Source organism: Vulpes lagopus, chromosome 21, assembly GCF_018345385.1.
Source record: "Vulpes lagopus strain Blue_001 chromosome 21, ASM1834538v1, whole genome shotgun sequence".
Lineage (NCBI taxonomy): Eukaryota > Metazoa > Chordata > Mammalia > Carnivora > Canidae > Vulpes > Vulpes lagopus.
This window is the reverse complement of record NC_054844.1, coordinates 34,951,272-35,023,360: the sequence shown is the minus strand read 5'-3', so window position 1 is coordinate 35,023,360 and position 72,089 is coordinate 34,951,272.

Sequence of the window (72,089 nt, the reverse complement as noted above, 5' to 3'; positions counted from 1 at the left end):
CTGGATGTGGAGCCTTAAGATTCTCTCTCTTCCTCTTCCTCTGCCCCTACCTGCCTCTATCATTTTCTCAAATAGATCTTTAAAAAAAATAAAATAAAATACACACACACACACACACACACACATATATTTATTTATTCATGAATGACACACACACAGAGAGAGGCAGAGACATGTAGAGGGAGAAGCAGGCTTCCTGCTGAGAACCTGCGGATCAAGTTCCTGCGGGACTTGATCCCAGGACCCTAGGATTATGACCTGAGCCAAAACATTCAACCACTGAGCCACCTAGGTGCCCCAATAAATAGATCTTTAGTAGATGAAACAATAAGACAAAAAAAAAAAAAACCACAAAAAACAATAAGACAGGTAGAATCAAGAACCAGATTCATATATCTTTGGAAACTTGATAAATGTCAGGTATAGCTATAGAGAAAGGACTTTCCAGTTTGTTTTATCAGAATAGTTTGTCATTCAGGGGTGCCTGGGTGACTCAGTGGGTTAATCATCTATTTCTTGATTTCAGCTCAGGTTTTGATCTCAGGGTTGTGAGTTTGGGCCCTGCATTGGGCCCCACACAGGATGTGGAGCCTACTTTTAAAAAGTTTTTTATTCAGGGGATCCCTAGGTGGCTCAGCGGTTTAGCGCCTGCCTTTGGCCCAGGGCACGATCCTGGAGACCCGGGATTGAGTCCCATGTCGGGCTCCTGGTGCATGGAGCCTGCTTCTCCCTCAGCCTGTGTCTCTGCCTCTCTCTCTCTCTCTCTCTGTGTGTGACTATCATAAATAAATTTAAAAAAAAAATTTTTTTAAGTTTTTTATTCAGCTTGGGGAAAAAATGAAATCATATTATTACCTTTCACCATACACAAGAATAAATTATAAAAGATTAGTAGTGAAACTGTAAAAAAGAAAAGCAAAACTTTAGTATTAGGAGTAGAAGAAAAATAGAATATATTCATGGCATTTATATAAAGAGGAATTTCTTGGGTCACAAAGATCACATACCATTAAAAAATAATTAAGGATGACTAAATAAAAATATAAATTTTAAGTACAATCTACGAAGGTTTTTATATCTAGAAAAAATATGTATATAACAAAGTGAAAAAATAAGGCAATAGAAAAATGGTCAAAAGATATAAACAGACAATTCAGAAAAAGCAAAATAAAACAAGGAGATCCTAGAGAGCTTTGGCTTATCTGATCATCTTGGAGACAAAATCAACTCGCACCTCTGATGGTTATTCTGACCAATGTAAGTGCGAAAAGATGTTCAACCTCATTAGTGTCCATGCTCTTCAGCCACAGGCCACCAGGAACATACCTAAGGTTGAACAGTTTGGGTTTCTTGTTGCATGAAGGACGATGCTCACTTTGGAGAACCAGGAAGCGCTCAGTAAGAGGGGCTAGAAAGAATTTATGGATTTAGCCTTGTGTTAGGGCTGAAGAAGTGTGGCTTTGCTCTGAATTGTACAAGAGTGGGATAAATGATCACGTATTTTATTAAATCTCATTTAGAAGGAAAGAAGTCTAGAATGAATCTAAAGCTGTGATTGGTAAAGAAGAAGCTGTCAGTCATATTAGCTAGAAAGGGATTTTGGTCATTTTTGTTGAACAGTGTCCATGTTTTTGTCTATATTCAGGCATGATAATACAATAAGCACTGCTAGTTTGTGTTCTGATCTATTGCACTCGCAGAAAGGCCATGTTTGATGTTGACATTCTGCGAAATTGTTTGTGTTCAGTTTGAAAGCATAATAGGAAAAAGTTGGAAACTACCTAAACGTCCATCAGCAGGAGAAAATGGGTACAAAGCAATATGGAACATTAAAAACATACCAACCAGAATTATATATATATGGCATATAATTTTAAGTATACAAAGATTTTATGTGCAGGATAGAATTTTTCAAAACATACAAAAGATACAACATATTGTTAATGAATGTATCATTTGTGATGAAAATATAAAATATTTATGGACATAACTAGCTACAAATTTAAGACAGTGGTTACATCTGGGAAGGAAAGACGTACACTGAGGAGAGGGTACACAGTAAGCTTCAACAATCTGAAATACTTTATTTTAAAAAAAAGATTTTAAAACATTAAGGCAAAAAATGCCAACATGTGATAAATGTCAGTTGTGGGTACTTGGTTATTTATTATTTCTATTTGATGCTTGATCTTTTTCATAATTATAGAAAATTCAATCATAGTTTCAGGAACTTGCACAACAAAATCTTTTGGAATTTTTCTTCCTCATCCTCCACATCCCTAGAGAAAGTCTACTCGCAGCTCCCTATAGCAATAGTTGGAGCCACCCATAAAATAATATCCTTGCACAAAGGGTCTGTCAACCCCCTGCCATCATTAAAAGTAGGCTTTAGGTAGAGTTTATATAGAATGAGTCTGCTCCTATGCTTGCTTGAAGTTCTTGAAGAAACATTAGAGGAGGAAGAGGAGGAGAGGAAGATCTTGAAGTTTAAAACTAACTGCCAGAGGCCCTAGCTGAGTTATGCAAGCCTTTTAGAATTACAACCGGACACATCCTGTTTATCTCATTAGTAGTTAGAAATGCCCCCCAGGTAGTAATTTTAATGTGGTTTAGGATCCTTGTACCAGTGACCTGAACAATCAGATTAAGGAGATTAAGGCAGGAAAGTGGAATGGTCTTCTCCATTCTCTGGGTTTGGTCCATCCGATGGTAACCTACCAATACATATTTTCAGAAAGTAAGTAAGGAAATGTGAAAAAACATTCTAGTGAAAGAAATTTTTTTTTGGTATAATTATAATAAGTCCCACTTTCTGGATTGAAATACAGTTTTCAAAACAACATCTTTATTATGTGAAAATTCCTTTAAAAGATTTTAAAACTACTTTATCAACAATGTCATGTTTAGGAAAAATGGTGTAACTTTACAAGTTGATCTGAGCCTTAATAGTTACTTGTCATTTATTTATTATTTCTTTTTCAAATTAAAGATGCTCAGCTCTTTTACTTGACTTTGAGCTTACTTACAGACCAATTTTTTTTGTTTGTTTTACACTATTGAGTATTACTTCCTTATCAAAGAAAACTGAAAATCATTATGGGTTTATTTGCAAGCTTTATTCTGGGACTTGACAGATTTCAGACCCTTATTTATAAAATATTCTAAGCAGCTTTACTGGATATAATTCTACTGAGTCCATATTTTTTTTTTTTAAATCAATTTCTTTTGGTTCTGTGACGATTTGGAAAGTTAATGATTTAAAATTCTGCAGAAGCAAATGGCAAATCTGTCACAATTAATAAAAACTTCACAAAAAGCAGTTGATTCCAAAAGATATTTTTGATGAAACAGAAGAAAGGCGTTAAAAGTGTTAAAGAAAAATTTTTCTTGCTAAAGATGGTAGGAAACATTTTTTTTTCAAGGGAGTTTTGCATTAGGGAAGAGAGATTGGGTTTAACTCTGAATAAGACAAGGATAAGTAGAGATTTATAACCAAAGTATGGGGAAAGGGGCAGTGGGTAGAAAATCACTAAGAGGGAATACCAAAGCTAAGGGGGTTCTGGGTAACCTGACAGGACCCTTGATGAAGGTAAGTCAGAGTGATAAGACATCATTAAACTGACCGAGTAGAATTTTTGCTAAGACTGGCCTAAGTAGGCCAAGGACAGAGCCTAAGGATGGGCCTAATCAAAAAGGGACTCTGAGGAGTCTGACTCAAGTTCGATCAAGGAAAGAGAGACTTTATCAAATGTTAGTATAAATGTGTGGCTAGATCGTAGGAAGAAACCATGTTAGGGTGTCAGCATTTGGAATAAAATGATATAAGCTATAAATCCCAAACTCTTTAGTGTGGCTTAGAAGACTTTATTATCTGGCCATGATTCTAGGCTTTAAATCTCTAGCCAATAGCTCCAATACTAAAAAGAAATAAAACATTACCCATGAAGACCTGAATTTCCCAGGAGTCTATAGCCCCTGTCTTTTAGGTAAATCTTTTTAAATCAGGATGACAGTCCACTGTGAAGCTCCAATGGTAAAATACTGGTTGACAGGGGAAATGGTATGTGACACTACACTCCAGCATTTGCAGTGGTATACAAACAACAAACAACAGCCATTGTTTCTGTCGCCTTAGTCAACAGAAGTGATAGTAAAAGATCCAACACCACGTAGTCATGGATAAGATGCTTCTATCATTCTGCTGCCTTATAATAGCCTGGAAGCAATGGTTCTGATACTACTCAGTGTGGAGCTACCACACAAGCTTGGCTGAACTCTGGACACTGGGGAGCAGAACCCTTAGCCCCACCCACACTGATGGAGGTTAAGAGTGTCTACCAGAGATGGATTTTTTTTTAATATATATTTTTATTTTTTTAAAGATTGATTTATTTGAGAGATATGGAAAGAGAGAGAGCACGTGCACATGGCGGGGGGAGGTGCAGAGGGAGAGAATCTTCAAGCAGACTCCCTACCAAGTGTGGGGCCCAATGGAGGGGTGGATCTCATGACACTGACATCATGACCTCAGCCGAAACCGAGAGTCAGATGTTTAACCCACTGAGCTACTTAGGCACACCCAGAGAGAGATTTTTAAATCTGTGGGCTAAGAACAAGCAGAAACAGTATTTAATAAATAAATAAATAACTTATATGCACATCTGTTTCATCTCTACCCTATAAATGTCTGTGTCCATGGAGTGGTTCAAAGTGAGGACCCTGGATTCAGACTAAAGTCGGAATTACAATCCAGCACCTTCACATAATAGCTGTGTAACTTTGGATGAGTTATTTAACTTGTGGCACAGTTTCCTCATTATACAAATGGTTTACTAGGATCATCATAATATAATTATCATAATGTTAGGAGGATCAAATGAAATAAATTTTTAGTGCTCAGCACGGGGCTTAGCATAGAAACAGGTAAAAATAGTAACCATTACTATTATTAATTATTATTGTTTGTTCTTGTATCTCCACAGCCTACCACACTATTTTGTGGATAATTTATACTTAACAGATATTTGTTGAATTAATTCCAAAATCAAAATCATCTTTGCCTTTTAAGTTTTAGCTAAGTCTGGATAGAGACCAATGAGTGAGATATCCCAGCTCCCTTACAATAACTTTTGGTGCTGCTGCTCATAAAATCATAGTTGAGACAGAAAGAAAGCTGACAATGGTGGTTATTTAATCTCCCCTAGTCCCCCCCCACCCTGCCCCCACACACACACACACGAAAAATCTCCCCTAGTAATGCATTGATTGGTTTAGAACAATGTAGGACAATGGGTCTGCATTAATCTCCAGTCCTAGTTCAACTAAGCTTAAATAGCCAAAAGATAGCTAAGTTGTGTGTTGCAAATGCCTGGTACAGCACTGTAACTATTTCAAAAGACTGAGAAGAACCTAAGGATGGGTTCAGTCATTTTGAGAAATTGTTATAAAATCTTCATTTGGAGTGTTGCTAAACATAAATACTCTTGGTCATGGCCCACGGGGGGAAATGTGTCTATAAGACACTCTAGCATATTGTTTATTTGTTTATGGAACTGTCAATATTCAGATTGATTCTAGGCCTCCGGACTGTTTTATCCCAGCTGCAGAACAGAGGAAAGCAGATCGTAAGTGTATTCTGAGAGATAAGTCACATTAGAAGTGTGAAGCAAAATCATTTTTTTCCCCCTGATATGATAGGAAGATGCAAGAGCCAAATTGAACAAATGTAATAGTGTGAAATATGAATAAGAACCAAGGCGAAGAACAACCAAAAAGTAGCACATCATCACAGAATGGGAATTTGGGAAGGACATACAGATGGCCCAACTGTAAGGCAGTTAACTTACTGAGATTTAGCTCCTTTTAGAGGGCGGAGGATATACCTTGAATGTCTAAGCAGCATCTTTGGGTTTCAGCTTAAGAATCTCTTAGTCTGGATGTTAGAAGGATTCAGCGATTACTAAAAATGGCTGTTATTCACTGAGAAGATGTACAGTGAGATGTTGACGTTGTGATCTTAGGAGCCAGGCAGCGTGGGTTTAAGTTCTGGCTCTGCAGGCTGCTCTCTGTGTGAGGACAGCTACTTAAATTCCCTGGGCCTCTGTTTGCTCAGCTGTCTACACCAGGATAACGTTAACATGCCTACACCATAGAGCTGTCAGAAGGATCAAATGAATCATCTTCAGTATCTCAGAATATCTTTTTTGATGTATAGTATTATAATATTACTATCATCCAAGAAAATCAAAAAGTTTCCCAATACCCTAGGTATATAGCCCTGCAATTTTTAAAAAAGTCAATGTTTACCTTGAAGGTCTTAAAAACAGTATGGGAAGCTGATGTTCTGAGCAACTTATATTTGTTTCTCAGCACAATTCCACATGTAACTGGCTTCTGTCTTGATTCATTGGACATTTATAAATGCATTTGTTTCTTTAAAACTGTAGCCAAATGTCCCTACAAAATATCTACAAACTACTCATATATAGTCTTGATGGACTAGAATAATTGTGTCAGATTATTTTGGATCCTGTTTTTTGGAGGAACTTTGGTGTTCTAAGACTTTTAGGTTTATAATAGTTAGAAACTTAACATTATTCTGGGTCTTATATTGGGTATAGTGGGCATGGAAGGGTGTCCAGCACAAAAAAAAAATCCTTTTTAGAACTTCAGACCTTTCACAAGTCTTCAATGTGAGCTCTGTTGATAAAAGATGACATTTATGGGGAATTAATATTGTTTTAACAGAAGGTTTCAGTTCTTGCCTTATTTCCTCTTTCCCTTCCCCCAGTTCCTGTTGGATCTACTAATGGGCTCTTTAGCAGGTTTTGGCCTGTTCCAGTTCTTGAGCCAAGTCTGACTGGGGCAGGAAGTAATGTTAGCCAAGCCTTCAGAGGGGGCTTCAAATTGAGTCATGCTGGAGACCAGCCTGGTTTACTGGGCCAAAGTTGGAGTCTATGTAGCTGCATCACCTCTGGGCCTTTCCCTCCTCCCTCCCACTCTCTCTTATGTTAGATCAGACTTATACCTCCTATTCCACTCTTCAGAACACTTTGTGAAAGCAGTAGAGAATTAGAAGTTTTGTGGTTCCTGTCACTATACTCATGTTAATTGAACGTATTGCTGTAATATGCTGTATTCGATGATACTGTTTCTGTGTGTGTGTGTGTGTGTGTGTGTGTGTCTGTGTGCGTTGGAGCAAGGGCATTGAAGGAAAAATAGAAAACATGAATGGCTAGAAAAAGTTTGAGTCTTTGGTTTGATTTAGAATAGGCTCATCAGGGTATATACTGAACTTCTCATGAGCGAGATGATACAATAGCCAAAACAGTCATGTGACAAAACTTGCTTTCATGTGAATTTACTATTTTCTCTGTGATAACTGACGGTGATGTAAGATTTCCTGAAATCTTTCTGAGCATTCATTGTTAATGCCATACCCAAAACATTTTTATTCACTCAACTTTTTTTTAAAAAAAGATTTATTTATTTATTTATTTATTTATTTATTTATTTATTTATTTATTTATGATAGACATAGAGAGAGAGAGGCAGAGACACAGGAGGAGGGAGAAGTAGGCTCATGTGGGACTGGATCCTGGGACTCCAGGATTGCGCCCTGGGCCAAAGGCAGGCCCTAAACTGCTGAGCCACCCAGGGATCCCCTTCACTCAACTTTATTTACATATTATTTACATATCTCTGTGCTAGGTATTAGGGGAATACAAGTGAGTGAAGCTAATAGCATCTATGTTATAGAGACCAGAATGATGGAGAAAGTGCCATTGAAGTACAGGATAGGAGTGTCTCACCTTTCCCAGGGCATGGAGTGCCTGGGGACATTTCCCACACTTAGGCCTGAGGGATAAATGAAAGATGTGGAACATCATCCATTCATTCAATGGATATTTACTCAATGGATAGAGTCATGAAGTACAACCTCTGAAACCCCTGACCTCGTAACACTTGTGTTCTGGTGATGGGAACAACAAAAATAATAGGGGTACTTGGGTGGCTCAGTTGGCCACTTGGGCTCAGTTGGCCCAAGTGTCTGCCTTGGGCTCAGGTCATGATCTCGGGATCCTGGGATCAAGCCCCACGTCGGGCTCCCTGCTCTTTTCCCTCTCCCTCTGCCCCTCCCCTGCTCGTTCTCTATCTCACATAAATAAAATCTTTAAAAAAATAATAAATAAATAGGTGTTTCAGGTGGTGATAAAGGCTGTGGAGAACAATGAGGCAGGGAAGAAGGAAAGGGAGTTTATGGAGTAGATAGAACAGAGTGAGGCTGGCCAGCCTTTGTAGGGAAAGACTTACTGAAGGGAATTTGAAGAGAAGGAGTGAACCTCATGTGTGTCTCAGGGAAGAACTATCCAGGCAAAGGGACACTAGAAGCTGTCTTGTCATTTTGGAGGAGCAGTGGTGGGGTTAGACTGGCTGAAGCAGAGCACAGATAAAGAGATGGGAGATGAGGGCAGAGAAGTAATGGGGAGAACAGGGTGGGGTGCCTTTTGGGTCATTTGCAGTAAGTTTAGCTTTTACTTGGTGTGAACTGGAAAGACACTAGGATTGACAAGATCTAATTTGTACCCTTACAAGATCACTTTCCTACTGTGTTGAGAAGAAACCAAAGGGGAATAAAGCTTGCAGAAGTGTACTGTTTTGATGCCTATTGCATGTCAGGGGCTAGGATGGGAACTATACTTTCTAGTCATGAGAAAGAAACTTGAACTGATTTTATAAATAGTATGAATGTCTAATGATAGGCATTGATTGTTGACTCATCTGGCAGTCACCTCTGATTTTGGTTTAGGGATCCAACTCTTTTTCCCCTCTCTGACTAGGTGGTTTGATGGACCCCATTGACCAGTTACGGGAGGTTTTGTAACCTAGGCCTAAACCAATCAACAAAGACCATCCTTCTAGCATAAATTTAGGAATGAGCATGTGACTCAAACCCATGAATGAAAACCCGATCCAAATGGATCTGGGACTTTGTACATTGGCATCACTCTTCTGGGATAAATATGAAAGATCTGGATATGCTATAGCCATCTTGTGTCTACATAGAGTCCGACAATGAAACCGCATCAGCTTGTAGTTTGCATGTTTTGTTTTCTTAAGTTTGGGGAGAGTATAGATAGTATTTATATTTTTATAAGTCAAATTTTTATTATTTTTCTATAGTGTTCAACAAAATAGCAAGCTTTAAAAAAATAGTTTCTCTTGCTCAGGTGGTGCTCATTGTGAAACAGTACTGTGTTGAACAGGAGTAAAGCCAAGAAAAGCCAAGAAAGACTTCAAGAAGTCCTCCTTTATTGGCACAAAATCATGAATGAATCATTTCAAGACTGACCGTAGCTCAAAGGGACCAAAATCAAGAAAAGGAATTCAAAAGGATCAAAAGGAACATCCAGAACATACAGATATGAAAATTACTTTTCAAATTATAAAGGATTCTGCTTCACTAACTCAGAACCCAAAAGGAGGAGTTTGTGACTTTTCTATAATGCTGAGTTTTTAAAGATACCTTTAAAAAAATCATTTGGATGACTGATCTTTAAAAACAGCTCCTAATCTAGGACTGCAGTTTAACTGCTTCTGAACAAACTTAAGCTAAAATAACCAAATTTGTTTAACTATTTTTCTCATTCAAATATACATCGACATTGCTTAGGTACAAGTTTACTTTTCCCTGCTGCGTTTTAGCCTTGCAAGAGCTCTTTTAAAAGTTGTAGAGTAAAATTTAAACATAAGACACTATATACATACACAGTGTATGTTGCAGAATTGAGACTTGCTTAGTACTCACAACTACCGTTTGTTAAGTACCTCCTAAATGTCAGAAATTTTGTATGTTTCCTAATTCTTATTACAAACCCTTAAAATTTGTATTCTATTTCCTATTTTTATTTTTTTAAATATTTTATTTATTTATTCATGAGAAACACAGAGAGAATGAGGCAGAGACACAGGCAGAGGGAGAAGCAGGCTCCATGCAAGGAGTCCAATGTGGGACTCAATCCTAGGACCCCAGGATCACGCCCTTGGTGGAAGGCAGGCGCTAAACCACTGAGCCACCCAGGGATCCTATTTCCTACTTTTACATAAGAATTGAAATTGAGGGGATCCCTGGGTGGTGCAGCCATTTGGTGTGCCTGCCTTTGGCCTAAGGGCATGATCCTAGAGACCCAGATCCAGTCCCACGTCGGGCTCCCTGCATGGAGCCTGCTTCTCCCTCTGCCTGTGTCTCTGCCTCTCTCTCTCTCTGTGTCTCTCATGAATAAGTAAATAAAATCTTTAAAGAAAAAAATAAAAAGAATTGAAATTGAGGCATAGAGAAGTATCTGGTTTGCCCAACATCAAACAGCTGGCAGATGGGAAGTTGGGGGAGGGTTGGAGATTTTTCAGCCAGGCACTGTCTTCAGCACGTACATGTGTTACTTCATTTAATTTTTACAGCAGCCCTTAAAGATGAGGCGATTTAAGAGGAGATTCAATAAAGATAGAGGCAAGGCTTATCCTAGGACAGTCTGACTCCAGAATTCATGATTATACCAGTATATAGTTTGCCTTTCTAAACGACTTCTGAATTTTCCACTTGAAAGCATTCTAAAGCTCAAAATAAGTTGTACTTGCTTTCTCGTTTGTTAACACTCAAACCCAAGATGGGTGCTTTTTACACAAGGGTTCAAAATTGAACCTAGAGCCATGAGCATTGTCTGGATCTCCCGTGAAGAACTTTTGCTTCAAAAACTGACATGGGTATTAGTTTGTTGAGGCTTGACAGTCTTCAGATCCTATCCTTTTCCACAGAACACTTTATGGATAGTCTGACATTTGGACACATGTGGAGTACTTAAAACTGCAGCGTTGGGTTGAGATGGCCTTGAGATGACTCTTAGCTTCAGAAATGACTAGTTATGTGACTTTGGTCAATTAGACAACCTCTCAGGTCTAAAAGGAATTCTTACCACCATAAAGGATAATATAGTTAAAAATCTATTTCCATTTCTCAGGTTTATGGTTTCCCAATGCAATAAATGTGAGCAAATTTAGTGGAAAATTCAATGCATGGAATGATTTCATAGATAATGTCAATAAATGAGAGAGAATAAATCTAACCAGGAAAGCTTTATCTCTTAAAAATCATTGAAGACATTCAGAAGTTTGTTTTGGGCTTATACTTTTTTGTATAAGTTCCCCAAAGCACCAATAGAGATTAAAGAACCATGGTGAACAATGTGTTTTTATGTTTAGGAAGACTAGGATTATTAGTATTTGTATCTAATAGATGGCTAACTTGGACAACGGTGTATAAACAAATTCTAAACTGCCAGCTGAAGGACAATCTAGGTGAAGTAATCAAAAATATATATTTTTTTATCGGGATCCCTGGGTGGCTCAGCAGTTTGGTGCCTGCCTTTGGCCCAGGGCGCGATCCTGGAGTCCCCGGATCCAGTCCCACGTCGGGATCCCGGCATGGAGCCTGCTTCTCCCTCCTCCTGTGTCTGCCTCTCTCTCTCTCTCTCTAGGTCTATAATAAATAAATAAATAAATAAATAAATAAATAAATAAATAAATCTTTAAAAAAATATTTTTTTTATCAAAGAAGATTTTCCTTTTGTAAAATGCACAGAAGACGTTAAAAATTATTTACAGTAATTTGATTCATTCTTGAGACAATCCAGACTAAAAGATGAATGGCAATAAAATTATTTTCAGATTTGTGTTTTATCATATCCATTTGATGAAAAATTGGAACCCAATTTTGGAATCTCATGTTTTAATATAGCTTCTTAAATAGGTCTCTGTTAGTCATATTTATTGTTGCTTATAATTTTCTCTCTCTTTCTCTATCAAAATCTGTCATCCTTATGGGACCAAAAAAAGAATTCATGAGTTCGAGTCAAAAAATCATAGCAGTCTACCATTAGGATTCATATTACTTAGGGATTGGAAGGCTTAAATCTAACAAGAGAAACAATAATTGTGCAATTTTAGGAACGATACGTTCTTTCTACAAATATTTATTGAAACCCTAGTAAATGCTAAGAATGAACATAGTGGCTAAGAGTGCAGACTTTGGAGCCAGGCTGTCTGCATGAAAATCCAGGCCCTACCACTCACTCTCTGTGGGTGACCTGGGGCAAGTTTCTTCATTTTCTTGCTCCTGTTTCCTCACCTGTACAATGAGGATGATAATAATAATAAAATCTCATGCATATTGAAGGTGAGTGAGATCGAATGAATCAAATGTAAGTGAAAGATGAAGAACAGCGCCTGTCAGGTCATGAAGCTTGCATATGTAGTAGTTAGAGAATGATTGTCATTATAATTATGGCAAAAACCCAGATCTGGCCATAGCTTGACAGTGTTGAGAGGTGTTGTTTTTATTTTTTATTTTTTTAAGATTTATTTATTTATTTATTCATGAGCGACACACACACACACACACAGAGAGAGAGAGAGAGAGAGAGAGAGGCAGAGGGAGAAGCAGGCTCCATGCAGGGAGCCTGATGTGGGACTCGATCCCGGGTCTACAGGATCACGCCCTGGGCTGAAGGTGGTGCTAAACCGCTGAGCCACCCGGGCAGCCAGAGAGGTGTTGTTTTTAGACTGCAGAACTGATATTTATCAAAGATTTCTTATGTTCCAGGCACAATAGAGTTATGTTATTTATTATATTACCTAGTTCTTACAACAACTGTTTCAAGTGAAGTTTTATGCTTTTCAGTTTAGAGATGAGAAAATTGAAGTTTACAGTGATGCAATAACTTTGCTAAAAGTTCCAAGAGTAAGTGATGAGACCAGAACTCAAGCCAGAGTTCTATGCATTTCACCACACACAGCTGATCATTTAGAGAAAATGACTTTACTTACTAGGAAGACAGTAGAGCACAGTGGTTAAAAGCACAGACTCTGAAGACAGGTCATGAGGATTTTAGTTCTGTTTTTTTCCACCTCCAGAGTGCTGGTCCTTGGGCAATTTCATAGCTTTCCCACCTATAAATGATCGTAATATCTCACTCAAAACAGAGATGATATAAGGATTAAACAAGATAAAATATAGCTAGTTCTTTTTTCTTTTAAAGATTATTTTTATTATTCATGAAAGACACAGAGAGAGAGAGGCAGAAACAGAGGGAGAAGCAGGCTCCATGCAGGGAGCCCGATGTGGGACTTGATCCCAGATCTCCAGGATCATGCTCCGGGCTGAAGGTAGGAGCTAAACCACTGAGCCACCTGGGCTGTCCAAATATAGCTAGTTCTTGATTTGTACTAAGCACTCATTTTTATTTGATTCATGGAAATTGGATGATGTAAGTAGTTGTCTATTTCACCTTCTCATTTCATGTTCATGAGTGTCAAAGCCACGTTTCTAGAAATTATTATGCAGGCTCTAGATGATTACTTGGCTAATTTAAGAAAATTAGACTTTCATCGTTTAGTTATTTATGAAGACCAGAACCTTCTGGACAGTGCTGATGTTCAGCTGGTAAGCACCTCTACAAACATACCGGCCACACAAGTATGGAAATTCAGGGCTTCCGTACCAGATGGTAAATGATTTAGGATACTGAGCCCAGGTGTTTAATGCCTGCAGGTGAGGGTGACTCTCAGCAGCTGCAGATGGCCAATGACAGCAACATCCATGTCACTCATCTCTTGCTCTGGAGTGGCCCAGAGTTGATGAGAGTGGCAAGGCACGTAACGAGACAGACAGAAGTGAGTGATGCTGGTTGGGTCAAGTGTCTGGATGTAGATTCAGTGCCCCCCTCTCACCAGCAGTACTATAGTATCAGCAGGAACCTAACACTACCAATTTAATGGGGAGAAATCAGGCTCCCTCTGTCCAATTTTAGTTCATATGGTGGCATCTCTGAACTAGTGACAATGACATCAAATGAAAGAGCACACCAATAATTCCTAAAGTTCAACAAATGATTTGAAATTATTAGAATGCTTTGATGATCTATGCGCACAATGACTCCTATCGCTTAGTGAGCAATTCTATGTTATCTGTATCTTGGTTTATTCCCAAAATAAGAAAGATTTCAAATATTTTTGATTTAGCAATTGCTTCTATATTAAATTTTTATTTCCAGTTGTTACATATGTTTAATTACAGGCGATTATAGGCATTAGAGAGACTGTGGTACAAGAGTAGCAGTGTCCCACATAGGTTCTTAAGATACATTTCTACAAAGAAGGATGGAATAATCTCTCCCAAATAACCCAAAACATTGTTTTAGGCAATCTGCAGGTGCAGTGCCCAAAAAGGAATAAAGGGATGTGGGGAAATCTGCTAGCCTTGTCAGATATTCTAAAAATGACAGCGTAAGAGCTGGTAGTTCATAAAGATTTTTCACATGAGGGGCACCTGTGTGGCTCAGTGGTTAAGCATCTGCCTTTGGCTCATGTCATGATCTCAGGGTCCTGGAATCGATGCCCACCCCCCACCCTACACCACCCTGCTGGGGAGTCAGGGTTGGGGTTTGGCTCCTGCTCAGTGGGGGGTCTACTTCTCCCTTTTTCTCTGCTCCTAGCCGCTGCTGGTGCGTTCTCTCTCTTGAAAACAAAAAAAAAACTTAAAAAAAAAAAAAAGATTTTTCACATCACTCTTTTTTAATAATTTAATCCCCTCCTTCCTCAGTTCACTTTATTTAGCTATTAGTTTCCTCTTCTGTTTCTGAGGAACACCCGCAGTTCTGAAGTGCTTAAATGCCCCATTTGGGGGAGACACGTTTGTACTCACTCGATAGTGTTGTCAGAAACTGTATCCTCATCTGAAGACATTAAGAATCAGCAGTAGAGGGATCCAGTTTTCTGAATCTAAATTTGGACACATAGACCATGCTTCCGCAGCTCATGACTTATGGATTCAGGTCTAGGGTGTGGTGTGCACAAGGGACACAGACATGACAGGAATGCCACCACCCTCAGGGAATTTACGGTCTCATCTGCTCTGGAGGCCAGGTTGTAAAAACAGTAACACACCATAATGATCACTTGCTGCAAAGGTAGTAAAAAGGAGGGCAATCCTCTACCCTTTGGGAGAAGGGACTCGAATTTGAGGATACTCTTAATCCAATGTTGGGAGAAAAGCATTTGGTTAGCAGGAAGTGTTAGGATTGTGGGAAGGGCATTCTAGGCCAATGCAGGCACACAGCAGGAATTACAGAGAGAATATAATCTGTGACGCAACCCTCTCCAGGTACGCGCACCTCCAAAAAAAATTCATTTGGAAGCCTTGGGATCTGATCTCTGTTGATGTTTCGTTGTGTTTTATCAAAGTGCCCTGGTTCTCCAAGTAGGGCGATGACTTCTGCAATTCAGCTTACTGATATAACTGAAGGAGCATCAGATGAGGGAGGAAAGGGACTTTGTCCTTTTGCTTGTTAACATAAGTGCAATCTTTGCTTCATTTGTGGGACTTTCTTGAATGTATCCTGGGTTAGATACTGAGGATTTTCTCAGTAGGCTACCTTTGGAAATAAGCTTGGGGCTGAATTACAGCAATTACAAGCCTGAGATGAAAGGAGCCACATGTATACGGAGGCCTCTTAAAGACTCAGCCAGGTTTCATTTCCTCTCACGATGGGAGGCTTTGGGCCTCTACTGACTAGGATGTAACCACAACAAAACAATATCTCTCTGTGTGGGTTTTAAAAATAAACTGAAGTGATTTGTATGTACAAATGGCATCTTAGAAGAAGGAGTGTAGAAAAGCCAAGTTAAAAAAGAAAACAAACAATGCTTGAAATCCTTCCCTTTCTTTTTCTGGAGGTCTTCTTTCTCAGAACTGTTGTCTGGAAAACTCATCTACTGTTGTGTTGCCTGTCGTGCAGCCAGCTCACTCGCCCCAGGTTTTTCTTTGGGATTCGAATGCTATTATTATAAATACTATTATAGATAGACTATAGAGATGGGGTCTTCACAGGGATAACTAAAAGCCTTTGGGCTTTTATTTTATTTTATTTTTTATTTTTTTTGCCTTCGGGCTTTTAAAAAGAAACACACAGAATATGCATTTATTGTCTTGACTACATTTCTGGCAACATAAATGATCCTTTGGAGGCTTAAAAGGTGGGGTCAGCCATGTCAGTTTGCATTTTAGGAGAGTTTAATCAACCGATTAATGACACAAAAGAATATATCTACTCACCTGGTGTTTCATTTGCATAGCTTATCAGTAGGAGATTTTTCTGGTAATTTGCATACCCCACTGCTTTCACAATTAGGATCAGGAGAAATCATCAAACTATAAACAATGACTACCAGCTAAATCTAAGTATAGAAGGGAAATTAGAATTTATCTAGACCACTGTCATTAGCAAATACATATTATTAATTATTATAATTACTAGCCAGCAGAAATTGACCAAGTCATACAGGCTTTAAATTATTTAGATTTTATAATTATCTTTAAATAGAATCAGTATTCCTAGTAACTTAGGGAGATGGAATCATTAGGTCAAGAAACTAGTTAAGATAGACTTTATATTCAAATTATCTGAATGTGTTTTTTACTTATAGAATCCCAAAGTACATGAAAAGTTACAGTGACAAGGCATTTATATTAAAATGATATAGTTAGGAGAGTAGTGCACAAATCTAAAATATTTAATTAAAAAATAAAAACTTCAGTGGTGTGCCTGGTGGCTTAGTTTATTAAGCATCTGCCTTGGCTCAGGGCTTGATCCCAGGCTCCCTCCCTGCTCAGTGCTCAGTGGGGAGTCTGCTTCTTCCTCTGCCCACCTCTCTTCTCCCCTACCTCTTTTTTTTTTTTTTTAAGATTTTATTTATTTATTCATGAGAGACACAGAAAGAGAGAGAGGCAGAGACAGAGGGAGAAGCAGGCTCCATGCAGGGAGCCCAATGTGGGACTTGATCCCAGGTCTCCAGGATCATGACCTGAGCCAAAGGCAGATGCTTTAACCGCTGAGCCACCCAGGCATCCCTCTCCCCTATCGCTTGTGTGCAATCTCTCTCTCTCACAAGTAAATAAAATCTTAAAATAAATAAATAAATAAATAAAAACTTCAGCCAACTGTCAGTTATTCAGTCTATACAAACAATAGAATGCTGACAAATGAATAGTTCTCCAAATATGTAGATAATTAAGTTTATAATTGTCAAATAATATCTTTGGAATAGTTTTAAAGAAATAAGTAATGACTTGAAAAGTCAATCTACTTTTAAAATTCTACTATCATTTTTGATGTTCCCAAGTAGTCTTAAATATAAGGGAAAAAAAGGAAATTAGATAAAACTCAACAAAACTTCAAGACAAATCAGAGCCCAAGCCTTTTAAGTTATTATTTTTCTTTTAAGGTGCATATTCCTGAAAAATGTTTAATTATGTGGCAGATTGTGTTTCCCTCAAATTCAAGCTATTGTGTCTGTGTTGGCCCAGAATGGCTTTCCCACAACCCCAACATTTGGCTGCTAAGGAAACACTGTCTTCCAAGACTAGGTTAAGAGGTTTGACTCCTTTCCCCACAAAGGATAGATGATTCTCTTTCTTGCCATCTGTGTTGCAATTATTGCATTATAATAATCTAGCTATGATATTGTGTCTTCCAGAACTGTCTTTTTAAGTCATTGTATTTTCTCAAATAAATAAATAACTCTTAAAAAAAACCCCAAACATATTCAGGAATCCTATTGAGTAGTTAAAAAAATATTCTAGATCGAGTCTGAAAAAGTCAAAATGACATTTCCATATTTTCTTTTGTTAAAGCTGATAAAATAGAGCTAATTTTTGTAATTGACTTATAATTGATATGTAACAATTTATTACTTTCAGGGGTACACAGAATGATTCGATATCTGTCTATATTGCGAAAGATCATCACAATAAGTCTAGTTAACACCTTTTACTTTACATAGTTACAAATTCTTTTCCTGTGATAAAGACTTAAAATCTACTCAGCAACTTTTAAATATGCAATACAGAATTATTAACTACGAACACAATGCTGGACATTCCATCCCAATGACTTTATATATTTAAAACTGCAAGTTTGTACCTTTTGGCAAACTTCAAAATAGAAATAATTATAAAAGAATAATTATAAGCATTCCTTGTTTTTTGTTTGTTTGTTTGTTTCAAATGGAAATATCTGAGTTCACTAAATGTGTAAAATCTTCATATCAAATCACTAGAATTAAGATTTCTTTTTTCAGTCTACCTGGTAAAAGTGAGCATTACAGGAATGCCTTCTAGAAATTAAATAAAACTCGTTTTTCCCTTACATCATTCACTTCCTCCAAGTCTTCCAGTCTCAGTGAATGGCCAATGTCCTAGCCAGTTGCTGGAACCAAATTCCAGGCAGCATCTTTGATTCCTCCCCTCCCCTACCGTCCATGCAGTAGGACGCTCCCTTGGCTTGGCATACTCTCCTTGGCACATCAAGAGCCTCATAGATCTCGATGTTTTTTTGTTGGCATTCAGCTCTTAGCTCAAAGGCCATCTCCTCAGTGAGCAGTTCCTGACCACTCAATCTGAATTAGCACTCCTGCCCCTCACAGTCACTCCAGGGCATCAGATCACGTCACTCTGTTCTACTTTCCTCACATCTTTCAGTACCACCTGGAATTATATTGTTCATTGATTTGCTTTTTCTGTTTTCTCTACCAAGATATAAGCCCTCAAAGGCAAGGACCTTTATTTTCTTGTCCTCCCCAGTATTCTAGTACTTAACACTTATATATAATACATGCTCAAAAGATGTATTTCAGATGAATATTGAGAACAGATTTTTAAAAATGTATTTCATTCAATAATTACCTCACTGTGCTAAGCAAAGGTAAGGGACATATACTGAAAGACGTTTTAAAATGGGATAACTAAAAAAAATAAATAAATGAAAAATAAAATGGGATAACTTGGCATTCTTACCTGCTCCTTTCCCTTTCATTTCTCTCTCCTCCCAAGGACCTTACTCACAGGAAGAGAGAAAGATGAAATGGAATAGCATGGAGTTAGATAGGAATTAGATGAGTTTCTGACTTCCAAACTGTGTGATCTTACTCTAGTGTTGGCTCATGGATGTTGTGTTTCTTCACCTGAAAAACCGGAATAATTGTTTCTATTTTACTGGTTGTTGTGAAAACTGATATAATGATGAATGTGTGTAATAAATATCTTAGCACATTATTGGCTTTCAATAAATGGAAGCTTTTATTGCCACTATCTCATGAAATGATCTGAGGTCAGTCATGCACCAAGCCAATTTGTTGCTGAATAGTGCTTGCATAAGACCAATTTCTGAGAAGATAATTGGCAACTAGCAAGCATACTAAAATACAATATGTATCACATTTTTAATGGTCTGACTCCTTTCCTTTCTTTAAGAATAAAGCAAGAGATAATTGTGACTCTGATTCCTGTTCCTTCTTGATGTGGCTGCCAGATTGCATGGTAAGCCTGGAGGCGGTAGTCTGTTAGTAACAGCCTGAGTGAGTAATAAGGTGTAGTAATGTCAGAAGCACGGTGCATCATCTCATAGTTGGGGGTGGGGGGCAGCGTGAGGTCAAGTGGCTGGCTAAGTAGATAGCATTCAGTCCATGCAAAGCAGCGAGAAAGAAAAATAGTTGTTTTCATCCAAGAGGCAATATAAAATATTGTATAAAATAGAAAATAATTCATATAAATATAAAATAAAGTATATCTGACTGTATGGTATTATAAAAGATAGTGTGGAACTAAGAGAATATGTCTCTGAGGCTAAGAGACTGATCAAATATGGGAGCCTAAGTCAGCAGCAATGTAGTAAATTTTATCATAAATAATTAAGTATCTGACAGGACTAATTTTATTTATTGCTTGATAGATAGCATCTTTTGAATATAAAACAAGCTCAAATAATAAGGTGCTTTGGCAAAAAGATCTAAAGCATTTTCAGTTCCATTTCCATTTAGAGTTAAAACACCTTTTTACTTCAGTTCCTGATTAGAACTATCAATGAAATAACCATGTCCAGCATATACCATTAACTCAGAGACACCAACATCCAAAGGCAAGTGTGTGTATGTGCCTGCATGTGAGTATACATGTGCCTCTATTTATGTTTTTGTGCAAGTGTATGATGTTTCCTACAGTTACTGCTCTGACCTTGGGGAAGACTTGAATCCTCTTCCCTCTTACGTCGCAGAGGTAATCAGAGGCCAATCAGCCTTTTCATCTTCTCCTCTAACCGGGGTTAAAGCAGAGCTTAGGACTCACCATATCTGAGGGGTTGCTGGGTAACCTGGGCCCCTGTTATTGTGAAATAACCCAATACTGAATTATCTCTAGATTGACTAACCCCAGTAGAATACATTGGTATAAGAACTCATCCAGGTCTAGTCACGGTTGAATCTGATTGGAGCGTATAATGGAGTTGATTTCTTAGAGTTACCTTAAATCTTCCTTGGAGTCAACCCAGAAATATAATGCTCCTGTAAATTGGAGGGTTCTCAATATAACTATAGTAGAAACAAATTCCTTAGGCTTCCTAGACTGATTCACACCAAATCTCTCCAAAGGCAATGGTAGAGGAGACAAGTTTCAGAATACTGTCAGCCCCATGGGAACTTTATGCTGTCAAATATGGTAGCTACTAACCCTCTATCACTATTAGAATTAAATTTTAAGTCAATTAAAATTCAAAAAATAAAAAAATTCAGTCCTTGAGTTACATGGAATTCGATAGTTACAGGTCTGTGTTATAGACCATTTCCAGAAAAGCAAGATAAAAATTTTCAGTAAACTTGGGATGCCTGGGTGGCTCAGCAGTTGAGCATCTGCCTTCAGCCCAGGGTGTGATGATCCTGGAGACCTGGGATCGAGTCCCACGTCGGGCTCCCTGCATGAAGCCTGCTTCTCCCTCTGCCTGTGTCTCTGCCTCTCTCTCTCTCTCTGTGTCTCTCATGAATAAATAAATAAAATCTTTATAAAAAAAAGTTTTCAGTAAACTTCAAAGTTAGTGCTTCTTGTGGGCTTCCAATAATCCTGTATTCAGTAGTTGAATAAATCACCTATTTTCTATACCTGCTCAAGCACCTGCTGCCCTTTCTGTAATGCTCATCGGGCTTCTGAATATTTATGCAATACCCATCATCTCCATTAAACTGTTGAGCTCAGTAAAGGAAAGCACTGTGTCTGTCTCACTTATTGTATCCCCAGCATCGAGCATGACACCTAGAACATGGTTTTTGCACAATAAACATTTGTTGAATGGATGGATGGATGGATGGATGGATGAATCCTAACTTTTCTATATATCACTCATGGATAAAAAAGCCAATTCCTTAGGGGTAAGTGTGAGGGCTAAGTGAAATAGCATAAATAAAATACCTGGCACGTGCCCGGCACATAATAGGTGTTCAAATAGTACTTCCTTTCTCACTCTCTGCTTCTGTATAGAAGCCCAGGTCGCTTGGATCCACAAATCACAAAGACTTCTGGTCAAGCCAACAATTTCCCTGGGTCTCAGCTGTTGGGCTTCCTTTGCTTTGATCAAAAGCTTGGCTTAAGTTATTAACTACAAGGGAAAAAGATCAGAGTTCAGCTCTGCTATTTGGCACTAAGGCAGCAGTTCTCCAAGTACTAACTCAGAGCAGTTAGCTTCATAATTCATTCTAGAAATCTCTTCCAGACTAAAATTCTGGCCTTTTACCAACCATCCGGTTCATTCAGCCTTCTCTTCTCCTATCAGAATTCCGAATACGTAACGGTGCCAGCAATTAAGTGTCGACACCATTCCTAGAGATTCCTAGACATAAATTAGCCCTGCAGGGGCGACTGGAAGGAGAAATTCAGAATGAATAGTACTTTAGGATGAGCATTTGAAGTCTTTTTCTTTGTCCTTGCTTTCTGTTTTCGACTCTCCCCCTAAAATGTTACCTTTGCGTATTTTAGAAGGAGAGACGGGTGGCAAATTTTTGTTTAGCTTAGAGGCACTTCTTGGAAAAGGCAATTCTCAGATGTACAAAACAAAAAAGGGAAAAGACCGTGAGTGTTTTCCAGGGTGGTTCTAAGTCTTATGGAGCATGTTGTGGAAAAATTCTTAGCCATCTGCTAACGGATATTAGTAAAAGTGGAGACTGTGCTAAATAATAAAGTGTCGGGTTGTCCTTTCAGAAAGTTAATAAAAAGAAGGAAGTGGAAGACTGCTCATTATTTTTAATGACTCTGCTTTCCAGCAGAGTGCCTGTGTCTCCCTGCCTTTACTTTCTGCCTTCCTTCAGTTCATTATAACACACTAAACTACTCCTTAGAATGATAGCTTTGTTCTAAAGCTTAGAGTTCATTAAGAGGCTCCCAGTCCCAGGCTGACCGGTTGTTAATCACAGATCCAGGGCCAAGGTGATGATGCAAAGATGAGCCCAGGACATTGTCCACGAAACACTCACCAGCCATGACTGCCCTGGATTTCCTCTGGAGCAGGTCCTCATCGTTTCAGGGATTCAGCTCTCAAATGCTTCATTGTACTTGGCGGGTGATGTAAGTTTCAGCCATCCATGAAAGTAGTTGTTACCAAAATAGTGCCTCATATTTTGGTAAACCAGGAAAAACCATGGTGTTAGAAGTAGTCTTGCTTTTTGAAAATTCCGCATAGATATAATATTTATATCACACTTGCCATTCTAGTTTTATTAGCTCCCCATTCACCACTTGAGTGTATATTCAAATGTTGTACATGTAGAGTAAGTAGCTTTCTGTGCTAATATTTTTGGCCATTGACTGCCTGAGATCCCCTGGATAAATTATGGACATGTGGAGAATAAATTCAGTAATAGTGAGATAGAAAAAAAAGTAATCCTTTATTCTACCATGACACTAAAGGAAGGTAAACTCTTTAATCTAGGCACATATGTTTGGTGAAGCAGTAAAATAATGTAAGCCAACAAGTAAGACAAATCAAGATACACACACAGAGGAGGGATGAAAGCTCTATATTAGGTATACCTCCTGTCTTTGTTAGATTTTTTTTTTTAAACCATGTTTCTCTTTCCAAATAAGGGCTAAATTGGCTCTGCTTTGGAAAGCCCTTTGAACTTTGTATTCACAAGTCCTTGTGTTTTGAAAAAGAGATATGCACTCTAGAGAGTGCCTGAGATGGGTAAGTGACACTAGGCTCTCGAGTGGTGGGATTGGAGCAGGAAATGTGGCAGCAGCATTTTCTCTGAACTCAACGGGACTTAGTCCCTTTGACATTCTTCAGGCAAAATAATCAGACGTTTACTTATATGCTCAAGAACTGGAGTGACACTCTGTCTGGTTTACTTGCATTTCCATGATAGCATATGTGTTTTTTAAAACACAATAAATGAGTCTTTTTCCAAAAGTATTCGGGCACCGTATCCTGAAAAAAGACTTGCTAGAAATAAAGTATATGTTTATTCATTAGCTGTCAAGCACTTCTGGGCTCAGTACCCCTCCACACACGCTGTTTAATGTGGAGTTTAATAACATTTACATAGAACTGAGCTGAGGACTATCTTGATGGGGAAAAATCCATACTGACAAAAAACATGCTGTTTGGTTTGTCTTCGTCCAGGAGAGGAAAAGTTTGAGTGGGGTTGCCCTGCTTTATCTAAGCACTGCCACGCTGTTGATAAAAAGTAATAATAATGATGCGCGTTACTGTCATGCTAGACACGAAGAACGAAGCCAGCCAGTTAGTTTGAAAGAAACATGAACATATTTTAGCTTCCTCCAAAGCCCAGCAGAGATTTAGTTAGAGCTATTTTTACCTTCTCCCCAAATGACAAGAATCTAGCATCGTTTGATCTATGCAGTTTGGAAGAGACAACGTTGATAAGCCGCTGAGCACAAAACAAATTAGGAAAGAAAGAGGTCATTGGATTGCTGGAGAAATAACAAAATGAACAAAGAAGAGAAGGCAAATGTTCTGTTCTGTCATCGACTGGGCTTCTACTGTGTGGAGGGAGCGAGCAGTCATCTCCCCAAGGCCAGGCCTGCTCTACTTGACTTATTATTAGAATCCATAGGAAAATCATCAAAGCTGGCTGGGACAACTGGTGATGTGAGAGGGGTAGGGATGGCTCCATGGAACGTGAGGAGCAACAGAGACAACGCCTAGTGTGCGGGGATGAAGAAATACCTTTTGGGGCAGTTAATTGTGAATCCTATTGAGAGTTCAACTATCCCACTAGGGGTTGAGAAGCTTAACTGCATTTCCATTTCAGGATGTTAGGCTTTCCTGAGCCTTGTGGTATAGGTCTATACTTTTCTAGTGTGTGCATGCACACACATATGTCTTTGTGTGTGTGTGTGTGAGAGAGCAGCTGAGGAGAGGGAGGAGTGGAGAAGAAAACTGTTTTTCTTGCATAAATCTCTGCTTGGAATTGTAACATTTACACAGATAAAAACTGGGATGGCTGGGTGGCTCAGCAGTTGAGCATCTGCCATAGGCTCAGGTCGTGATCCCGGGGTCCCGGGATCGAGTTCCACATCTGGCTTCCTGCAGGGAGCCTGCTTCTCCCTCTGCCTGTGTCTCTGCCTCTCTCTTTGTGGCTCTCATGAATAAATAAATAAAATATTAAAAAATAAACAGATAAAAACTGTTAATAGTAGATTGGAATACATTGTCCTCTAGAAAACTGTTTGCTCACTTATAAGAGGCAGTATCAACTGACTCATGGCTAAGTTATGAGCATTGAATGAGAGGATATGTATAAAGCATACTCTTTTTTTCTTAAGATTTTATTTATTTATTTATTTATTTATTTATTTATTTATTTATTTATTAGAGACACAGAGACAGAGAGAGAGGCAGAGACACAGGCAGGGGGAGAAGCAGGCTCCATGCAGGGATCCCGACGTGGCACTTGATCCCAGATCTCCAGGATCACACCCTGGGCTGAAGGCAGGCGCTAAACCGGCGAGCCACCTGGGGCTGCCCAAGCATACTCTTTTAACAAAGATTTTACTTATTTATTCATGAGAGACCCACAGAGAGTGGCAGAGACATAGGCAGAAGGAGAAGCAGGCTCCCTGTGGGGAGCCCAATGTGGGACTTGATCCCAGGATCATGACCTGAGCCAAAGGCAGTCACTCAACCACTGAGCCACCCAGGCATCCCTAAAGCATATTTTAATATCTATACAGAAACAATTTTTCTTTTCACCTTTGCACTCTGAGACCTTTCCTGATAGTCATCCCTTTTCGCAACCTATCCAGGACAAAATAAACAAGGAAATAATCCATAGTAAGCTTCTGAATGGGAGAACTAATGTTTATTCTTCCTGTACCTAAAGATAGAAGGAGGGTTAGTGGGGTAAAATAATGGTGCTATTTAGCAGATTATTGGTTCTCAATTTAGTTTCCTACCTATTCCACTCTGATTATTTTGGATGCTCTCAGGGAGCACAATAGGGACACATTGTTACAGTAATAAACCCAGATTTGGACTAAAAATAAACCATTCTACCTCTTTCATCTTTTTTCTTGTCAAGACTATTGAGCTCATTAGCTTAGAGTACCAGCATGAAAAAGAATTCCTAAAAACAGATAATGTTATTGGAAGCCTTGGGGAAATACAATAATTTGCTTTCCAGATAAATTTAAAAAATAGGTACAAGAATTATTGCTCAATTATAATAAAATTCCTACAAAATTACATGCTCTGTGTTAATCAGCGTGAGCTCATTTTGGCCCACCTGTTATTACAGTGAATACCACAGTGTTGCGGTGAAGGGTCAGACAAGACAGAGACAGAGGATGTAGGTAACCAGGAAGCCAAAACCCAGAGCAGAGAAGCTAAAGACAACAATGGGTCTCCACTGAGAAAAATGAGGGAGGCTGGGGGGTTGTGCAATAAATTTTGCGCTTTAAAGCTTCACTTCCTGAAAATGTTGCAATACCATTGCCATCTCCAAAAGAGTAAAGTTCTAGGCTCGGTAAAGAAGGAGTAAATGGAAATTGCAGAAAGATCATTTTCTTCCCGGAACAATATAAAAATTTGGCTGCCTCTTCTGGCAGAGAAACATTGAATTATATTTCTTTTTCATATATATGGCTTTTCTATGAGATAGATCTTTAGGGAAATGAACCAACATCCTTTCCCACCCTTACAAATTGTCAGATTATTTTGTTTTGCAAATATGAAATTGCTAGAAGTTATCTATTGAGATGGGCCAAGCAGAAGAAATCAAAGTGGGTACCACACACAGTCATCATCAATTCAGCATAACTGCAATTTCTCATGGACCCCAGACTGTCATTTTCCAAATCTCATCCATCAGTAGTCAAAACAACTTGAGACTATTTCAGTTTAATTTTAGCTGATAAACAGGATCAGGTCTGGACAGTACCTTATAGAGACTTCTTTGGTGCGGGGGGGGCGGGGGGGAAGCTTCACCCAGAAAGGAATAATGTTAAATAAGTTTCACCTTTCCCAGTCAAATTGAACCCAAGGAGAAGGATATTTGATTTACTGGATGAAGGAAACAGAATTGGATCCCGGTTCATTGTTTCTTAAGAACTCCACATCTCTGCATACTTTCTGATAGTTTTCTACAATATTATCTGGAGCTCATTTTCAAGTGGTTGTCCATATCCTAACTTCAAAAAATTCTATATTATTCGCACTGTTGGTCCACTGCTATTGTATAAATGATTTTTTTTCCTTTTTCTGTGTACACGTCCTCTACATTTTACCTTAAAATGTTCCCCATGGAGCTTCTTACATACAATGGACAATCTCTGAGTTACTCTGTTGGTAATGATGTAAAGTAGATCAGCAAATTACTTTTCTATTAATAACTAACCATTAATTAAAAAGATGCATTAATGGAAGACCTGAATCTTGGAACGGTTAATCCATTAGTTATATCATCAAAGCTCATCTGCAGTTTGACTTATCACTGCCCCTCTCCCCTCCCCCTGCTTAGAAACAGGTATGCTATATCTTTGGATCTTTTTTTTTTAAAGACTTTATTTATTCATGAGAGACACACACACACACACACACACACACAGAGGCAGAGACACAGGCAGAGGGAGAAACAGGCTCCATGCAAGGAGCCCAATGTGGGACTTGATCCTGGGACTCCAGGATCACGCCCTAGACCAAAGGCAGGGCCAAAGCGCTGAGCCACCCAGGGATCCCTATCTTTGGATCTTAATAAATATTAATAGAATGAATGAATACACTGGTGAGAGCTTATAAGTCCAATAACTTTATTTAAGATGCTGTTTTGTGAATTACCAGCCCAATTCTCTGAGTCCCCTTTCTTACAAAAATGAATTACATATGGGTACTGCCCTGATGACCTTACAAATTAGGTGTTAAATAAAGAAACAATGAAACCAGCAGACGAAAGCTGGCATTAGAGGAAAACCAAAGATGGTATTATGAGAGTTCAGAACAGAGAGATGATGCTCAGCTAAGAGGACTGAGAAAGCTTCTGAGAGGATGTGAGGTTTGGACAGAGCCCCAAAGAGTAGCTCAGTGTGGTGAGAAGAGCTATGGTATGGACTCTGGAGCCGGACAGCTCACATCAAACTCTAGCTCCATCCAACGGAGTTTGGCAGGTGCACTGGTGAAGTTACTTAACTACTCTGGGTAAAACGGTAATGATAACAGATTCCGCTTTCCAGGGTTGTTGTGAAGATAACCCTAGTCACTATGTGGATTTTCCTGATAAAGGCACTGCAGTAGGCTCACCTCTGCTGCTGGTGATCCCACTCTCAGCATACTTTGCAGGCCTTCTTTATGAAGTGGGATTTTCATTGAAATTATTTGAATAACATCACTAACACCATATCCTAGAAGGACATGAATGTCCCATCACCTTTGAACGTGTAATCCTGGACTCTGCCAATAGCTACTACAGCCAGCCACTAAGGGACTCTCTTCTTCAATGCAGTATGGGAGATATGACCCTTAGCAGAGTTTTCTATGACCTGCTGGAAGTCTTCACAACCTTTGCAGTGGTAGTAGCACTACGATACCTCATTTGGCAACTAGCATACTTGACAAGAGTATAAAACCATGGAAAGGGGGTGAGGGATGGGAGCCGAGAAGGGTCTAGATCCTTAGATCTTTAGAAACTCATGCTACTCTTTCAAAAGCCCTCTCTGATAAATACAACTTCCCTCCATGTCTTCAGGAAACGTGTTTCATAAGATGTGAAGAATTTATGATGAAAACGACTTCATCAGCTCTAGGAGGCAACTGAGCAAGGTCCAATATTCTCTTTACTTACTCAAAACGTTCAAGGAGCTGCAATGGAAATGGCTTGATTCTTGAAACTGCAGCTGAGCATCCTCATCTACCCTCATTGAAGGCAGAGTGAATGTCAGTCCTGGTCATTGAATTTCTTCTGATCTATGATCCTTTTATCCTGAAATCTCTACCCGAGATCGGCCTTCCATACCAGGCACAAAAACCTATGTATATTTTGTCCACTTCACTAACTTCTTGGGGGAGACAGGAGGGCTCTAGACATGGTTAATAAACATTCTTTAACTTTATTTTTTTAAATTTATTTTTATTTATTTATTTATTTATGATAGTCACACAGAGAGAGATGAGAGAGAGGCAGAGACACAGGCAGAGGGAGAAGCAGGCTCCATGCACCAGGAGCCCAACGTGGGATTCGATCCTGGGTCTCCAGGATCGCGCCCTGGGCTGAAGGCAGGCGCTAAACCACTGCACCACCCAGGGATCCCACATTCTTTAACTTTAATAGCACTATAGCATATCCTTTTGTGCAGTTTCATTACTGGGCAGCAATATAAAAAAATTACTGGCTCCAAACAACAGGCTTATTTGTTGCTTTTCATTCAATTGTTAAAAAAAAAAAGTGAAAATCAGAATTCGATTGTTCAGGTTTAACATCCTGGGAAATTAGAACTTGCTTATGGTGCAATCCTTCAGTCAAAATGAAAATTAAACTCATTTTCAAAACCAGGTTTACTTGAATTCAACATACCCCCTGAGACTTAAAAAAGAAAAATTAAAACTGGAGCCAAAGCTGTGTGACACAGGCTAGCATTTTAACTTCTTATTAAAAATGTTGTGTTTACCTTAAAATTCATTTTCTGCTAATAAGTTTCTCTTTTCTTAATGGAATATGCCATGCCTTTATGTAACAGATTTTCAAAGAAGGAAGACAAATAGCTTATGTTAGACATGGTTGATTTTATTTCCTGCCACTACAGAGAGAAATTTCTTTGATTACTAAAACTGTTTTACTTTGAAGTGGACAAGAGAGGGCACTCATGTATTTCATATATAATTGTGCATAATTTTTTTCAGCTGTTAAAGGCTTGACTAACCATCCTTATTGCATTTTTAAAAATACATTTTAAAAAGGCTTGGAAAAAATGAAACATTCATATATGACATTGATACAAACATACAATTTTTTACAAATAAAAGCAAGAAGAAGAAACAATTTTTGGAAGATTACTGTATATGTCACTTTAAAGGGATTTTGACAAATTCAAATAAGAACAAACAAACATTTTTTGCTACTAAGCTTGATTTTAATTCAATCTGAAATGAGCATGCCTTAAAAAAATACTATTTGAAAAGAATGAGAAAGACTTCTGTTTGATCAAAATTTGGCAGAAGCTACATTTGGACTTAAAAGGAATGATGGCCTCTGACTGATAACATGGAATCAAACTTGCCAAAATTTATAACTGAAAAGAATGAGGTCATCTCAACTCAGTTGCAAAGAGAGGACTGTACCCTTTCCAAGGGGCAGCCTAATGCTGCCTTTGAACCAGCCCACTGTAGGGTTGCTGGAACCTTCTGGCACAGGCCAGGAGGGAGGTGAGGAGCAGAGCCTGCTCTGAGTCCTTGCTGTAAATGTCATTTCTTGCCCCCCGTGCCACTCTATCCCATGTCCAGATCTTTTCTCAGAGAGTCACAGAGCTTGCATGTGAGCGGACGCTTACACTTTTCCTGAAATCATTTACCCGCCAAGTGTTAAATATAAAATCCCAGTAAAAGCCTTCAGACAGACATTCCTGGTGGACCTCAGAGGGAAAGGAGCCCGGAGGACAGCATCCTTATCCAAAGATCAAAATGTGGGGCAAACAGCCAGAAATCATCAGAGGCTTCAAAGCAGAGAAAGAAATCAGGCATTTTTTCCCCCTACAGATAAGGGATTATTCATTATAATCTTTTCCACAAGTATTTGGTTCAGAGTTGGAGAACAAGTCATAACTTTTGCTACCTTTAAATGTTCTAATGTTTTTAGGTTCTTAGTCTTGCCTCTTACAGTGTGAAACACTGAAACCCGCAGGGGAACAGCACAGTCTCCCCAGTTAATTTCAGCTTTTATCAAGACAGAGTGCTCTGCAGAGATACAGATGCATTTGTGAATTTGATCTTGTTTATTGATCCTTACATGATTCTCTTAAATTGTCATAATAGCAGCTGTTACTTTTGACGCATTATCAATGGGAAATGAGGATTCAGGACAAACAGAAGCTGATAGTGATGTGAAAGCAAGATCCATTTATTCATTCAGGCATACAACAATGGGCAGTTAGAAACAGCGAGTGAAGGGAAGTGAAGTGACTCAACATTTATTGATGGGCTTACTGAGTGCACCTCAATCACACAGGGTCAAAAAAAAAAAAAAAAAAAAAGAAGAGATCTCAAATAGACATGAAACAGAACCCCTGTGGCCCTCATTCTCAAACTTTTAGTCTCAGAATCTCTTTACACTTAAAAATTATGATGACCCTAAAGAGCTTATGTGGGTTATACCTCTCCATATTTACTATATGAGAAATCAAAATGGAAAAAAATTGAAATATTTAATTTATTTAAACAGTAACAGTAATAACTTTTTTTTTAAAAAAAGATTATTTATTTATTTATTTATTTATTTATTTATTTATTTATTCATGAGAAACAGAGAGAGAGAGAGAGGGGCAGAGACATAGGCTGAGGGAGAAGCAGGTTCCCCATGGGGAGCCTGATTGCAGGACTTGATCCCAGGACCCCGGGGATCAGGACCTGGGCCAAAGGCAGATGCTCAACCACTGAGTCACCCAGGCATCCCGATAATAACCCTTCTCTTATGCAAAACAACTAGTCCTCTGCCCCACCCCCCACAATTACTTGTAAGAGTAGAATTGTTTTATACTTTAAACCTCTTTTAAAGGTCTGGTTTAACAAAAGTTAGCTAGATTGTCATATCTGCTTCTTCATTCAATCTGTTGTGATCTGTTATTTTGGTTGGAGTATTTTGAAGAAAATCTGGTCTCACACATACAGAGTTGGAAAAGGAAGGAGTATTTTAATAGCCGTTTTAGATAATTATGACTATCCTTTCATACTATATCAAAATTCAAAAAGTGGGAGTTTCTTAAAAGTCAGTTGTCATATAGAATCTGAAACCATATTCGTAATTTTTTTTTGGTAGTCTGTTACACTGGCCTCTCTTGCACCTTGAATATGTTTTTTATCCACGAGTGATTTTTATAACATCATGACTTGTTATTTGGAACATATTGGTTCATTCTTTTATGTAGATCTGCCAAATGTACAGTAGAAAACTCCACTATACACTCATGAGAAAATGAGCCTTTATAGGCAAATAATGTACTAGCATTATTATAAAAATTATTTGACTTCACAGATTCCCCGAAAGTATGTGGGGCGCCCCAAAGGCCCATGCTCTTGGCTGATGGCACACTTATGCCTTTTTTATTTCCTCTACAGAGTTTAAACCCATTCATTACCCCTTCTACTCTTATAGGTACCTTGCTATCACCACTTTGAACTTCCTTTGATTCACAATGTCACATCTCATTTCAGAATCTTTTAATGCCTACTTGGCCTTCAGTAAAATTTTAGTTTAGATGCTGTTTTTTCTAAGCATCCTACTCAGACTTTCCTTAATCTGAATTAGGTGCCCTGTACTAGAGGTATTACTAAAAATGACTTTTCTACTTCCCTGATTATTTCTTAAATAGATTTAAACCTAAGGGCAAGAATTCTAACTGTCTGGATCATTATGTAACTTATATTTTTAATAAAGCTGGGATTTTTCTTCACTTTGAAGAATAAAAACCAAGAAATAATGGTATGGGGGAGACGTAAAGAGATGTTTTTTATGCTACATTAAATTCTACTTCCTTTGGTCTAGTATTATATTCTTGAACTAATAAAATCTAGTATTAGATTCTTCAGATATAGCCCAACTATGTTATATGGAATTTTCTCTTTGTAGGCAAAGATAATCTCTCTCCTAAATCTTCCCATTCTGCAAGGCATAGGTCAGCTTACACAGCCTCTTAAAAAAAAAAAAAAAAGAGTGTTCCTAACCACCTCCATCCTACAGCTATTGTTCATTCCTTTGAACATATGTAGCTCTAAAATATTTTCATACTGCTTATTTGGCAACTTACCATGTATTCATTATTTTATAGCACTGGTTATTTTGGGTCTATATTTTTCCCACAAGCAGTGAGCTTCTTTATCTTTGGAGCCTCCCTGTACAATTTATACTTCTTGACACACACAGCAGATGATTAGTAATTGATTTTAACTGACTGGCTGATTTGTCATCGGGATCTCAGGCCTTCTTTTCTAAAGGACCATTCCAAAATAATATGTCATTGATTTTTGAACTTGCAGTACAGTCTTATATTACACTTTGATCTGGAGAACCTGCAAACTGCAGGCAAAAGTTGTCTATGTAAAAAGAAAAGCACATTCTAGTTCAAACTGTTCTTGAGTTCATTCACTGAGTCCCTTCATTAAATTGAATAGGGCTTTGCCCCAAATAAAGTGTACTTTTCTGGACACATCTGATTGTGTAAGTAACAGTTGCAAATGACAGAAAAGCAATTCAAAACATCTTAAGTAAAAGGGAAATTTATTGGCTCATACAATTGTTAAGTCCATGGGTGGAGATGTTTGCATTTAAGCCTGATTAAATCCAGAAGCTCAAACAATAATAGCAGCTTATCCATCTCTTGGATCTATCCAAACATCTATTTGTTTTTTCATCTTTCTTCCTGTTGGCCTCATTCTCTCATGCCTGAGACAGGATATCAAGGAAGGTCTGGTCTCCGTGCTTACCGCCTACAATCCTCAAGGAATAAACACACTCTCCAACATCTACAGTTGGAGTCTCGTGGAAATACTCTGATTGGCTTAGCTTAGGTCATGTGATCAACCCATAGCCTCATCATTATAGATAAAATATTGGAGTACCATGGTTGGATGAAGCCCAGTTTTATCCTCCACTAAGTTGTTTCCAGGCTAGCCATAACCAGACAGGATAAGGGGAGGGTAAAGCCTAACAGCAATTGAGATGCTAGACAGAAAAAAGATTAGAAATAGCGGCTGCATCAAGGTTCACAGATTTCCCCCCTTTTTTTAAAAAAAGATTTTATTTATTTATTCATGAGAGATACACAGACGGAAGCAGAGACAGGAGCAGGCTCCCTGTCGGGAGCTCAATGAGGGACTCGATCCCAGGCCCTGGGATCATGACCTGAGCCAAGCCGCTCAACCACTGAGCCACCCAGGCGCCCCAAGGTTTACAGATTTCTCTGCAATAATAACGAATTGGTATTTGGTCAAGGCAAGAAGTATTTAAAATTGGATAGAAAGGAAAAAGTTATGTTTGGTTTATCAAATATTTTCTTGGGAAGAAAACAGTCTTTCCTCTTTAAAAAAATAACTAGATTTGAATTTGGAAGAGAAGAAATATGTACTAATCAACATATTAGCTTAGATTATAGGCAAATCATTTACTCTTTCTGAGTCTCAGTTTCCTTTCAGTAAAATGGAAGAATTTTTATTTTTCTTTTATGCTTTTAGGAGAAAATTAGATAATGTATTTGAAGTCCCTAAAATGGACCTGCCATCTAACAGTTACCCAATACATGTTAGATCCATTATATCTATTATTTTCCTTCTCTCTTTTCCCTCCTCTCTACTGCAAAAGATGAGGCATAAACTGGCCAGCTTTAGAGTATTAAAGGTCCAAATATACTAGTCTCCACATGTCCTGTTCACATTTGCTCTAAATTAGTGGTTTTTAACTTAGATTATACATTAAAGTCACCTAGAGAATTCTTAAAGCTCCCGAAGCCAGCTGCACCCAAGACAAATTAAGTCAGAATCTGGGATAGGGATGTGAGTAGTATTTTTACAATTCTCTGGCTGATTCCAATGTGTAGCCGTGGTTGAGAACTCTCTCTCTAAATTCCTCAATTTCTTTCAGTATTTGTTACACCTATTAGTGATAAACTGTGTTGTTAATATTTACCCAGTTTTGGGTTGTTTCTGTGTTAACCATGTCTTTTATTTTCTGTGTTCTGGTGCTTTGACATCTGAGGCTTTCCTGACCCTGGAGAGACTGCCTCCCTAGGTTTAGCCAATTCCTAGAGGCGGTAAATACTCACCTGCAAGTGCTTTTCAAATACAAACCAACCAATTCCTCATTGCGCTTTTACACTCTGAGCACCATCTACCTATACCCCTGGGCCAGGTATCAGACACCTGGGGAGAGCTCTTACATCTTAAATATGCTAAAATCATTCAAACTAGCCAATCCTACATCTGCTTACCCAGTCTCACCTGTTTCTTCCTGTAGAAACTGCGGTAAAGCTCCTGGCCCCATTATTTTCCTGCCTCCTTACAAATGCTTCTCAGAGTGGGCCTTCATGCTGTGTATGCCCTCCTTTGCTTGGGAACCGTGAGTAACAAACTCTTTTTTCAGTGGCAACTGTCTCCTGATCTGTTGGTCTTACTGTGCTGCAAAATTTCTATTAATACCCTATCTTTTAAAGCAGTTTCTGTCAAGTGGACTATAAGCATTTTGAGGGGAGTGACTACCTTTCACAATTTCTTAGTATCCTCATAGCACTTAATTTAGCGTGGTTAGTGTTGGTTTTTCCAATAAATACCTGCTACTTGATTCAATTTAGGACCTATGGATTTAGAACATTGTGCTAAATTAAAAACTATTCACCGGGACGCCTGGGTGGCTCAGTCGGTTAAGCGTCTACCCTTGGCTCAGGTCATGATTCTAGGGTTCTGGGATTGAGGCCCATATTCCTGCTGAGCAGGGAGCCTGCTTCTCCCTTTCCTCCCTGCTCGTCCTCTTTCTCACTATCTCTCTCCCTCTCAAATAAGTAAATAAAATCTTAAAAAAACCAAAAAACAAAAAACAAAAAAAAAAGCCAAAACACAAAACTATTCACTGGAGAAGCCCAACTATTTACTTAATGTGAATTGCAGTCTACATTAGTCCTTTAGGAAAATTGGTACTGGGCAATATGAAAGATTAATATTAGGAGCCTCTAATGAACTTTCTTGTTCTTTCTTTTATATCTCTCATTCATGTTCCCTTAAAAAAAAAAAACCCTAGGCTCATGATTTGATGTTTTTAATAGCCTTTTAAAAACAGGTTCTCACCTGTTTTGAAAACCAACATCTATATGAGGCCAAGAACAGGTTAAAACCTGGTCACCTCATTAATACCTCTAGCAGGGGCCAAAATCAGGTTAGGACTTGGTCACCTCATTATTACCTTATTTAGGCACCTCCAATTTACTAGCCAGGCAAAGTATTAATGAGGTGGCTGAGTTCTAATCCACTTTTGGCTCTAGGAAAGGCACAGCGTGTAAGGCAGATTAGGGCCTGTTATGAAAAATCCCTGTTAGACATCAGTAATGCAGCCTACTATTAAAAATAGTATTAATGCCCCCTTCCCGTGTTTCAGACTTGGAGCAAAGCATTTTGCTGGTAATTCATTTCGTACACAGAACAAATCTGTACGAAAGATTAGCACTTGGCAAGTGAGAAAATTAAAACTCAGAGAGCTTAGGTAACTTATCCAAGGTCACTCAGCAGATAATTGGGAGAAACAGTCTGGCTGCTTTCAGTTCAGTCACTCCCCCATTCTCCCCTGTCCGGCCCTGGCTTCTTGTTTTAAGAACACTCTCCAGGTGATTTTGATGCACAGCTGGACGTGAAACGTAATGAACTTTGGCAGTATTTTATAAACTGTGGGTCATGATGTATTTGTATGTAATGAAGTCAATTTGGTGGTCTGCAAAAACCATATAAAAATTAAGCAATACAATAAAATGGAAACTATCAGAGTGCATCACATGTAGTAAAGGTAAATATTTTTCATGAAGCTCTTGCTACAGTTTTATATGTTTACTGGATCTGGATGAAAATGGATTTCTTGCTGTGCTTATGGGTTCAAAAGCATTTGAACACTAGTCTCGGGGTTATGAATTAGCAGTAGAGGCCAAAGAGCAGGCTCTACTTTTCTCTTGGAGGAGAGCCCTGTATTATTGGAAGCAACTACCTAACCAATTTCTGGTTGGAGAACCTTTGAAGAGAGGTAAGGGGGCAATTAAGAGCTCCAGGAATGGGACAGGACAGGTTTCTGGGGTAGAAACTGCTCTGTATGAAGAGAATGCCTCCCTCACTCATTTGTCCTTGAAATGTAGAAAGCCTCATGGTTTTTGTGGTTACGTTTCTCTGCTTATTAGGCTGGAAGGTTTTCAGCTAACATGGCTCATGCAGGGACATGTGACTTTGATTCTTACATGATAAACCCGAGATAGTCTGCATGAAGCTGGCTTGCTGGGAGTTACACTCTAATCCTCTCATGGCAGCAGACGAGATGTTTCCTTATTTTTGCAGCTGCCACTGACTCTGGTTTGAACCCAACCGCTATCAGCTGCAGAACTGACACAACTGTAATTTTTAATACTAATAAAACAAATACGGTTCAAGAGGATGGGAAAAATAAGTTTTACCAAATGTTGCAGTCTTATTTTTTCTGATGACTATTTCCTGGTACTTGAGGAAGTTGGTTTCACTTTGAGCTTTACTTCAGGGAGTTTCTTTGAATTATTCCCATTTACAAGTTGACAAAGCTAAACTAGTATAACCTGACATACAAGCGCACACTGTCAAACTTGAGGTTTAACAAGGTAGCTGTTACTTTAAAACCAAACAAAACAAATGCCAAAGGCTTTGTATTTACTTCTTCTTAGAAGAAAGAACATTAAAAGAATTAAAAGTAGTGTTGAGCAAATATTGCTGTTGGTGTTTCCTGGAGGCTCTGTTGCAAATCCTATAAACATGTTGCCCAATACATGCTCATCTTGCCAACATCTTGCCAAAACCCTTCTTCCAACAAGGTGCATACACATGCCCCCAAGACTGCCTACACATGTCCATTCTGACCTAATCGTTTTATTAGTGCTTGTGACTGGAGTATTGTTTCCCCAGCAATGTTCTGGCTGGCAAAAAAAGGTACCCATCAAACCGAAGTTTTCAAGTGGAATCACAATAGGGAAAATACAGCATCTTACTCTATTTTGAAAATTGTTATTAAACTCAGACATTGGGTTAAGGATTACAGAGGTAAATATTAGCCTGATCTCTTTCCACACTCTTCCCTGACTCCACCCCAGATGACATCATGCAATCCCTGAAGTTCATTAAAGTATTTATTCCATTCAAAATTATTCAGTCCGCTAAAGGAACAAGTAAGTAGTCATTGAAGTTTTATGTAGAGACCTGTTTATGTAGTGTTTCAGACGAAGTAAAATGGGGCTAAACCACTTCCATGGTATTTCCGGTCTTGCCCAGCATCTGATCAAGTTCCCAGAACTTAGTAGGTCAGTAACTTTCGGTTACAAAAAATAGATTATAATCCTTATATACTAGGGCTCCTGGGTGGCTCCATTGGTTGAGCATAAGGCTCTTGATTTTGGCTCGGTTCATGGTCTCGGGGTCCTGCATCCAGCTCCACGTGGGGCTCCGTGCTCAGTGCAAGTCTGCTTGGGATTCTCTCTTCTTACCCTCTCCCTGTGCCCCTTCCCCCACTTGTACATGCACGTGTACTTTCTCTCTAAAAATCTTCAAATCCTTATATACTAAAGCTATGAAGTGTTTTATTTCTCTCTTCATCCCTGTTGATGTAAATGTTCATAATAAAAATCTAAAATAGAATATTAAAAACAATAAATCCTTCATTACTAAGAAAAATAAAAACCTACCAAGATTTCTAACCTTTATCAAAATTTTGTGTTAAAATTGGGCAGCCTGGGTGGCTCAACAGTTTAGCGCTGCCTTAAGCCTAGGATGTGATCCTGGAGATCTGGGATCAAGTCCCACATTGGGCTCCCTGCATGGAGCCTGCTTCTCCCTCTGCCTGTGTCTCTGCCTCTCTCTCTTTCTGTGGCTCATGAATAAATAAATAAAATATTTTAAAAATTGTGTCAAAATAGAACAACAATAATGAAAATTTGTTAAACAACTTTCATGTCTTCGTGTGTTTGGGGTTGACACTATTTGGATCTTTTGTTATGGTTGCCAACTGTCTGTGCTTATATAGAATTACAGATGCCAATATGAAAAAGAGTAGAATAAGCTTACTTCTCAGTGCTTGTTATTATGAATCTATAAAATGCTTCGTATTTTTTAAGTGATAGTCAGCACATGTTTTGACAAATGGTCTTATTGAATGTACCAAATTGTGCCAGAAATTTTAACTAAATTGAGGTTAAAAAAAAAAAACTTTTAGAGACCGTATACTGATCCCCTATATCATCACTACCCAAAATGCAATGTGTCCATTCTATTCAAGCTTTATAAAATATATTCTTATTTAGATTATTCCATATGCTTTAACTAGAAATAAAGGTGCAAGCACTAAACTAGAATATGTGTGCTCTTGAAATAAAACGATAACAAAAAACTAAAAACAAAATAATTCTCTGTATTCTGGAATCTAAGACATAAGAAGGAAATCAAAAGACCTATTCATGGCATAATTATGAAGCAAAATCTGCCAATAGTGTCAGGATTCTCCTGAATTTGCCCCTTGGTTGTAAAACTTATCCTTGCATGTTGTTCCAGGTGTCTATGTTCCATGTATGACTTGGGAACAGTACTTTTTTTCTTTTTTTGGAATAGTACTTTTCATATAGGATCACAGTTGCTTATATGATTTCCTACATTCCTTTAGAGATTGTTCCTTACTAACTTTTGTATCTAGTGGCTGGTATATAATAGTACTCAACAGGCATTTGTCAATTAATGAGCTCAAACCAACACATACACTTATATACATAGTTACGTATACATATAAGTATGTTATATACATGTGTATACAACACCATCCCATTCGCAAATGAGATATCCCATGGAAAGCGTTGTCCCACCAGAAATGTGTATGTTTCTTTTTTAACAAGAAAAATCACCAGTAATATCAAGGTGCAGAGAACAGGAAATCACTTTGGGATTGCTGAAGGCAGTGTCCCTTTGAAGGGGAGTTCTAATAGTTCTGGGTATGAAGAATGACCCCAGTGGAATGCATGTGGTTGCCAGAAAGAAATAGAGTCTGAGGCTTCTAGGTTTATGCAGTGGGAGCTTCTGGGAAATTTGAACTAAAAGAGAGGAGTGCCTAAAGCTGGACACACAGGAGCGCATGCATGTGTAGGGCACTCTTTACCAAATCACCAAGGAAATGGAATCTTCCAATTAGTGGACAAATATTATCTGTCAGGATATTTGAGAAAATAAAACAAGTAAGGAAAGATAAGATGTAGAGAGCCCTTTCAATAGCCCCTAGAGTTTTTAGACAAGAAGTGGGTAGGAAATGGGACTTTCTGCTACTGTTGCATGTAAGGATCAAAGAAATCTAAAAAATAAAAGAAAAAAATAAATAAAAGATCTGTGATTGTGTTTGTAACTAAGAAGAGTATGAAGCTATCCATATGGGGGATAAGTGTGTGTTTGCTACCAGTAGTGAGAAATATACAAATAAACTATTTATGACTCATAATTTTACTTGAAGAGGATAGTTTTGAAACTCTCTCATATTTGTAAAGAAAATGAAAAACATTTTATGACTGAAATATGGATTTTTGGAACATTGGAGTCTTACTTTGAATGAGAATCACTGACTCATCATTCAACCACGTGTTAATTTTTTTGCTAAAGCAGAGAGCATACTAGGGAGGAAGCCTGCAGTCTGCTGGGAATCTTAATTCCCTGAGACAGAAGGGAGTTAAAGAGCTTGTGTTCCTCAATACGTTTGACATTCCAAGAAATTTTATAACAAAAGAGGAAGCAATTAATCTATGAAAGTTTTTTCATGAAAGGAAAAGCACTAATACTTTGAAGGGAAAAAAGGTTGTCAGGCTCAACAGTAAATGCTCGGTAGATAAAATACACTTGCCCAGGGAGGGGGAGCAAGTGGGAGAATTGGGAGCTGTGGTCAAAGGAGAGCACTAAGGCCACTGCCAAAACCCCAGATCCTGGAGGGAGGAGGAGTCTGAGGCGATACTAACCCTCCCCAAGAGAAGGGACTGGGTGATCCTGTCAACAGAACATTATCACAATGGTCAGCTGCTGCCTTAGATCAGCCAAGGCTAACTGAGATGTTCACGTCCCAGAGTAAGACAATCATGTGACTTGTTCCCGTTTTCACTCTCTTGTCCTACTAAAGGAGAGGTAAGGGTGACCTGTTCAAATCTGAGTTCCAAGTAATTTCAGTGAAGATGAAATAGTTACAAAAACTGGGTGCTTCCTGGAGCACAGCCCTCTTAGCAACAGTGACAGTCCTAGGCACAGGGCATAGCTCTGTCAAGAGCACTTGAACTGAATCAACAGATCACTATATATTGAGTTACCTAATAAAATGAGGAATGGGCTAATGTCAAATCCCCACTCTGCCCACTATACATATGGTGCACTTCCAAAATATTTTCAACATTTGCCCTCGTGGTAAAATGATTACATGTTTATGGGTCCATCTTTCTTTTTCTTTCTTTTTTTTTTTTTTTAGATTTTATTTATTTATTCATGACAGACCCAGAGAGAGAGACAGAGACAGAGACAGAGACACAGGCAGTGGGAGAAGCAGGCTCCATGCAGGGAGCCTGACTTGGGACTGGATCCTGGGTCTCCAGGATCACACCCCAGGCTGAAGGTGCTAAAGTGCTGGGCCACTGGGGCTGGCCTGGGTCCATCTTTCAACTAAAATTTGAGGCACAGGAAGATCAATGCTATGATTAATTATTGTATCTGCTTTATCTCGCACTATGTTAGATATACATAATAGCTACTCGGTAAATACTTGAATATATTAAGATATCAATAAATGCCTTAGTTTCTTTCCATCTCCTAGTCCTGCCTTCATTGCTGCGGGATAATGTAAAGTGACTCAAATTTGATGTGCTTAGAGTAATAGTAACTTGCTGGATTTTTTTTTTTTTTTGTCTGAAATGTCTTATTTTAGAAGACTTCTTTGAAGTCAGCTTCATTGATTTATATACAATAAAATTCAGTTTAAACTCTACATTTCATTACATTTGGACAAATATATACAGATTTCTAACACTACAAAGATCCCTTATGCCCCTATTATAGTCAACTCCTTCCCTCCAGTTCTGGCCTCTGGAAACTACTTATCTACTTTTGTCACTAGAATGTGATATAAGTAAAATCATACAGTATATACTTTGATTTAGCACAATGCTTTTGAGATTGATTCTTGTTGCTTGTATCAGTAGTTCTTATTGCTGAGTATTTCATTTTCTGGATAAATCATGATTTGTTCAGCAGTTGATAGGTATCTGTCATTTTGGCTTTTATGATAAGCTGCTATGAACATTGGTGTATATCTTTGTGTGAACATAGGTTTTCATTTCTCTTTGGCAAATACCTAGGAGTTGGATTACTGGGTCATTTTATAGGTGAATACTCAATGCTATAAGAAACTGCCAATCTTTTTTTCAAAATGACTATATCATTTTGCATCTCCATCAGCGATGTATCAGAGTCCCATTTGCTCCCCATCCCTGTCAGCATATGATATTATCAGTCTTTTTCATTTCAGCCATTCTAATGAGCATGAAATGGTACTTAGTTGTGTTTAATTTGCATTTTCCTAATAACTAAAGATATTAAGTATGGCTTCATATGTTTATTTGTCATTCATCGATCTTTGGAAAAGTGTTCAAACCCATTTTTCATATTGTGTTACTTGTCTTATAACTGAATTTTGAGATTTTATTTTATCATGTACTTATCATGTATTTTTTTAAAGATTTTATTTATTTATTCATGAGAGAGAGAGAGAGAGAGAGAGAGAGAGAGAGAGAGAGGTAGAGATACAGGCTAAAGGAGAAGCAGGCTCCATGCAGGGAGCACGATGTGGGACTCGATCCTGGGACTCCAGGATCACACCCCGGGCCAAAGGCAGGTGCTAAACCGCTGAGCCACCCAGGGATCCCCTCTTTTATCATGCATTTTGAATACATTTTCTTTTACCTGGTGGATTGTCTTTCATGAAGTGCCATTTGAAGAACAAAAGTTTTTAATTTCAATGCAGTTCAATCTATTAATTTTCTTGCTTATGGTTTGTACTTTTTATGAGCTATCTAAGAAATCTTTGCATACTCTAAAATTCAAAGCCTTCCTCCTGGTTTCTTCTAGAGAGTTAATAGTTTTAGCTTTTACATTTAAATTTATGATCCATTTTAATTTTTAGGTATGTTGTTAGGTAAAGATCACAGTTTCTCCCTCCCTTGTTTCTGTCTCTCTTTCTCTCTACCTTTCTTCTTTTCTCCACATTGATGTCTATTGTCTCAGCATCATTCAATGAAAGGACTATCCTTTCCTCACTACCTTAGAACATGTGTTGAAAATCCTTTTATCAAATACTTGTGCATCTATTTGTGATATCTCTGTTCCATCCATAACTATTCTTATGCCAATCACATATCGTCCCAGTTAGTAACTTTACAGTAAATATTGAACTCAGGTACATTCTCTAACTTTGTTTTTCTTTTTTCAAATTTGTTTGGACTATTCTGTATTCCTCACACTTCCTCATGTATTTTAGATGCAACTTTCAAATTCTACAATATAGCCTTCTGGTTGGAATTGCACTGAATTTATAGATCAAGAGAGAGAGAACCGACATCATGACAATGTTAAGTCTTCCAATCCATATACGTAATCTAACTCTGCTTACTTAGATCTTCAGTTTGTCTCAGTGATATTTTCTAGTGTATCATGAATAGATAGATCTTCCACATATTTTGTTAAATTATTCTTACATATTTAATTTTATTGGTGCTGCTCTAAATGATATTTAAAATTTTTAATTCTAATTTTTGTTGGTACCTAGAAATGAAAAAGGTGTTGATCTTATATCCTATGAACTTGCTAGACTCTCATTTCTAGTTTTTTTGTGAATTCTTTAGGATTTTATACATAGGTGATTATATTGTCTATGAATAAAAATAGTTTTATTTCTACCTTCCCAGTCTATCTAGGGATGAGAGCCAACCTCCTTGTTTTATGGTAGAAAACTATTAAATATGTTGCTGTAGGTTTATGTCAGATGGCCTTTATCGGGTTGCAGAAGTTCCTGTGTATTACTGGTTTACTATTTTTATCATGAACGAGTGTTAAATTTTTCCAACCAATTTTTCTGTGTCTCCTGAGCAAATATGGTTTTCCCCTCTTGTTTGTTAATATGGTAAACTGTCTTGATTTATTATCAAATGATATAATTACCTTGTATCTCTGAAATGAACTCTACTTGATATACTTATCTGCTAAAACTTATTTCTGGATTCCATTTGCTAACTTTTCTTAAATGCAAAATTCTTAAGTTTACAAAGTATATTGGTCGGTAGCTTTCTTTTCTTCTAATGTCTTTGAGTGGTTTTGGTATCTTTAGTATTTCTGGCCTCATAGAATGAGTAGGGAAGTGTTCCCCCCTCTTAGAGTTTCTTATAGAATCCTTTGAAGCATATAAATTCTATTAGTACCACAGATTTAGAAATTAATGATACAAAGAGAGATTCAAGTTCTGTGTTTCGTAATGCTTTACAATATACACACCATAATGTTTTATATAAAAGATATGTCATAATGTAAAAAGTACAGATAAGCATTAAAGTTAATAAAACATGTTATCTAAATACTTTTGTTATGCATTCTACATAAATGAATTATAAATCAAAACAACCTGAAAGGGAAGATTTCATGTATAAACCATTTAATAACAATATTTTGAAACAACACCCTATGTTACATCAACAAATAATGGTAAATGGGCAGGATGTGGAGAGGGAAATGAAAATATGTTGAATTTCTAATGTTCTATAGGATAAAGTTAAGCTACACTTTTACATTCCTGGATTTCAAATTTATAGAAACAAGGTTATGGAATGTTTTACAGTACTTAAATTTTATTATTATTAGAACTAAAAGCAGTTTATATAACTAGCAAATTTCTGCAGAGTTTAAAAGAAAATAAAAATGGTCCATATGTTTGTACATACACATATGTGTATCCATCCACATAGAGTATTAGTGAAAAATATAAAACTCAAGATTAAAACTATAATTTTAAATATAGTATTAATAAAAGAAAACAATAAGTTTTACTCAATTTAATAATAATCATGTTTACTTAGAAACGACTTTTTAAAGTAGAAAAATCTAAAGACAAAGTGTTAGGGAAATTAAACAACCACCAGAATGACAAAAAGATGCTCAAGAATTATCCAGCAAAAACAGAAGAAATAAGTGTGGAAGTTAAAACTTAAGGCTAAAATTAAGTGGGACTAGAGACCTGTCAATAAAATATTGTATACACATAAATGAAGAAAGAACAATAACCTATTTTATTAGAATAAATCACCTAATTTTCAGGATAAAACAAAAAACATCTTGGAAAAAATTTAATCAAACACAGTAGTTTGAATAACATTACACACCTATTTCAGCTTTAGCAGGTCAAGCCAGCATAGAAATAAATGAATAGAGAAATTAAGTTGAAATTAGTGAGGTGAAAGGTATTGATAAATGTATGTAAAATATACCACAATTCCTAGACTGCAACTTAAAATATTTTAAACCTTCTATTAAAAAATAGTGTGTGAACCTCCGTGTATCATGGTTCTTCTTCAATTTTTTTTTTTTTTCTTCTTGTTATCTTCACATCAACCCACTCTGGAATATTTTATTTTATTTATGTATTTTTAAGATTTTATTTATTTATTAATGAGAGACAGAGAGAGGCAGAGACATAGGCAGAAGGAGAAGCAGGCTCCTCACAGGGATCCTGATGTGGGACTCGATCCCTGAACCAGGATCACACCCTGAGCCAAAGGCAAACTCTCATCCACTGAGCCACCCAGGCGTCCCCCCACTCTGGAATATTTTAAAGGAAATCCAAGTCCTCATACCATTCCAACTATTAAAATTTACTTTTTTACTTTTAAAACATAATTTTAATAACATTATCACATTTAAAACTTAACAATTTTTACTAAATGTGATCAAATATCTTTTCAGTGATTATGAACCAAAACATTTATTCAAATCAGGATGATTGTAGATGCTATTTTCATTTAGATTCGCAATCAGAAAACCAACTGCACATTCCATCTCCTAGGAAAAATGCTAGAAGAAAATACATCAGAATGCTAAAATATTTATTTCTGTGTGGCAAAATAAAAGCTTTTAAAATTGTCTCTTGGGCAGCCTGGGTGGCTCAGTGGTTTAAGCGCCGGCCTTCATCCCAGGGCGTGATCCTGGAATCCTGGAATCGAGTCCCACGTCAGGCTCCCTACATGGGGCCTGCTTCTCCTTCTGCCTGTGTCTCTGCCCCTCTCTCTCTTTCTCTCTGTGCCTATCATGAATGAATGAATGAATGAATGAATGAATGAATAAATAAAGTCTTTTTTAAAAAAATTGTCTCTTTATGTCATCTAAAAATTTTCTGAATTTCCTAGTGTCCAAGAAACCACTACAGTCATTCATGATCATAAAGTAATGATGCATCTGTGAATCTGTTTGATCAGTTAATAATGGTAACATTATTACATTATTATTAACTGTTGCTGTCGTGTTTCTTACTACATTAATTTGTGAAGGATTTGTCTATGTGTAACATACAAATGAAAAGGGATTATCAATAAAAACATTATTTTCCACTATCCTTGTCTCTAAGTAGAATTGTAAAGCATGGTTCCATTAGCCATAATGTTCATTAAAGTTCAAAAAGCAATTCTCCTTAAGCAAGTGCATTGCATTTTCAGATTCTTTGCAAAGCGGAGTCCGGAAATCTTAAAGTTAGGTTAGTAAAAAGTATGTATATTTGTATTACTATGCTATTTATATCCAAGAAGTTCATTTCAGGAAATAGTCTAGATACTCACTGGTATGTTTGAACCATAGGTCTGTTTCATGTCTTGTCCCTGCTGAGTTGATGTTCCTGCATGAAACTGACGGAGCTTAAACTCTTATATTTATTTTTCTGTCCCTGGGTGCTGTCTGAGGCTTCTTAAGATATTGTTACAAGGATCTTCTATGTGGACTGCCTAGAGGTGTCTCTTATTTCTGTGGAATTAAAAGGCAAAGTGATTTGGCTTGGTGTATAGCAGAAATTCAAATGTGTAGGCTCTGACATTCCTCTTTTTTCTCCTCGTACATGTCCTCGCACCTCTCCCCACCACCCCACCTCCTACACCTATACCTTCTTTGTTCTCTGAGGATCACTGATGAATCCAAGGATCTAAGGACATTTCATTTTCTACTGGGCTCAAAGCTTAGGCTGAGGAGAAATACTTCAGAGAGGAAAACAGAGCTGTGTCCCACATATCCCAAACCTTTTCTAGACACCTAATTTCTTCAGACTACTACTCTGTTCTTAGCAATCTAATTTGCTATTTTTCCTAGGTGTTTACAAATTTAAAACTTGAATTTGAATTTTCAGTGCAAAGAAGGCATATTTAAAGAAATTTCAGTTCTAGAATTTGAGATTCAGTCACAAAAAAGTTGGGAAAGGAGGGTAGGGTGGGATTGATGTATTTGGGGCCAGCAGGAGGGGAAATTTGCATCATCTTTCCAAAATCATGCAACATCTTAAATAGCCAATTTTTTGGACTGGGTAGGGAAATATTTTGCTATTGGACCCTCCAAACTGTATGTCCATTTACTCAAGGGCATATACCTTGTATATGGCAAGGGTTTTGATCAAAGAAGGGGTATTGTAAGGAGAAGCCCTGCTCAACACAGAAAACATGAGCCCTGCTCACTCTTTCTTGAGAGAAATTAAGTGTTTTGCTAGCCTTGTTGTGGTGAATTACACTCAATGTTTTTATCTCCAAAATAAGTTTAAAATTTGGTCAGGTTGTTCTAGGCCCATTCTCTTGCCACCTTCCTTTTCATTTCTCAGTATGTTCCCGTAACAGTTTATTTGTATGTTCTGGTGACTTTAAACCTCAGGAAATAGTTTGAGCATGGAACAAAGTAGAGGTCTTTTGGTGGTACAGACTGTAAATATTTTATTTATTGGAAAAATAAAAAAAATGAGATGCTTTCATGTTTTGAATTCAAGTTTGATGTAAACTGTGTAACAAAATAGAATAACTTGTACATATAACACCCTTGCTTATACAATTGTGAGCTCTAAAGTTTTTTTGTATACAGACACACAGATTTTAGCTGAACAAAGCGTTTATGTTGGCTTGTTTCTAGAATAGGATTCCCTTCCATCTGTATATCCTGAGGGCCTGAATCTGACTCTCAAACTCTGAAGAGAGAAATATGGAAAGAAAAGGAAGTTAGCTCTCCTGGAATCATGACCTCAACTACTTGTTTTTGATTCTTACTTAACATCTGCTCACCAAAGATTTAAACCTACTACAGTCCTTTGAAACAGCAATGAGGATTGCTAGCTGAATATGGAAAATCTAAAATGCTGGTTCCTAGCTCTGTCAACTCTTTCCCTTGAATTCCAGTTAAAATGTCCATGGATACATACATTAAAGACCAAAACTGGCATCAATCCCAAGAAGCATGGAAAAACAATGTGTCAAAAATCCAAGTGAAATTGACAGTAATTGTGTCCTTTTTGTAGTCATGGATATACCCAACCTTCATGATCCTGAATAGGAAAGACAGCCCCAGAAGGCAGCAGCACTCTTTGACATATCCACTGACTTAAGTCCCACAGACTTCATTGGGTCATTTTATGGATTTTGATCTTTATCAAAAATGTTGTGAATCTATTGAAGGGTTTTAAGCAAGAGATGTTTACACTTTTAAATAATCACAAGGGCTGCGTTGGAGAGACTGGCTTGTAAAACAACAAGAATGTGTTCAAGACCAGTAGTAGATGGAAGAGGGCAATAGTATGGGGGATTGAGACAAATGGAAAGCTTTAGGAGATAATCTAGGGGGATAAAATGGGGAACCCATGTAGATTGACTAACTGTAAGTGATGGCAAAAAAGGGAAATTAAAAGAAGAAAATAATAAATATATGCTTATCTAAAAGCTATAATAAAATTATTTAATCCAACATCTCCTCCTATTTAAAAACAACAAAATAGATAAAATTAATCAAGCTAGGAAGGGACGGAGTCTTCTTCTTAGTGATGGTATTCTTAAAATAATAGCCCAACCTCATAAGTTAATAAAACATAGTATGATGCAGTATAGTTTCAATTCTCAAATCCCTATTTCAGAATTTAATATTTCTGACATCAGGTGTGTCCTGAAAATACCAGAAGACTTCAACTTACTGGCCATCAATCAGAAGACTGTCATGTGCTATCTTAACTGTATAGAACGAATCTTTCAGGAGAATTTCTCAGTCTTTCTTCCTTTTTTTTTTCTAGTTTGGAGATAAAAATCCCCCATCTGAAGTAATGCTCTTCTAATAGACTCCCAGGACTATCTTCTTCTCATCATATTTTAGTTCTTCTGTCTAATAAGGTCATGTAGACATAGATTTAAATTCTACATTTCCTTTTTATTAACATCACCTTGATTCAATAATTTAACCTATCAGAAGTTTAGTTTCATCGTCTTAAAATGGAAATGGGTGAATATTTATATTCTGGAGTTGTTTTGATGTTTAGAAGGGATGCATCTTTAAAACATCTTACATTATAACTGATGAACAATGGCTGCTCAATAATGGTAGTTATAATTTCACCAGGATGCCTCTCTATCATGATATGCTACAAAGGAGAGAACGATGTTAAGTCCTATGAAAACCAACTTAATATGTACCAAGCTCTACTCATCATATCACCATTTAGACATTTTTTTTCCATGACCACTTCATTTCCTGATTGCTTTATTCCCATCTGCCATGTAGACTTTCCATCATTCTTCAATTTCCCCCAACCCACTAGAATTCCAGTATCTGTTCTGTTGCTAAGTCTTACTGCCATTAACTACAAAGTATTGCTTGTGTTTATCTCTGCATTTCCATTTTCATTTATTTTTATTCAAGTTATCAACTCTTAAACCGTCATCAACTTAAATCATTGCAGTAGCCACTTAATGAGTTACCCACTTTTACTCTCTCTCTATCCCCTGCCAGCATCTATCCTTCTACCTGTAGCCAGGTTGCTATATACTATATCAAACATTTTAGAAGTTTTCCAATAAATAGTCAAATCCACCCCTTAAGCTATTTCATGTCCTGTTTATATCCAACTCTTATGATTTTATTTTCCACTATTCTCCTACAAAAACTTCATACCTCAACGTTAGACTATCAGCTTATTCAAAAACACTCTGCATTTTCTTCTGAGTCTTAGCTCATATTTTCCTTCTGCCCAGACATCTTTTCTCATGATTGAAATATTATTTCTTTCTGAAGTTTGAGCTAAAGTATCTGTTCTTTTATGATGCTTTTTCCGTAATTCAGTCCATTTCTGTAATTCAGACCAACTGAATAAAAAGTCTATTTTCCTTGGAAATTTCATAGCACTTTAAGTCTCAGAGGTACCTCTTAGCCTATAGGGATTTGCATGAGGACTTTACATTTCATATATTATCTCTGTGACTAAGGGTTATCATAAAACCTGTAAATGCTCTGGGAAGCTAATCATTTTGTGCTTGCTCAAAAAGATACTCTTTAGGTAAGTTTTCACCATTTATTTGGAGAACAGCATAAGTGTTACATGGAGAATGGAAAGAAGTAAACCATCATCATTGAAACTGTGCCCTATAAAAATTTAGCCATGGATCCCTTAAATCATATCTTACTCCATAAACAAAGCCAATACACTTATCAAAAAAATCACTTGAATAGGAATCTGTTATTTAAGTATGCTCCTTGAGAGTGTTCCTCATCCTATACCCAAACTTCCTAATCAAGAATCCCTGCTACCATCTATACTTCTCTCTATAAGTTTTCTGGTATACATATTTTCTTTATCTTATTGCATGTATGATTCTCCCATGGCATTTTATTTTTTTATATTTATTTTTTAAAGATTTTATTTATTTATTCATGACAGACACAGAGAGAGGCAGAGACACGGGCAGAGGGAGAAGCAGGCTCCATGCAGGGAATCCTGACATGAGACTCGATCCCGGGTGTCTAGGACCATACCCTAGGCTGAAGGCAGCGCTAAAACACTGAGCCACCCAGGCTGCCCTCCCATGACATTTTAGTACCCTGTGTAGACTCGTGTCCTAAGCAGATGCCTGACTATCTTATTTATACTATATTTTGATCTCTGGGGAACTTCGAGGTGCTGAAAAAATAATTGCAAAAAAGATCCCTAACTCTTTGAGGCAAAAGAAATTATGTCATAAGTAATTGCATGTTTTTAGTTTATACTGACTCAGTATCTATTTGGGGGAAAATATGAGTTCAGTGAACATTGCAATAAGATATCTGATAATAAAGAATGATGGAAGGGAAAACCAACTTAACCCCAAATACCAAATTATTGCCTCTCTCAATAAGGCATAGTCCAACCTTGACACATCTTCCTTTTCTCAGTGATGGCTACCATTTTAGTTTTATTTTATTGTATATCTAAGTTTCTGGACATGAACTACTAAGAATACCAATGTTACATATAAATGATAAGCTCTTCTGAAGGATTTTTAACATGCACACATACAAATTTTTTTTAAATTGGTATACTGCAGTATTTGTAGTGCAATGCAAGCATGAAAACAGTTTAAATTAATGACTCTCTCATCTCCCATCTTGATAGCCCCCTTTTCAAAGCACTAGTATTACCCACTTAGAAAGTGGATTGATGCCAATGCTCAGAGCACTACTTCTTCCTTCAGCACACCAGATGGTACTAAAAATTCAAAATATTTCCTACAACAACTGTATCTTTGACAACAAAATTAATACCAGCTGAAATACCACTGCTACGTGAAGGGCATAATGATCAGGCTCTTCAGTCTAATGTAACTAGCCATATTCCAGGGGATAGAAAGAAACAAACAACAACAACAAAAAAAAAAACCACCAAAACTTGATCTGATCAACTCTAGCAAGAGTTGCTAGCTGTCGATCAGGTGGTCTGTCATCTCAAAAACCAGAAGTGTAACTCCGGGTACATTTATCATGGAACAGCTGCTCCTCTCAGAATGTGAATTACACCTTCCCCTGGAGCAACAATTAATCCATTAACACATTTTCACCACTAAGCTTTCCCAAAGAGCATCATGTTTTTTAAGCTCTGTCTTTATTTGTTTGAGGAAATAAATCTTTTAAGAAGGATTTGACTAGAAATTAATCTTGAAAATTCCTTAGGTTATATAGTATCATCTTTTTTTATTGTAAGACTTAACAGATCTTATGAAGAAATGAGGTTTTAAAGCCTGGTATAAAATAGAGTTTGAAATATATAATTTGTATCCAGCAGCTTGATGAAACTATATATCTGATTTGTGCATATCTACAAAAATATTAAAAAGGTTATGAGTTTGAAAGTCAGAATCAGAAGGTAGGGGTGATGAGTATTAGTGTAAGTGCAAGCGTAATTAATTTGTAAACACCTTTGATGGAGATGCAATAATATTAACAACAATATAATTCTTTCCTTCACTTAGGTAAGTAAAATAATGCACAAGGTAGGGGTTCTATATGGCTGTAAGAAAATACAGAATGCAAAATTATAAGTGTTAAAAGTAATAAGTGACTACTATTAACTTTTCAAGGGAAGTTTTGCTTCAACAGAAGACTAATTGTTAGGTTAGTTAGCAATCTGTCCTTATGAGTTTAAAATATGCTTGTCTCACCTGAAGTCAAGCATATCATTGTGGTTGAACAGATTATTTTTAAACTGACTCCTATCCAATAGACTCTAAATACAAGAAATTTGCTGAGGAACTTACATAAAGTATAGTTTAAGTGTCTTCATTTGCACTTTTGTCATCAGGAGTCAGATAAATCAGATATCCTCAGATATATTTTGAATGATAATTAAGAAATAATAAAATATTCTTGATATGGGAGTGAAAACAGTCAATTAATTGTAAGCTTGATATCAAGGTCTCTCAGCAGTGTTGATTTGGTGGCTGGATGAGTTTTTGTTGTTGGGAGAGAATAGCAACCCTGTGCATTTTGGGGTATTTAGCAGTGTCTCTGGTTTCTTCCCACTAGATGCTATTAGCATCCTCCAATTGTGACAACCAAAAATAGCTCCAGGCTTTATAAAATATCTCCTAGTGTACAAAATCTTCCTCAATTAAAAAACAGCTTTCGACCAATAGATTTCAGTCCTTCCGTGTGGATTTTACTTAAGTGGATTAAATAATAAAAATACCACCAAACTAGAGACTCCTTGAGGGTGTGGACTATCTTTTTTTTTTTTTTTTTATCATGACTTCATACTACAGCTCTTGTCTAAAAGAGGCAATTAACAAAGGAGGCAAATTACAAATCAAGCTGAAAGAGAACTACAAAGAATGCTAATTTGTATCAGTAAATATCTGGAGCGTATTTGTAAAATTGAATTAAAAGAACGCTAGACAAATGAGAGTGAAGCATTGTTTAGTTAGGGGTGAGTTTGCACATTGTGAGCACTTATCAGAAATTCCGTGTGCTATTTAAACATGTAAAAGTAGTTCTAATTTACTTAGCTGGTTGACTAAAACCTGGATTCAAAACCGTTACAAGATGAAGATGACAAGAGGATGCACCAAGAAATGGTCTCCCCCTCTAGACAAAAATCTCACTGGCAAAATCTGTCTGGTGTAATTATTTTGGAATTTTGCAGTCTATTGAAGGGTTGCAACTTCTAATGGAAGGCTTGGATGGTAGGTAGTAGTTAATTTTGGTCAATTTTAGCCCTTAGCACAGTAGCAGCTACCTGTCAGCCACATGGTAGGCAATTGTGCGCACATGTCACAGAGTAGCAAGTTAATAGCATCTGGGATCCAAGAAAGGTAAGAAGGACCCTATCCTCCAAATAGCAGGGATCTGTGCTCTGACTGCTGTTTGCTGCATCAGGTCACGGAAGTGTAGACAATGAGGCATCCATTGTTATTGTACCCCTCCCCCCAACCAACGTTGTAAGTCCTTTCCCTCCTCCCTCTCCCACTGAAGGGACTTCCAGGGAATTTAACAGCCAGCACTTTTTCCCTTTCCTTTTTTCTCTCTTTCCCTTTCAAGAGCCAGACACTGAAGATTAGAACATTCAAAAACTGCATATATAAGGAAAATTTGAAAGTGACCATATGTACTCAGGAGAAGGCTCAGAAAAGACTTTAAAAGACCTTACATTTATACCTCAGGCTGATCCTCGGCATGGAGATGCCATACAGCAACAATAAAAAACAAAAACAATAACCAGCAAACCCTAGGGGAAGGGGAGAGTCTGGTTTCTAGGGTTAACACGATATTACATTCAAATGTCCAGTGGTCAACAAAGAAATTTCAAGTCATACAAAAAACAGGAAACGTTCATTCATTCAGAAGAAAAATCAACAGAAACTGTCCCTGAAGAAGACCCAATGGCAGATATACTAGAAAAAGACTATTAAACATTTTTAAAAAAGACATTCAAAGAACTAAAGAAAGATAAAGAAAATCAAAATAATGTGTGAACAAATAGAAGTATCAAAGAGCCAGAAAACCTAAACAGTTTTGAAAAGCCGAAAAGTACAATGACTGAAATAAATTCACTGGAGCAACTCAAAGACAGACTTAAGCAGGCAAAAGAATCCATCACCTTGAAAAAAAGACAATGGAAATTATCAAGGCTGAGAGCCAAAAAGAGACTGAGAAAAGCTAACAGAGCCTAAGGGATCTGAGAGATACCATCAATTAGTCCAACATATGCATGTTGGGAGTCCCAGAAGAGGAAGGGAGAGAGAAGGACAGAGAGCATATTTGATCAAAATAAAATAGTGGATGAAAACTCCCCAAATTTGATGAAAAGCATGAATATATACATCCAAGAAGTTCAATGAACTCCAAATAAGATGGGCTAAGAGACCCACACCAAGACATAAAATCACATTTTCAAAAGCCAAATACAAAGAACCTTAAAAGCAGCAGGATAGGTGAATCATCACATAAAAACTAGCTTCAATAATATCAACAGATTCCTCATCAGAAACTTTGGAGAACAGCGGACAGTGGGACAATATATTCAAAATGCTAAAAAAAAAAACAAAAAACAAAAAAACAAAAAACAAAAAACAAAACAAAAAAACCCCAAAAAAACAAAACACCAAGACAGACAAACAAACAAAAAAACCCCAGGCTGTCAGCCAGGAATCCTATATCTAGTAAAACTGTCCTTCAAAAGTGAAAGTGAAATTGAGACATTCCCAGATAAACCAAAGCTGAGAGAGTTCAAGACCCGTAGACCTGCCCTGCAAGAAATACAGAAGGGAGTCTGCAAAGTTAAATGAAAGGACATGAGACAATGACTCAAAGCTGTATGGAGATGGACATGGAGCTATAGAGAAACAGGCTTCTTATGAATGTTATTGAGGTTAAGGTGGTATAAATTCAAATTAGAGTGTTCTACCTTTAGGATGTTCAATGAAGTCTCCATGGCAACCATAAAGAAAAGAGCTATAGAATATACACAAAGGGCAATGAAAAAGGAACTTAAATATTTACTACCAAAAAAATCAACTGAACACAAAAAACAATCTGAGAAATGAAGGGCAAAACTAAAACATATAAGAAACACAATGACAGGAGTAAATCTTTCCATATTCATAATTAGATTACATGTAAATGGATTAATCTCTCCAATCAAAACATGGAGATTGGCAGATGGATAAAAACACATGATCCAATATATGCTGTCAATAAGAGCTTCACTAGAGAGCCAAGCAGGATGTAGGTACCGGTAGCTCACAGTATTAGCCCTTTAAGCAGTGCTCACAGGCTGTTTAAAAAAAAAAAAAAAAAAAAAAAAAAAAAAAAGGCTTGGTAGATTCGACCTGTAGGCTCTAGTTTGCCAATCCCTAATCTATATGGTTAGGGCATGTAAAGATGTCCCCTTTAAAGTTAGGAGGTTGCTACTCTAAAAGAGAAATCAGTGAGTTTCTTTGCATTTTGGAAGTGAGGTATATTGCACTGAAGTATAAATATAAGCTTTTTACCTTTGGCCTAAAAGGCCAGTTTTGATTGAACCCGTGGAAAAAGGGCTCCAGTGGAGGGCCCTCGGATTTCAGAACCCAGCCTTAAATTCTGTGGCAACTGTTTACCTTTGAACAGTGTTAATCTAGTACACATTTAACACCTAAGTGACCATTCAACCTAAGGTTCCTAACATGAACTGAATGCTCTATAATCTGCACAGACAAACAGACATTCTAAGCAGTATTTCATCAATAAGTACAAGTGAAAAAAAAATAGGCCTAAATCTGGAATGGTCCTGTAGAAAAAAAATAAATTGCATAAACCAAGTGCTTACTTTTTGCCTTCCTGTATCTGCTGCTTTGTGAGTCCATATTCAACACCACTTATGGTTTCATGGATGTATTCTCCAAGATGAGAAAAAATAATTTATTTTATAAATACAGCTTTGTGTTCTGACACCAGCTGGAAATGGCCTGTGGATGCTTTAGAGCCCATTAAGTATGATAATGAAGAAGGGATATTTGGCTAGTGTAAGAATAAGTAAAATATTTTTTCTTTCTTTTTTTAAAAAGCTTTTATTTAAATTCCAGTTAGCATACAGCATAATGTTAGTTTCAGGTGTACAATTTAGTGATTCAATACTTCTGTACATCATCCAATGCTCATTATAAGTGTACTCCTTAATCCCCATCACCTATTTCACCCATCCTTCCACCCGCCCTCCCTCTGGTAACCATCATCATTTTTATTTTTCGGTGGAAGTAGAGATGATAGCTAAATCAAGCATACATACAAATCTTAAGTTTGTGACTCATGAATTTTTAGGAAGAGTATGGAGATAAAATTCCTAGAATAATCCTAGAATGTGTGAGTGCCCACCAAAAAGCCCACACTTGTTGACAGGTTCTGTAGATGCTGTTAAGCCTCATTTCTCAGTCATTGCCAATGGTTCATGGCAGAGTAGCAGAAGTTCTGAATGGAATAACTTCATGTATTGCAGTCTAGGCTAAGTAAAACTCCTTTCCTTCTCTCGATCTGGACATAATCAAAAGTGCTAGCCTTTCTGATCAGAGATAAAGTATTATAACTTTGTGTAATAGACATTGCCTTCAAATGCAAAAAAACTCCTCTATTATCGCCTCAGAGTAGATGAGGGCCTTGATGGAAAGCGTCATATTCTCAGGGATAAATGGCTTGCGTGGACTCAACAAAATGACTTGCTTTCACTATGATTGACTCAGGTACTGCCATCCCTGATTTCTCACTTTACAAGCAGTAGCAACCTACCAAGAGATTCCATAGTCTTAGAGCAACTAGTTAGTTACCCGATGGCTGGTTGATTATCATGGACTGCTTTCCTTATGGGTGGAAGCACTTATTTGAATTTCTTCTCCTTGGAAGATACTTATTCTAAATGTGAGTTTGCTTCCAGCACCATTATCAGTGGACTTACTAATGCTTTATCTGCCATTATCATATTTCATACCACATGTATTATCCTCATTTTACAATTAAAGATTCAAAGCCTAGAGCTGAGCCCATAAATTTGCTGTTCTTAGGAAGACTCCATTTCCTATAAGCAGCTGGCCTTATGAAATGGCTGAGTGCTTTATAAAAGACTCCTATATTCCACCATCTGGGAACAATGCTTTGTGAGGTTGGGATGCTGTCCTGCAGGCAAGGGTATGTTCTGAACCAGTGACCAACATAATTATCATGTTTCTTCTGTAGACATGATATAGGAGTCAGAGAATAAAAAGGTGGATGTGGTAAATCTCTCATACCAATAACTCACTCACAAAATGTCTTTTATTTTCTATTCCCAAGATTCTTGGCTCTGTTGTTTTATTTTTTTAACCAAACGACACACAATGTCTCTATTGACTTGGAAAATAAAACTGCTAGCTATCATTTGGGGTTTTTTCACACCATCGGCTGAATAGGCAAAAACAGATTTAAGATGTTGGTTAGGTAATTGATCTTTACTGTCAGAGAGAGATGGGGTAGCTACTAGTCAGTGAGGATGAAGAGGACTATGGGTGGAATACAGGTAATCTCTGGGGATACTTGCTTTTATTGCCACATCTGATACAAAATGTTGAAGAATACTACAATAGGATTACTATTAGATTAGATCCCAACCAATTGAAGTGTACATCAGAGTTAAAGGAACTTGGATTATAAAGTAGAAAAAGAACTTAAATATGCAGCTAAGACTTTTGACAAACTGTAGAAATAAGTTATAGTCACTTCTTATATGCTTATATATGTGTATGTTTACACGCATTCGTATACATGCAGATGTATCCATGTGCTTGTGTGTGCACTTCAGTTTATACACATGTGTGTGTGTGTGCATACATATACCTTCATAATTTTTCCTGTGTTGTCATTGTATATAGCATACATATTGGGATAGTTATTAACTTTATAATTTTGTCCATAGCTGGTATAATATTTAATCAGTATCTTGATGGAACTAGGGGAGGAACAGACAAATTCTGAACATGGAATTGAGCTCCTCCTAATGAGGAATTGAGGTGCTTCCTTTGTTGAGAGGGTAAGAGTGCTTGGATTTATATGAACAATGTTGCATTTTGTTACAAAGGAGTCATTCTTAAGGTTTCAAGTAGGAAAAAACCAATGATCTTATTATTGTACCAAGATGAACTGAGGTGGCTGGTTGTTGGTTTTAGGGGGAAAGAAGAGTTCATTGTCTCCTGCCATATAATCTAAAAAAAACCAAAACAAAACAAAAAAGCAAAACAAAACAAAAAAACAAAAACCAAAAAACCCACCAAACTCCCTACTTACTTTCGCAGGCCCCTGTGCAGAGATGAGGCCAGTTCCTTTGGGGGCAGTGGTGTTGGAAGCAGTGTTCAGTATCTAGGAGTCAAGTGACAGGAGTGTTCAGAGTTGCAGGGGTGATGTCCAGGGCTCAGCATCATTTGTGCTAGTGAAGCAAGTTGAACCTCCAGTGCTCAATGGTGCAAATTTATAATCCTGCTGGTGTGTGGTGGTGTGGCCTGATTTGCCTTGAGTTCAACCCATCCTGCCTCCCTTTGATTTGAGGGCTCCATTCTCTAGCCTTCCACATGATTCGGAGTATCTTTCAAAATCTCCCACAGAAATTGTTTTTGCTGCTTTAACAGGGCTAAATCAATTTTTGATAGTTGTCTTAGGACCCTAATAAGCATAACAACTCTTTGTTCAAAAGATCTTTTCTTACATGCTATGTCCTAAAAATTAAATCACAAAAGAATGTATTTGGGTTATTTTCCAGTTTTCTAGTAGAGACACTTATTTTCTATGTACTGATGTACTTCACAGTAAAAAAATTCTTCAGAAGGAGAAGGATTTATATAGTTCAACTTATCTTTTCTTTGTCACAAACAAGGCATGTAAATTTTGAAGTCAAATAATCTTAGTATATCTGATAAGATATAAATCCACTCAAAGTAAAATTATTAAATTATATTTCACAAATAATGTATCAGTCATCTTTTTCTGGTTTCTGGAAGTCTTGGGTTCCTCATTAAAAAAGAAACAAAAAATAAGAATAAATTAATTCTACGATTTAGCAATTAAAATGTGTTCATTGTTTCAGTAGGTGGTCTGAGAGTAAGCAAAACAAGCTACTCATTTCTGAAAATTCTTGGCAGTTTTTCTTCGACTACTGCTTAGAAAAAATAGTAGCTCTTCTTGTCATCTGCTTTAATGCTCTTGTTTCCAGGGTCACTTTGTTGTTTTCACTGAGGCCTGAACTAGTTTGCTGTCATTGCAGGGGAGGAAGTAGTCAACATAAACCTATCGTTGATATTAATGAGTATCAACTTTGTGAGGACCTCAAAACTGATAGCATACCGATTTGGAGATCTGGGCTATTGTCATCATTCCAGACCTAATTGCTTGGCTTAAATCATTTTCCATGAACATATAGGACCCCCACTCTCAGATTTTATGGGTTTGCACCAGTGACATAAGAACAGATTGAGCACTTTTCAGCTGGAGGATAAAGTGCCCATGAGAATAACACTTGCACACCTGCTCTCCATCCATCTAGACGACGGGCACTCTTTATAGGCTCTTTGGGGATTCAAGACAGAGTCCCAAAGGCTAAGGCAGAGATGAAGACATTGTTGTTTTTCATAGAGAGTGGTATTTGATAGTGCAGTTTCAAGGGAAAGATGAAACACACATATCCCCTCTTAAAACAGCTCAACAATGAAGGAATGCTATCTATATACTAGTTATTTTTAGCCTTACTCATTTAATAATTATGCCTCTCTTAACAAAAACAAAAAGCAAAGTTCTGTTGGTCCCTTAAGAATGTGACTCCCAAATGAGCAGATGGTGACGAGAACTCCATATGTGGCACCACTAGAAATAATTTGCTTTATTTCAACAAAAAGTAGAAGAACATTTACACTATTAATTTTCTCTTCAAATATTTTACTGTATTCTTTCCTGCTTTTAATCAGGTTGCAAATCAGTTGCCTTGACTACTTTAGGTAAGGGATTGCATAATATTTTGACCAATATTTCAGAGGACGGGTCCCCAAAATGTGGATGTCACTGTTTATTGGCTTATCTGTAACTGGCACATGGATGACTTAACTGTGAAATAAAACATTTATGGGATTTTTGTCTTCTGTTCCTGAGGTACATTTATAATCAGATCAAGACTGAAAGTAGATATTTTATATACCTGATATTTTAATGGATCAGACTAATTTGATATTTTTAGGTCTGAGTTGATAACTGCTTTAAAAAACAACAGAGGTCAATCTACACCATCCATTCAGTTGGAGTAAGGAGTCAACTATGTGTAACTTTCTCTGGGCCATTTTTAAGTTAAAGTCTGATGACAACCCTAGGAGTGAGGTTTATCAGCTCTGTCAGAAGCAGACTTATAAAAAAGGTTAAATAATTTATTCAAAGTTACAGAGCTGAGAAGTAGCAGAGTACATTCAATGTATTCAAACCAAGATATATTTGACTTCAACATATGCTATTTCTACTCTATCATTTTATCAAGTCTCTAAAATGGATTTTTTTCCATGTTTAATGGACTGAGTCATTGTTAAAAGAAGCAGTTAATTGTAAACATAAAGGATAAGAGAGGAAATTGTTGTGTTTTGAATGGCAAGGATATTCACATTGGTTTTGACCTATTGTTTCCTGTCTAATAATCACAAAAATCTTACAGATACCATTACTTTATTTTATAGATGAGGAATGAGGTTCATAGTTAGTTACTTTCACATATTATATAGTTAATAAGTTGGAGACTAATAACTCAAACCTTATATGTTTGAACTATAAAGACTGAGCTCTTTCCACTAATGGGATACTATTTTCATTGATTTTTCAAATGTAAGATAGAAGAAACATTTGCACAGGTACTGATACAGGACCAGTGTATAGAGAACTGAAGTAAATTGCTTGCAAATTTATCTTCATGATGTTAAGGAAAAATGTATAGATTTTAGGAAAGGACCCAAAAAAGCTCATACAGTATGTGGTAGGTTTTATCCACGTGTCTAGAATGGTTTAATTTCGATGCAATAAGTAGTATAAGAATGCTGAAGTTCTGCATTACAAGATCAAAGTGGACAAATAAGAATAATCTAGTGCTGTCACACAATTTGTAGTAGTAATGTGGACAATGTATAATTTCTCATTTAGTACTTAGATATATATTAAGGTTCTTCTACATTCACATGTTACCCTAGTTGAACCTTACAACATCTAAGGTGATCATAAATTTCAATACTGTTTATGGATATAACTGCAAGAGGCTGAGTTTGAATGTCCCATCTACTAAATCGCTAGCACTGTAATTAGAGTCTACTCATTGAAGCTCACTTGAAAATACAAGGATTGGTACAAATTTTCATAATGGTAGTTTGGTATGTGTATCAAAATGTAAAAGATGAATACCATTTATATAAGAAATTTCTAAGAAATTGCTCTAAGAAGTTAAGCATACAAGAGCCAAACAAGCGAATATTAGGGTAAAAATTAACCCACAGGACATAATCCTACCAATTTTGAAAATAATCTACCCTTTAGGAAGAGCTGTCTGATAGAAAATACCATAATTGTTCTAGTTGGGTTGGAGGTAAGGTCACAATGAGAAAGCCATCTGTCAACAGTGGGAATCAACAGTAATATGGGAATGTGAGATAAAACTCAGAAGAATTGAAGTGGCGTGATGGAACTTTGAAATCTGAGTTTAAGAATGGCCAACCCATTTTTAACAACATGAACACATAAAATGTGGACTTGTCTGACTTGTTATGATACAGTTCCTTTCATCTCCTCAAATCTTCTATGCCTCCCACAAATGTAACTTGCTAGTAGGATATTTTGGGAGGATATTTAGGAAGATGAATTTGAACAGAAGAGAAAGAACACAAACAATGATGAAACGATCATTAAACCAAGTCAGTGGAAGCAGGAACTCAACCTACCACTAATGATGAAAGTAATACCCTACCTGAATATGTAGAAATCCTTGGGGAGGCACTGAACTCCCCATAATTTGTGGAATATAAATCGAATTAATTATGTCTAGATCTTAAGATGAAACTTGACACATGTTGAACTTTGAATTATAGATTATGCACAAAGGTGATGATTATATACATTAAAACAACAACAACAAAAAATCACCAAACTTCAAATTTCCATTCAGTAGGGAGTGGTAAAGACACTTATATTCAATTCCATGATATATGTTTATTGACATATTTAACACATTTTTTTTTATTTAACACATTTTTAAATAAAATGTTAGAGTACTGGATTCATAGTCTGATCCCAAGGAAAAATAATTCTGCAAATTTAATTATACCTGAACATATGTATAAATATATAGCCAAAAGGTGTTTGCTCAAAATTAGTGTTTATCTAGAGTGAGGAATATAAAATAATCAATACAAGCTATTCTAATTTATATTTTTCTATATTTAAAATTTTAAACATTTTATAAACAGCATGCATTATATTTTAAAAATTCAGTATAATTATTTTCAAAAGTAAGAAAGAAATCTGAAAAAAATTATTTTTAATGGTTGCTAAGGGAAATCTATGTTTAAGGAAATATAGGACCCTAGTACAGTTCATAATAGGTGCTCAGTAAATGTGAATTTGTTCCTCTTCTCTGAATGATTTTACAGCTTCAGCTTTCTTTCCTATAAAATGGAAGAAATCAACAGTTATAACCTGGCAAGTTATCAGAAACTTCTGGGGGAAATTAAAGACCAAACCAAACAAAAAAATGTAGTTATAACAAAAACCACAAACAGTTGGGGCTCTAATGCCTGGAGATTCTGATTTGGGTAATTATTTATTTAGATGGGGAAAATGTTGATTCTGATGGTTCCTAAGATGTCACTCACCTCTAATACTCTAGAATGCATTTATTATATTGCCATCCTATTTGACGTGTCTGATTATTACTTCTACCCAGTTGAGCATTGGTGTTAGATTTTATCTGAAGTGGAATGAAAAGGTATTTTAAAGTTTTGGGCAAGGGAATTGGTTGATACTATTTATGTTTTGTTCTAGTTTATTCTTTACTCAAATATTTCAAACATACAAGAATATGAAATTATATGATGAACATTTATGTATGCAGCAACATTTTGGTCAAATCTTGATCTATCAGAACTTAAAAAAAAAATGAACCACTGTTGATGAAATAGAAGTTCCTGGGTAGTCCTATTTTCCTCTGTAAAAAGGAACAACTATTATTATTATTTTTTTTTAGAAACAACTATTATTAAGTGAATGTTTATCATTATCATGTATAGTTCCATAATTTTACAACATGATTATGCACTAAAATTTACAGCAGTTTTCATGCTTTAAAACTTTATATAAGTAGTACCATACTATAATGTTTTGTAACCCTTTCCTTTTTTCATAATTGAATTTTTGAAATTTATTTTACTGTGTATCTCAAGTTTGTTTGTTTATTTATGAGAGAGACAGAGAAAGAGGCAGAGACCTAGGCAGAGGGAGAAGCAGGCTCCCTGCGAGGAGCCTGATGTGGGATTTGATCCCAGGACTCCAGGATCATGACCTGAGCCAAAGGCAGACACTCAAACCCTGAGTCACCCAGGTACCTCAAGTTCATGCTTTTCTATTGCTTAATAAGAATCTACAATATATATTTTTAAAGGATGCCCTCCAAAAAGCATCCTCTGCCTCACTCTAATAATCTACCAAATAAAAAATAAAACAAATTAATGAGTCACAGGGAAGATCAAAATATCACCCTTATTACTAATAAAAGCTGAGTTATAAGACAAAGCCTAATATGAGGCTCAAATGGTCCTGCTATTTTCTGTGTCCCACCTGAAGACAAATTTGAATCTGTAAAGCAGACAAATGGACTCAGTTGTTTGACCTGACCTGCTTGGAGAGAATAATGGAAAGAAAGAAAAAAAGACCAAATCCCCTGTGCTAGGACTTCAGATAAATTAGTCCAACCGAGGTGAGAAATGTTGACCCATGTTTGTCATCAGTTACCCAGGTAACTCAGCTCATTTCCATGGGGAAAAACATGAATAGGGTAAAATGCTATGGTTTTTATTAGTATCTTTTAATAGCACAAGTTCTTTTGATTACATCTAATTTTTTTCAATTTTATGGTTTGTGTTTTATGTGTCCTAAGAAATCTTTTAACCCCAAAGTACCACATAATACCTTATGTTCTTCTTGAAGTTTTATATTATTTGATTTTACATCTAAACCTATAACCAAATTTTAGTGAATTTTTGTGTATAATGAAAGACATTTTTTCCCCATATGGGTATCCAGATGTTCCATCCCACAGTGGAAGATACTCCAATCAGAAGACATTTAGGAGAGAAGTGGCAACATGGATTGATCTTAAAAATTTAGGGCAGTCTGGGTAGCTCAGTGATTTAACACCTCCTTCAGCACAGGGTGTGATCCTGGAGACCTGGGATCGAGTCCCACATTGGGCTCCCTGCATGGACCCTGCTTCTCCCTCTGCCTGTGTCTCTGCCTCTCTCTCTCTCTTTCTCTCTCATGAATAAATAAATAAAAAATCTTTAAAAAATTATGACTAACTCAAATAAAAAACAATCCAAATAATACCTTTAGTTTCTAGCATATGATAGAATAAGTTATCTGATTAAACTTCCCAACGGGAAAAATGCTGAATAAAAATATTTTAAAAATGTTTTTCTTTAAATGCATTGCTGATTAGCATGCAGAAAATTCTTCAGAAACCAAAAATAAAGCAAAAGCAAATATTCAGTAAGATGAGTAAATACCAAAGATTAATTTTGCTCTAAGCATTTCAGCTCAGCTCAAGGAATGTTAAGTCAGCTTGTTAGCTGAAAAGGAAAAAGGACAAATGATAAGGATTAAGGCCCTTCCGGGATTAGGATTCTAACTGGAGACCTCATCATAAAAGTAGAGCCTAAAAGGACAAAATACTGGTATCAGAAATAAACCAATTGTGCAGAAGATGAGGTGAGGAAAATCATTTTCAGATTTATATGCTGTAGAAAGGATAACAGAAAGTCTCCTTGAGAATTCATGGCCAGAAGGCAGCCTTCTAGTGAACTGATAACCTAAATTAATACTTTCTTTTTTTTTTAATTAATTTTTATTGGTGTTCAATTTACCAACATACAGAAAAACACCCAGTGCTCATCCTGTCAAGTGTCCACCTCAGTGCCCGTCACCCATTCCCCTCCAACACCCGCCCTCCTCCCCTTCCACCACCCCTAGTTCGTTTCCCAGGGTTAGGAGTCTTTATGTTCTGTCTCCCTTTCTGATATTTCCCAACATTTCTTTTCCCTTCCTTTATATTCCCTTTCACTATTATTTATATTCCCCAAATGAAATTAATACTTTCTATGGGGTCTGTGAGAGGTGAGGATATAAATTCACTTTAGAATCCTTTTGGGGGATCCCTGGGTGGCATAGCGGTTTAGCACCTGCCTTGGGCCCAGGGCGCGTACCTGGAGACCCGGGATCGAATCCCACATCAGGCTCCTGGCGCATGGAGCCTGCTTCTCCCTCTGCCTGTGTCTCTGCCTCTCTCTCTTTCTCTCTGTATGACTATCATAAATAAATAAAATTAAAAAAAAAAAAAATGATAGAATCCTTTTGGTTTAGTTGAAAGCCAATTTGCCAAAGCAAAGGTGAAATCTATTTGAGGAATGCTGTTTCTAAAGTTTAAGAAGTTCTAAAGAAAATGAATAGTTTACACTCAAAAATCATAAAACAGATGGAAATCATTAAGTGAAAGACAATGAAAAGGCAAGGAATATCTGACTCTCAAATATAAAATATTGAAATCATGAGAGACAAATTTACCTAATCTGTTTGAAGAAATTAAAGAGAAGCAAGATAGGATGACTCAAAAAAGAAAAGAAAACAAACAAAAAAACCCCCCAAATTCTAGGAATTGAGAAGATATAATGGTACAGTAAAATGAGCAATGAAGAGCTAGTTATATTTAGATATAGAAAATTGGAAATTATGCTTGAAGAAATTGTTCATAAAACCAAGTAGAAATGTTGATATAAAATTACAAGAACCTAAGAGTTGAAGATAATAAAATAACAAGGTTAACATACATTTTATTGAAGATGCAGAATGAGATAACAGGAAGCAGTAGTCATATCTGTACAGATAATGGTTGAAGATTTTCCATAATTGTTGAAAGTCATCAACACTGCAACACAGGAGCCCAATGAAACTTTATTCACTGGGCTGAATAATAAAAATAAAAGTAAATTTATTTCATAAAAAATTATAGTAAAACTGAAACAAAAAAGGCAAGGTCATAAAAGAATGGTAGTTATATGGATCACCAACTTCTTAATCACATTAATGAAAACCAACAGATTTTCATGAAAGCAATTATAAATGAGGTGTTCAAGCTAAAAAAAAGAAAATCCCAAATAGTGTATTGGAATGCAAAAAAAAAATCTAAAGATATTGGTAAATATGTAGGTAAATCATAAAACAATAGTAATACTGCTTAATTTATGGAAAATGAAACGGGATAGAAAGAAAAGCTTTGGAAGATGGTGATACAAGCTAACAATTGGGATTCACTCATTCTTTGTTTTTTATAAAATCAACTTAATTTTTTTAGTATACTTGACACGCAATGTTACGTTAGTTTCAGGTGTATGACCTAGTGATCTGACACGTTTATGTATTATGGTATGTTCACCACAAGTGCAGCTGCCTTCTATCCTGTTACATCACTATTACAGGATCATTGACCATATCCCTTGAGTCGTGTTTTTTATTCCTGAGACTTATTCACTCCATAACCGGAGGCCCGTATCTCCCTATTTTCCTCACCCATTTTGCCCAGTCCCCTACTCCCTCTCATCTGGTAACCATCAATTTGTTCTCTGTATGTATAGGTCTAATTCAGCATTTTGTTTATTCATGTTTTTTTTTTTTGTAAATTCTACTTATGAGTGGAATCATATGGTATTTGTCTTTCTCAATCTTATTAATTTCAATTAGCATTATACCTTAGGTCCTTCCTTGTTGTCTCAAATGGCACAATCTCATCCTTTTTTATGGCTGCATAATATTGCAGTGTGTGTGTGTGTGTGTGTGACATTTTCTTTGTCTATTGATGGACACTTAAGTTGCTTCTATACCTTGGCTATTGTAAATAACACTGCAGTAAACATAGCACATATGTCTTTCTGAATTCCTGTTTTCATTTTCTTTGATCTGGAATTATTGGATTTACTGGAATTACTGGATCATATGGTATTTCTATTTTTAACTCTGTGAGGAATCTTGATACTGCTTTCTATAGTGGCTGTACAAATTTATCTTCTTCCCCAACAGAGCACAAGGGTTCCTTCTTCACATCCTCATAACTACTTGTTATTTCTTGTAATTTTTATTTTAACCCCACTCTGTATAAGATGATACCTCATTGTGGTTTTGATTTGCACTTCCATAATGATTAATGGTATCAAGAATTTTTTCATGTCTGTTGGCCATCTGGATGTCTTCTTTGGAAAAATGTCTATTTAGGTCCCTTGTCTATTTTTAAATCAGATGGTTCTTGTTATTGATTTGAGTTGTATAGGTTCTTTACATATTTTGGGTATTAATCCTTTATTGGATTTTTCATTTGCAAATATCTTCTATTCTGTAGGTTGTCTTTCTGTTTTGTTGATGGTTTCCTTTGCTATGCAAAAGCTTTTTATTTTGATGTAGTTTCAATAGTTTAATTTTGCTTTTGTTTCACTTGCTTGAGGAGACCTATCTAGAAAAATGTTGCTATGGCTGATGTTAGAGAAATTACTGCCTATGTCTCTTGTGGTTGCAGATCTCACATTTAGGTCTTTAATCCATTTTGAGTTTATTTTCGTGTATGGTCTTAGAAAGTAGTCCAGTTTTCCTGGTACCATTAATGGAAAAGTCTATCTTTTCCCCATTGTATATTCTTGCCTCCTTTGTCATAGATTAATTCACCATATAATTATTTCTGGAGTCTCCATTCTGTTCTCTTGATTTATGTGCCTATTTTTGTGCCAGTACCATACTGTTTTGATTTCTACAGCTTTGTAGTAGATCTTGAAATCTGAGATTGTGATATCTCTAGCTTTGTTCTTTTTCAGGATTGCTTTGGCTATTTGGGGTCTTCTGTGGTTCCCAGAAGACTAAATAAATTTTAGTATTATTTGTTTTAGTTCTGTGAAAAATGCAGTTGGTATTTTAATAGATCTGTAGATTGCTTTGGGTAATACAGACATTTTGACAATATTAATTTTTCTAATCCATGAGCATGGATTATCTTTCCATTTGTTAGTATCATCTTCAATTTCTTTCATCAGTGTTTTATAGTTTTTGGAGTATAGATCTTTCAACTCTTTGACTTAGTTTATTCTTAAATGTTTAATTCTTTTTGAATCAATTATAAATAGCGGGGTTTTTAAATTTCTCTTTGTTACCTTTTTATTAGCATATAGAAATGCTACTGATTTCTGGGTATTAATTTTGTATCTTACCACTTTACTGAATTTATCAATAGTTTTTTGGTGGAGTCTTTAGGATTTTCTATGTATAATATCATGTCATCTGCAAATAGTGACAGTTTCACTTTTTCTGTACCAATATTGCTGTCTCTTATTTCTTTTATTGCTATGGCTAGGACTTCCAGTAATATGTTGAATAAAAGTAGCAAGAGTGGATATCTTTGTCTTGTTCCTGACCTTAGAGGGAAAGCTCTCAGTTTTTCACCATTGAGGATGATGTTAGATGCAAATTCTTTACATATGGCCTTTATTATGTTGAGGTATGTTCCCTCTAACTCCATTTTGTTGAGAGTTTTCATCATGAATGGATGTTGAATCTTGTCAAATGCTCTTTCTCATTGATTGAGATGATCATATGATTTTAATCCTTTGTTTTGTTGATGTTGTATATGAGGTTGATTTGTGAATATTGACCTATCCTTGCATCCTGGAAATAAATCCTACCTGATTTGTGGTGAATCATCTTATTGTATTGTTGTATGTGGTTTGCTAATATCTTGTTGAAGATTTCTGCATCTATGTTCTTTGGGGATATTGGCTTATGGTTTTCTTTTTTGTTCTATCTTTGTCTGATTTCAGTATCAATGTAATGATGTAGAATGTATTTGGAAGCTTTTCTTTCTCTTCCTTTTTTTTTTTTTTTAATAGTTTGAGGAGAATAGTTATTAACTCTTCTGTAAATGTCTGATAAAATTCTCCTGTAAATCCCCCTGGACCTGGGCTTTATTTGTTGGTAGTTTTGAAATTACTGATTCAGTTTCTTGTAATGAGTCTGTTCAGACTTTCTATTTCTTCCTGGTTCAGTTTTGAAAGATTGTACATTTCTAGGAATTTATCCATTTCTTCTAGGTTGTACAGTTTGTTGGCATCTAATTTTTTTTACTATTATCTTAAAGTCCTTCGTATTTCTGTGGTGTCAGTTTTTATTTCTCCTCTCTCATTTTTAATTTTATTTGGGGCCTTTCTTTCTCTCTATATATATCTTTCTTATGAATCTAAGGGTTTGTCAATTTTATTTATTTTTTCAAACAACCAGCTCTTGGTTTCATTGATTTTTCTCTACTTTTTTTTTTCTCTATGTCATTTATTTCTGTCCTGATCATTATTATTTCCTTTCCTCTACTCACCTTGGGCTTTGTTTGTTCTTCTTTTTCTAATTTCTTTAGATGTGAGGTTAGATTATTTTTTAAGTTTTTTTCCTGTTTCTTGAGGTAAGCCTGTATTGAAATATAGAACTATTTTGGCTGTGTCCCAAAGATTTTGGACCACTGTGTTTTCATTTTCATTTGTCTTCATGTATTTTTTAAATTTCCTCTTTGATTTTTTGACTTAATGGTTGTTTAGTATCATATTGTGTAGTCTCCACGTTTGCATTTTTTCTAGTTTTTTTCTTGTAATTTATTTCTAGTTTCATACCATTGTGATCGAAAATGATATATGGTATGATTTCAGTCATAAATTTATTTACGACATTACTTAGGTCTTTTTTTAATGGCCTAATATGTGATCTGTTCTGAAGAATGTTCCATGTGTTCTTGAAAAAAATGTGTATTGTTTTGGGATAGAATGTTCTGTGTATATATTTCATATCCATCTGGTCCAATGTGTCATTCAAAGGCATTGGTTCCTTATTGATTTTCTGTCTGGATGATCCATACATTGATGTAAGTGGGGTGTTAAAGTACTCTACTATTGTATTACTCTCAATTTATTTCTTTATGTCCATTAATATTTGCTTTATTTAGTTGCTCCAGTGTGCTCATTATTTTCAAATATACGTGGAACTTATGAAAATTGTGTTTAGCTATTAAGATAGCATTACCAAATTTTAAAAGATTAATATCGCACAGACCTTATTTTCTAATCTTAGTATAATTAAGAAATCAATGACCACAGAAACCAAAATTAGGAAAACGCCATACATTTGGAAAGTTTTAAAACATACTTATAAAGAACTCAAGGGAAGTTAAAATACATGATAAGTAAATGTAAATAAAAATTTTATGTACTAGAACCAAGTAAAAATATTGATAAAAAGTTTACTATTGGGGATCCCTGGGTAGCTCAGCGGTTTAGCACCTACCTTTGGCCCAGGACACGATCGTGGAGTCACAGGATCCAGTCCCGCGTCGGGTTCCCGGCATGGAGCCTGCTTCTCCCTCCTCCTGTGTCTCTGCCTCTTTCTCTCTCTATCATAAATAAATAAATAAATAAATAAATAAATAAATAAATAAATAAATATTTTTTAAAAAAAGGTTTACTACTTTAAACACTAGAACCACAAAAGAAGCAAGTGAAACAAGATTAATGTCTTTGTTTCCACTTAAATTTCAAGAACAGGCAAAACTGTACAATATATTTCATATATTAACAGGTTTGTCCAAGTCTATAAAGACAAGTAAGAGACTTATTGATATAAACTGCAGAGTAGTGGATTCCTCTGTTGAGGGGAAAAGGGATGAATCTGAAAAGAGCTATGTAGGGACTTCTAATTCCTTACTAATTTTCTATTTCTTAAACCAAATAGTGGATTCATGGATATTCATTATGTTGTTATTCTTTAAACTATACACATGATTACATATAATATGCAATAATTTACAACACATTTTAGAAATAGAAAGAATGCCAAAGCAAAATTTGAAATGAGAACACAAAGCAACTATTCTGTATACTAATTCTCCCTTCTTCCCTCCCCTATTTTTCTCCCCCCTTCCCTCCACCTATACATACAAACACATGTCCAAGGAAACATCCCAAACACATCAGAGTATCTGTTTTCAGTGTAGCTGAAAAGAACATGAAATGAAATTAAACCATGAGCAGTGGAAGGACCACCAATGATATTATGTCATAAAGTGGGGAATATGTATCATTGAACTCTCAACCCTTGTGTTTCAGCAAAATATTAGAAAACAGAAAACTCAAAACAGAAATAAGAATGTAAGAAATTTCCTTTCAATGAGGCTTTGCTAGACCACCCTATTTAAATTACAGTTGAAATCTATCAACTACTGTCCTCTATTCACCTTGTTGCATTTCTCAACATTTCCTTTTTATTGTTGTGAGTTTTTCTCACAGATCTTTGAGTATTACCTGGCACATAATATTAAATAGTACTTAGTACAAAGCACACACTCAATAAAATTATATTTGAGTGAATGAAAAAAATGCCTTTTAAAATTTGGTTATGAAGTGGAATAGAATAAGTAGGAGTGATGTAGGTCCAGGATTGATTTTAAAAAAATAAATAAATATGGGAAGCACTCATTTTCAAGTGCTCATGGAAAGGATCCTTTATAGGGAGAGGTTGAGGAAGCATTAGTTAAAAATCAGCAATGAAAAAAAAAATCAGCAATGAAGTGAGGTCCCTGATGACAGAGGTGGTGGGAACTTGTTCACATGGTAAAGAGTTGGCCTTTGAATAGAGAAGGAAAACTTCCTTTTATTTAAGAAAATTGAAAAAATGTGAAGACACATGAGGGTATATAGGTTTAACTGGTGTGAGGTTGAAGGACAGGGAGGAGAAGAAAGAAATTGCCAATTATGTCCTAAAAATATAATATTTACATGGTGGAGCTTAGATTTGATGCCTACTTGTGGCCCTTGAATAAATTTTGTAAGC